Genomic DNA, 72,089 nt, shown 5'->3' on the forward strand with positions numbered 1-72,089 from the left:
AAATTGGGTGCCTATGCACCCCATGCCAAAATCTATGAGATCATCTTCATCCTTTGTAGTCCTGTTATGTGAGGCCTTTAATAAACCTCAACAAGGAAATCCACTGGAAACCACGCCGTGCCATGTAGTCAAGAAAGCTATAGAATGCCTCTGCATGGAGGTTGGAAGTGGCTTGCATGTCAATTGTCCCCTCAAACACAATGAGTAGTTCATGTGCTTGATCTACAAATCCTACCTTTTCTAATTGTGTGAGAAGTGCGTCAATAGACGTTGCTATGGGTTCATTCTCGAAGCAGATGCGAAGAGCTTAGAGCGAGAGTTTTGTGAATGTGAGAAATGAAGTTCAAAACCTAGAAAGTCACTTATATACCCAAAGTCACTTTTTGAAAAGCACTAAAAATTAATGTCAAAATAACTTAAAACTATAATATTAAACAACGTCATGCACAAAGCATCGAAAGACACCAACATCGAAAACATTTCTGCTCCACATCAAAGAAATTGCACGTTTCAATTAAAAACTTGAACAAGTGAGAACATACAAGTATGCAAAGAAACAAGATTCAATACACCATATGTATTAATGGGAGAAAAATCCCTATCAGTTACAAGCTTTTACAAAAATACATCGCGGAAATGGAACGTTCTCACACAGAAGGCTCTTCTCTTTTCTGGAGCGAACAACCTTTTCATTGATTACAAAGAGATATTGCTTGGGCAAGGTATAATTGATATTAGGATACTCGTGAAGGTGAGTGAGGTGCCAGTCATTATTCACTGTAATGTGGTGCACTACATCATTGTAGAGGCATATTTCTAGGTCAACTGATTCTCTAGCAGCAACATCAGAGTCTAGTGCCTCCCATTCTCCCATTGTCCGCTTCCATCTTCTATAGGGAAAGACCATCGACAAGATTTGCTTCCCAATATGGTATCTGAACACCACATTGTCAACAACTATAGAGCACTTGATTCTATCTCCTTGGTGGTTGACCACCTTAGTTTCCCATCTAGCTACAAGGAATCCATTCATCACACTTCCTCCTTTGCAAGTCCACATTGTTGGTGTCCTGTGAACACTCTGAAGTCAAAATATAAACACAAACACATGAAGAGACATAAACCATGTTATGTGGCTTTGTGGGAACCATAGGTGCACTTCATTGTTGTTGCTTGCACATCCATCTCGATTCTCCTTTTGGTTGTTGCGATCAAGGCACTGTTTGGCTTAGGCCATCTGGCTTAGGCCATTCCAAACTCTCTAAGGTTGGCGAGTGAACCAGAGAAAGATTACCATACCCATTTTGCCTAGGTGTGACATAAGTGTGATTATAAAAAAAAATGTCATGTGAGGCAATCTCAGAGGATGCATAGCCAGCATAGAGCAACTTGCCAAGCTCAATGTGCATCGCCTCAAAAGTTTGTGTGAAGGACTCTATTGACTCCCACTCTACAAAATCCGATGGAAAAACATCTGCAAACATGAACAGGCAATGGAAATCTTACAGTCATCAAAAGAAACACACAAGGAAAAAATACTAAATAAACGACCAAAAAACTTGAAAGAGGAGTAAAATTACAATTTGCAGGAAACCTCGATGGAGCCACTGTTGTCTCTAGCTTCAGTTTGTGAAGCAACATACACATGTTGCACCTTCGCAAGCCTCTTACCGTCTTGTGTTTCCTTGATCTCCATAATTCTTCCCTTCCAATGGTGTGCTGGAGAAGCCATGTCGTATTGAACATTGCTGCATGAAATGGATCCAATGACACTCCTAGGTTGTCCAGTACATGATGATGCCATGGGGAATAGTGGCACAACTTGCAAATAAACACCTATGATTAAACATTGCTCAAGGATGTTCACCATTGGTGTAGGTCTTGCAATAGGTGTCAAGCATTTGGGAAGAGAGTGTTGAAGCCAGAGCTACGAAAAACCATTATGGCGTTTGATGTGTTTGAAAAGTGGGGGATTGATGCAATAGGCCGGTTACCTATCACAAGCAGGGGCAAAAGCTATATCTTGACGGCAGCGGACTATCTCTCTAGATGGGCAGAGGCTATAGCAGTAAAACAGATCACTGCAAAGGATGTGGCAAAATTTGTGTATGATGAAATATGTTGCAAGTTTGGGGTGCCATTAGAGCTACTTTCAGATAAGGGGCCAGGATTTAGAGCTAAACTGCTAGACTTATTATGCACAAAGATAAAGATTAGGCACCAGCATACCACTCCTTATTACCCGCAGTGTAATGGCTTAAATGAAAGATTCAATGGTGAGTTGGTACAAATTCTTTCTAAAGTGATAGAGCACCAAGGAAAGAATTGGGATTTGGAATTGCCTAGTGCATTATGGGCTTACCGTACTTCGGTGAAGACAGGTACAAGGTTTACTCCATTTCATTTGGTGTATGGAAAGGAAGCACTATTGCCTGTGGAGGTAGAGTTACCTGCGGTCAAGATGTTAGAGAAGTTGCTTGGGCCGCCTAGTGATGCATTCAAAGAGAGGCTCTTGCAGTTATAAGAGGTCCAGTTGGATAGGATGAGCGCATTGGAGCATTATGGGCAGATGCAGGATAAGGCTTTGGCAAAGATAAATGAAAAGGTCAAAAGTAAGGGTATCAAGAAACATGACTTGGTTTTGCGCTAAATTGTATCATGCTAAATTGATGATGGTGGAGCAAGATGAGCTGTCTGTGGATAAAGCAGTGTTGGTTAGGGATGAGGAGACTTGTGATGCGGCGAGTCTCATATCTCTCTTTGCTGCTGCTGATAATGATCTAGCAGGCTAGGGGAGGGGCAAATTATGTCAGGAGTTTTTTGGAGCAAGGGATTGCGCATATGTACATACACATGCATGGTGCCTCAAATAAAGAATAGCCCATTTTCCAGAGCCAGGTGGTTACGTGGGGCCCACATGTGTACATGTAGGACAACATGTACATAGTGCATCAATTTTCACTATCACCAGTACCAGTATGTTTTTTTCTACAATAATGAGGAGTTTATAGTGTGTAAAACTTCTCGAGGAAGCTATCCGCGGGCCGACGACATGAGGTAAGTAGGTGCGTCAGATGGCATCTAGTGGCGTCAGGAGGGCGAACGGGGTCAATATTTTCAAGCGGATGAGGACGGACACAACGTGGGTGTTTTCTTGTGAGAGTTATGCAGAAAGGTCATCATTAGGACCACTTTTTGGTTCCACTTCACGTGGTTGCGAGACGCATTATTGAAAAGAAATGAGTGCCAGGTGTGCGTATGAATGCAACAGGGTGACAACTATGCACTGCGAGGTCAGTTTTTGGCCTGTCCGGGGTCCGTTTGAGGTCATCTAAAAGGCCAAGGGTGCCCAATTAATAAATCTAAGTGTGGGAACTGAAAAAATAGAGAGAAGACCAGAAAAAACGTGGAGAAGAGAGGAGGAACATCCGCAGGTGTGTTTTTGCTCATTTTGGAGCTTATTTTGGCCGTAAACTGCTCATCCGAGGTCGGATTTGAGCACTTTGACATTGTAGACTGGGGTTTTGGGCTGTTCCGGACACGATGGAGCTGTGCATTTTGCCAAATTCCTCACTCTTTTCCTGCTATTTTTCTGTGTAAGTTTCTCCTATGAGCGAAGTTTCTGCTCTAGTTTGTGATTGTATCTGGCTTATTTTACCCATATTGTGTGAGCTATTTGCCCCATTGGTGTTGGCCCAAGCTCAATTGTATCTAAACATCAGAAATTATCCTCTTTTGATCTGAGTTTTTTGGGTGTGTGTGTGTGTGTGTGTGTGTGTGTGGAGTGGGCAAGTGGATAGTCTCTCTCCTCTCACTCCAGAGGTGTGTTCCCTGTCTCGGCCAGGTGTGTTGTCTATGCCGAGTGGTGCCCCATAGTGTGTGTGTGTATCTTCCCAAGAGTGTGTGTCGGGTCGTTATAGAGGCGTTCTGTGTGTTTCCATCCCGCTCACATTCTTTTGGCGCCCCCACGGAGGATCTTCTTCGAGTACCTTCTGCTTCGAGCTTCAAGCTTCGAGATTCGGGATTACAGGTTAGAGGTTACAGGGACAAGTATAGGTACAAGTGATTCACAGAGGTATAGGTAGCTAGAGTACAGTGATATACTAGCAGTGATGTCACTTGCAGTTGTTGTGGGTATGCATCACTTGGCGCCTATTTGAGCGCATTGTCTGTTGGATTGTACGTTACTTGTGGAAACTGCCATTGTACGCATTTGTGGAGCCATACTTGGCTGTATTTGGAAGTCCCAACCATTTCTGAGACTTGGTCTGGAAGATAGTCATTTCTGAGACTTGACTATACGCGATTTGCATTAGCCTTCGTGTGAGGGTCGATAGCGTGAGGTTTTTATTGAGCTGGGGGATTCTCAAATGTAGAGATCCTTTCGGTGATACAGGTAGCTGGAGCACCCTTTTTGTGACCTCGCCATAGGCTATGTACTAGTGAGTCCTACTTGATGCTCGGGTTCCGTTGTTGACAGTTTATGCATACATATACAGTCTATATTTTGGGTTCCTACTATTCTACTTCTGGGGAAACTCTGTCAAAATTTTTCCAAGTTATGATGGCTGGGTTCTTGGTCTTTTGAGCCATTTATGCTGTTATGCTGCTGAAATTTTGACAAAATCAGAGGTTAAGTCAGGTGTGCCTTCTTGGGAGTTTCATGGTTGGCTTTAATGGATGATCAAAATGGCCCTCAATTCACTCCATTTCATTTAACTCAAAGAATCCAGATAAAAGTTCATGTGTCCAGGAAGATTTTTTTCCAGCAGCGCATAGTCTTTATGTTCGGGCCAAGAAGATTACGAGAGATCTTGGAATGTCCTTTGCCTGTTGTAATTCCGATGATCAACTATGAAAACTCATTTGATGTGCATGTGTTTGTCCTTATCTAAAGTTGAGCTCCATTGAAGTTTATGGGGATTGGGTAGTCAAAAGTTTTGGGTTCTTGCACGTGTGTTCAAAGGGGTTCTCAAAGCATTGAAACTTGGGTAGCCATGGCTTTCTCTTATCCGGAGTTTCATGGAAGAAGTGATGAAGATGTGGAAGAATTTTTGGAAAAGATGGAGGTTGCTTGCATTAGCAACCAGATTCATGACCCTACGCAAATGTTACGCCTTCTCCAAGTTTGTTTGAAGAGTGATGAACGAGTTTGGTCTAAAGCATTTGAAGAGGAGTTGCGTATGGCTGATCCACCTGTAAGGTTGAGTTGGGACAATCTACGACATGGGTTGGAAGTGGAGTTTGTGAAGATAGAAGATCCTGACAAAGTGTGGCAAGAAGTACAGGCTTTGGTGCAAAAGGAAGGTGAGCCAGTAGATGCGTACATACGCAAGTTTTCATTGGCATGGGAGCGAATGTGCAAGGCCTTAGCACCACAGGTACCCTCGCATGACATGATGAAGAAGGACAGGTTCTTGGCTGGTCTTTAGGAGAATATACGTTGGAGAGTGGAGCTAAAGAAGCCTAGGACATATGAAGATGCACTAGAGGTATCAAGGAACAAAGAGTGGAAGTTGAGGAAAATGAGCCAGTTAGGGGTGGAGTCTTTGCCCATGAGGTCTGAATTTCAGCCTATAGAGTCTTTACAAGGTCGCATGTCAGGGGTTCATCACGAACCAGTGGTTCCTGTTACTACTCAGGTTATGCCAACAGTGGTCACTACAATAGTGCAAGATGATGGGCTAAGGCAAGACATGAGGCAAATGGTAGATTTGATGAAGAATCTCAGCCTAAACATGCTAGGTCAAGTGGGAAATAATTGAGGTCGAGAGAGGTTTGCAAATCAGCCAGGAGGTGAAGAAAGGCCTAGCAATGGTGTTGGACAAAGCAATGGTAGGTTATGGAGGCAGACGCTCACATGTTATAATTGTGGAGAGTTGGGTCACATCAGCCCGCAATGTGATAAGCCACCAAGGATGGGGGGAGACATGTATCCATTGCCAAGACAGGTGCTAACTAGGTCAAATGATTATGGCATCGAAATTAAGGGAGACGAAGGAACCAGTGGACTGACCTAGGAGGAAAAGGGAAAGACAAAAGTGCTAAGTGTAGTCACCTTGGAGAAGGCATCAAAGCTAGAGGATACATTAGTGATGCCTATTGGGAAGAGGAACACAGAGGATAAGGAAGGAAGAAGTGCCCCAGGTCCTAGTAAGAAGAAAGGAAAGAGCCATGAAGGCGAGGATGTCAAGGCCAAGAGGAAAAGGAGAGCTCGTCGAAAGTTTCATGTTTCAGATTTTCCACTAGGGGATGGGCAATTAAGCTATGAATTGAAGGAGGATCTGACAAGCAGGAAGGCAGATGTTACTTTTGGGCAGCTTATAGAGATGGTGCCTAAGCTAAAGCGACAGTGGAAGAGGATGGTTAACCCAATGGAGAAAGAGCCAGAGAGAGGTTCAGTAAAGGTGTTGGCAATGGATGAGCTACTAGATATTTGTCCAATAGTAGATGTGTGGCATAAAATGAAAAATTTGGGACAAGGTTATGTGGATGGCGGAGCCCAAATATGCGTCATAACACACTCATGTGTTGAGAAGATGGGTCTCACAGTGGCTGGGGTGTCAGGTTTCCGGATTAGATTGGCAAACCATCAAAAAGTAAAATGCTTGGGTGTTGTAAAGAGCTTAGAAGTGGAGGCATATGATGCAAAGGCAGTGGTTGATTTTCATGTGATGCCAGCAGGGTTGGGAGCATATCTTATTATACTGGACAGACCATGGTTACGTACAGTGGGAGCTGTTCAAGATTGGCGACATGGTACGATTAGCCTCTATGGAAAGACACATACCAAGAAGCTTTATAATATGGACACAAGGAAACGATTAGATGAGCTTTATGAAGATGAGGATGAGTCTAGTGATGAAGACTCTTCCACGGTGACAGATGAGGACAGTGATAGCACTACCAGCAGTGATGAGGATGCTGATGTTGCATTTCTTTTGATGGAAAACGAAATACAGGAGTTTGGTTTAGTTGCATTTGCGAATGAGGTTGAAGACGAAAGTGAAGGGCCTTATGAAGTGATTGAAGGGCTGATGCAAACCAAGGTTGAGTTGTCAAAGAAGCAGGAATTGATGACACAAATGATCAGTGGAGACCTCTCAGCTATGGAGAAGGATATATATTTGCATATGCTGGCTAGTTTTCCTGATTTGTTCATTACTTCATATGAAGAGATCAGAGGGTTCAAGGGTGAAGAGATGCATATAGAGCTGAAAGAAGGTGCTAAGCCAGTGCGGCAAAGGCTAAGAATGATGGGTCAAGAGCAAATGGAAGCCTTGCGAGAAGAGGTGGACAAGTTGTTGAAGGCATGGTTCATAGTCCCTCTGGAGACCACAGAATGGGTGAGTCCAATAGTAGTCAGTCGAAAGAAGGATGGGAAGTGGAGAATTTGTGTAGATTTTAAACCCTTAAACGCAGCCACTAAGAAGAACCCATCTTCCATTCATCGATCAGATCTTGGATTCAGTGGCAGGTTATGAGAGGTACAATGTGTGTGATGGTTTTTCAGGCTATTTTCAATTGAAGATTGCTCTTAAAGACCGCACAAAGACCACTTTTATTACGCCATGGGGCTGCTATTGCTACACAGTATTGCCATTTGGGTTGTCAAATGGACCTTCCTTCTATCAAGAGAGAGAAAATTGGGTGTTGGTTCATTGGTAGTTGTGTTAAAGCTTTTATGGATGACTTCTGTGTTTATAGCAGTAGGGTTGAACACCATGAGAAGCTGCAGATGGTATTGGCTCGATATGATGAATGTGGAGGACAACTAAATCCAAAGAAATGTCATCTAGCACAGCCAAGGGTGAAGTTATTGGGCCATATGGTGTCAGAAAATGGCATTGAGGCTGATCCAGATAAGGTTAAGTTTATTATTCTTCTTCCATCACCTACGAGTACGAAGCAATTGGCAACCTTTATACACAAAGTGAAGTACATGGCAAGGTTTATTCCATTGTCTTCTCAGATTCTTTATCCATTACAACAAGTGGCAAAGCATGATCCATTTCAATGGGATGACAAGTGTGAAGAAGTGTTTCAAGAGGTGAAAGAGGTGTTAGGGGGTTTGTCAGCCATGCAGGCTCCTGATTGGGAGAAAGTGTTTTATGTAAATCCATCAGTAGGGGATGATGCCATTGGAGCCATGCTATTGCAAAAGGGGAAGGGCAGCCATTATATGAGGCCAGTGTATTGTGCAAGCCGAGTGAAGTTGGTAGCGGAGAGAAAGTTCTCGGAAGTAGAGCTAGTGATGGCTAGTGTAATATTTGCTTGTCGACGATTTCGTCATTACTTGCTACCACGGCCTTTTGTTTTCTTGACGAGTTATGCCTTTTTGCCACAGTTAATTAATGGTACTAACATGTCAAATGTGGTGAAGAAATGGGTAATTGAGATGCAAGAGTTTGAGTTCTCTTTTCTAGTGGAAGATAGTACAAGGGCTACCCTAGCTGATTTGTTGACCTACAAGGAGAATCCCCTTATTGTTAAGGAAGAGGTGGTGAGAAAGGTAGTTGAAGAAGTGCCACAGATCAGCAATGCACATGTGTTGTTCTTTGATGGTTCATACATAAAGAGCCATGATGCAGCTTCAGGGGGTATAGCACTTTATGATCCAGAGGGGAAGCTAGTATGCAAGAGAGGGTTCAAATTGGATGCTCATAGTAACAATGAGGCTCAGTATGCTACTCTGGAAGCCGGATTACACATTTAATTGAAGCATGGGGTTCGAAGGTTGAGCATAAAAGGTGATTCCTTGTTAGTGGTGAAGCAAGTGCTGGGTGTGTGGAAGAGCAAGAACACCTCATTGAAGGAAATGTGCTTCAGAATTAAAGGCCTGTTAAAAAAGTTTGAAGCATGGAGCATCAAACACATTGAACGTGCTCTAAATGGAGAGGCACATGAAGCAGCTCAAAGCATGATTGGGGAGCTATTTGTGTTGAGGACCACTTTACCTCTTTATCATGGCCGAGAAAGTTTGGCTCAAGAAGAGGAGTTTTTGCTAACAGGAATCATTCCAAAGGAGATTCAGAAGTCTAAGAAGTATGGCTTTGTGCGTAGAGCATACAGGTACAAATTGATTGGTGATTTCTTATACATGAAAGGGGCTGATCTCGTGTTGAGACGTGTACCTTGGCAGGAGGAGATTTACAGAGTGTTGGAAGAGAATCATGAAGGCGCATGTGGTGGCCATTTTGCTCTAAAGATCACCTTGCAGAAGATTTTGCAAGAGGGGTATGTATGGCCTAGTTTGCACAAGGATGTTCACCATTGGTGTAGGTCTTGCAATAGGTGTCAAGCATTTGGGAAGAGAGTGTTGAAGCCAGAGCTACGAAAAACCATTATGGCGTTTGATGTGTTTGAAAAGTGGGGGATTGATGTAATAGGCCCGTTACCTATCACAAGCAGGGGTAAAAGCTATATCTTAACGGCAGTGGACTATCTCTCTAGATGGGCAGAGGCTATAGCAGTAAAACAGATCACTGCAAAGGATGTGGCAAAATTTGTGTATGATGAAATATGTTGCAATTTTGGGGTGCCATTAGAGCTACTTTCAAATAAGGGGCCAGGATTTAGAGCTAAACTGTTAGACTTATTATGCACAAAGATGAAGATTAGGCACCAGCATACCACTCCTTATTACCCGCAGTGTAATGGCTTAAATGAAAGATTCAATGGTGAGTTGGTACAAATTCTTTCTAAAGTGATAGAGCACCAAGGAAAGAATTGGGATTTGGAATTGCCTAGTGCATTATGGGCTTAACGTACTTCGGTGAAGACAGGTACAGGGTTTACTCCATTTCATTTGGTGTATGGAAAGGAAGCACTATTGCCTGTGGAGGTAGAGTTACCTGCGGTCAAGATGTTAGAGAAGTTGCTTGGGCCGCCTAGTGATGCATTCAAAGAGAGGCTCTTGCAGTTACAAGAGGTCCAGTTGGATAGGATGAGCGCATTGGAGCATTATGGGCAGATGCAGGATAAGGCTTTGGAAAAGATAAATGAAAAGGTCAAAAGTAAGGGTATCAAGAAACATGACTTGGTTTTGCGCTACAACAGTAAGATGGACAACACCTTCCAAAAGAAGTTTCAAATTAAGTGGGAAGGCCCTTTCAAGGTAGTGGAGTGTTTTCCAAATGGCACATATCAGCTGGCTAACCTGGATGGTGTTCTACATAAGTCAAGGGTAAATGGATTGCGTCTTAAATTGTATCATACTAGATTGATGATGGTGGAGCAAGATGAGCTGTCTGTGGATAAAGCGATGTTGGTTAGGGATGAGGAGACTTGTGATGCAGCGAGTCTCATATCTCTCTTTGCTGCTGCTGATCATGAATGATCTAGCAGGCTAGGGGAGGGGCAAATTATGTCAGGAGTTTTTTGTAGCAAGGGATTGCGCATATGTACATACACATGCATGGTGCCTCAAATAAAGAATAGCCCATTTTCCAGAGCCAGGTGGTTACGTGGGGCCCACATGTGTACAGGTAGGACAACATGTACATAGTGCATCGATTTTCACTATCACCAGTACCAGTATGTTTTTTTCTACAATAATGAGGAGTTTATAGTGCGTAAAACTTCTCGAGGAAGCTATCCGCGGGCCGACGACATGAGGTAAGTAGGTGCGTCAGATGGCATCTAGTGGCGTCAGGAGGGCGAACGGGGTCAATATTTTCAAGCGGATGAGGACGGACACAACGTGGGTGTTTTCTTGTGAGAGTTATGCAGAAAGGTCATCATTAGGACCACTTTTTGGTTCCACTTCACGTGGTTGCGAGACGCATTATTGAAAAGAAATGAGTGCCAGGTGTGCGAATGATGCAAAAAGGTGACAACTATGCACTGCGAGGTCAGTTTTTCGCCTGTTCGTGGTCCGTTTGAGGTTATCTAAAAGGCCAAGGGTACCCAAGTAATAAAGCTAAGTGTGGGAACTAAAAAAAGAGAGAGAAGACCAGAAAAAACGTGGAGAAGAGAGGAGGAACAGCCGCAGGTGTGTTTTTGCTCATTTTGGAGCTTATTTTGGCCGTAAACTGCTCATCCGAGGTCGGATTTGAGCACTTTGACATTGTAGACTGGGGTTTTGGGCCGTTCCGGACGCGATGGCGCTGTCCATTTTTCCAAATTCCTCACTCTTTTCCTGCTGTTTTTCTGTGTAAGTTTCTCCTATGAGCGAAGTTTCTACTCTAGTTTGTGATTGTATCTGGCTTATTTTACCCATATTGTGTGAGCTATTTGCCCCATTGGTGTTGGCCCAAGCTCAATTGTATCTAAACATCAGAAATTATCCTCTTTTGAGCTGAGTTTTTTGGGGGTGTATGTGTGTGTGTCTGTGTGGAGTGGGCAAGTGGATAGTCTCTCTCCTCTCACTCCAGAGGTGTGTTCCCTGTCTCGACCAGGGGTGTTGTCTAAGCCGAGTGGTGCCCCATAGTGTGTGTGTGTGTATCTTCCCAAGAGTGTGTGTCGGGTCGTTATAGAGGCGTTCTGTGTGTTTACATCCCGCTCACAACGGTGACCATGATTCAGAGATGGGAGGAGTCAGATATACAAAACTAACATTACCTTGGTTGCTTGCGGACGGTTGTCTCCTTCAGAATGTCTCAGTCACCACCCTCAATATTTTTCCCACCTTCAAAGTTCTTGTACTTCAGCAGCATGGCATCAAGGTCAAATACCTCGTCCACATCGTGCATGGACGATGTGGAAGATTCTTTCTCAGCCATTGGCTCAGCTGAACCAACGCACACAATTAGTCTCCACAATAGATTATCATAAGTTCTGTTGTATAAAATGACCAACCTACCTTCAAGCTCCTCATAAAAATTTCCAAGTGCCTAGCATCTTGCTATACGGGGTATCTCCCATTTATAGTCTGGTACAACATATTTGGGATCAGTCATGCTGACCACTGAAAAGCAGAATGGATGGTATCTGTGGGCACACGACAGCTGAAAATATCGGCCGCATATTTGTTCGACACTTCTTGACCACAGGCCACACAATTTCCAGACAATAAAATAATATCCACACTAAATGTAGACTTGGAAATTGGAGTGGGCACTAGAAGGTCCCTGCCCCCTCTTTTCATGAGCTTGCTGGACCCCTTCATAAAGGAGGCCTGCCTTCTGAACTCACCAAGCTCCCTGTCCATTTCCTGAACTATTTTTTGTACAAAATTAAAAACAAAGGAAGATTATTACACAACCAACCATGATGGGGGACATGCAGGCCCTAGCAACATGCACTTGCAAGCACCTTGGAGCACTTGCTGGAACATTCAAGTACTTGTAGACACTTGCAAGTGCCTGCAAGTGCTCTATCTGTCCACTTGCAACACTTTGAAAGGCACTTGCTAGCACTTGGAAGCTCTTTTTAGCACTTTGAAGCACTTTCAACGACCTGCAAATGCTTGGAGGGTCTTAAAAGTGCTTTAAAAATGCCTCAAAGTGCTCTCAAGTGATTGAAGAATAAACTTTTAAGCACTTTGAAAGCATTTTGAAGCAATTTTAAGCACTTTGAAGCACCTTCAAGCACTTGCAGGACTTTGCAAGTGGTTGAAAGTGCTTCAAAGTGCTTAAATGTGCCTGCAGTTGGTTTAAAGTGCTTGTAAGTGCATAAAAGTTAGGCACTTTTTAGCACTTGCTGGCATTTGTAGGTGTTTAATAGTGCTTGTAGGTGCTCAATCTATCCACTTGCAACACTTTGAAAGGCACTTGCTAGCACTTGGAAGCTCTTTTTAGCACTTTTAAAGCACTTTCAACTACCTGCAAACTCCTACAAGTGCTTGCACGGTCTTGAAATTGCTTCAAAGTGGTTAAAAGTGCTCTAAAGTGATTTTTGCAGACAACACTTTTCATCACTTTGAAATCATTTTGAAGCAATTTTAACCACTTTGAATCTTCTTCAAGCACTTGCAAGAGTTTGTGTGTGGTTGAAAGTGCTTCAAAGTGCTTTATTGTGCCAAATGGTGGTTCAAAGTGCTTGCAAGTGCATAAAATTTAGACACTTTTTAGCACTTACAAGCATTTTTAGGTGTTTAAAAGTGCTTGGAAATGCTTGCAGGTGGTTAAAAGTGTTTGCAAGTGCTAAATAGTCAAGCATTTTTTAGCACTTGCGAGCACTTTTAACCACTTTTATGCACTTGCAAGCACTTGCAGGCATTTCAATGTGTTTGCATGTGCTTAAAAGAGCCTGTAGGTGGCTGAAAGTGCTTTCAAGTGCTTAAAAGGTGAGCACTCTCAACCACTTTTAGCACTTTATACACTTTAAAGACAAAGAAGACTGGAGTACTTGCATGGCTGACACCTCCCCCTTCATCCTTGCAGCATCATTGAATCCAAAGGACTTGGAGAGTACCCTTGTAAGGGCTCCGATTTCAGCCTCCTTTTTGGAAATCACAATTGCATTTTCTGGTGGAGAGGCTTTCAGTTTCTCCACTTCCTCTCTGAGGCTCTCCACCTCTACAGTGATGGGTGCACAAGCTGAGGAGGTACCTTTGTTGCGCAACCATAAGTCCCACTTTGCAGCGAGGACTGTCTTTGTAGACTTCACCTTCTCTTGTACCTTCACTGCTTGTTGCTCAAGGTCATCGGCAAGATTATCCACCCATGCTGTGTAGAGGGGTTGAGAGGCTGTCCACATGTGTTGTAGAGGGTGGTTGGACATCGCAGGACCGCCGTCCACAGCATTCTCTATCAATCCTTCAAATGTGGGGGCTTCCTTCACGCCGTAATCAGACATGAACTTCTATATTTTTCGATTGAGCTCCCCTTTCTGTCTCTTGACATTCTCTAATACTTGATCCCCAACCAAAGCCCATGCAATCTTATGGTTGTCGGGGTCTGCTTTGGCAGCATCACAGTATTCATATGCAAGTCCCCTCGTAAACCTCATCATGAGCTCGCCGGGCAGCCGGGTAGACCTTTTGCTACAGAAGCCTGCGTGCATTGTAAAGGTGGTCATGCACCTGGCGGAGGAAGATCTTAGTCTTCTTCTTCTCTGGCACCTTGAACACTGTTGACCACTGTTCAGGTGGCAGGTCCTTATCTATTAAATCCTTGGGCAGCTTTCCCTCCATGCTCAGTCCATATTCCTCATGCAACTGCAATGCAGAATAGCAAAACCTGGAAAGTACCGGATACTCCATTGATGCAACAAGCAAATCCATGGAGAAAAATGATTTGCAACCAATGCGGAAAAAAGGATTTTTGGCCATGCATTGCCATGAGGCACAAAACACGACCAAAACGTGTCATAGAACTCACCTTTCCGAGCATATTTTTCAACCAATAACATGCATTTGGAGAGGGAAGTTTCGACGATCGTGTTTGTTACTGGGGTCTGTAGCATCGTGTTGGTGACAAGGGACTGCTGTGTCGTGGGGTTGTTGAAGGTGTCTGTTGTGTCGCATGTGTTGCAAGGGTCTACTATGTGGTGGCTATTACGGGGTCTGTTGTGATGTGGTGTTTGTTGCAGAGGCCGCATGTTGTACCACCTCCGTGCTTTGAGTCGGGTTTTTGTACTTCCTGGAGGGGGTGTTCTTCTTGGGAGTCATCTCTGTAGAGGGTGCTGCTGCAGCCTTAATGCTTCTGTGCCGCGGGCAATGGGGGCAGAGCTCCACCAGGGCTATGGCAGAACACGACGAGTGCAATGAGGTGCAGAGCACGACGGGTGCAATGGGGGGCAGAGCGCGATGGCTACAGGATGCAATGGGGGGAGCACGATCTATGGGAGCAGAGCGAGCACACACGTAGATGCACGATTCCAAGTGACAAGCTAGTTGTGTGAGAGGAAAAGAGAAAGAGGACAAGGAGTGTCTAGGCCATGATGACTGTAAGTTCAAAAAAAGGGGACCCACTCCACCCCATAATGGCCCGCATGCATCTAGATTATAGGTACTTAAATTTTATTGCATGCAAATTCAGAATTTCCCTCTCCCTCTTTTCCAAATTTGAAAAACGTTGAATTTCTCTCCACCTAGGTTCTATTGGTGGTACCACCAAAAGGTGCAAAAAGTGGTACCACTAAACATGCTTTCACCCATGAGTACAAAATGCGGTCAAGCAAACATATAATTGCTCATAGCTCCCCACATAAAAGTCTAAAATCTTTGAAGATTCTTGCAAATCACCACCAACATTTATATTTTCTATACAGCCCATCTGACACCATTTTTGCATGCACCAACACGCATCTACATCTTAGGCACGCCAAAGATAGATTTTGCTAAATTGTAATTTTTAGGGCTCATTTTTGTTTATTTACTTGTGCTACTTATTTGTAACTTGCCAGCATGGTCTAATCTCTGAATGTGCTAATAGACTATCAAGTTCTCTCTCATCTACATCAGGAGCTCAGAAGAAAAAGACCATGAAGCAGAAAATTGCTGAACTCCCACCATATTAGCTAGAGGAAGACTCCTTAAGAGAGGCAAATGTCACATGGTTGGCAAAAGACCAATTGAATAGCCAACATGTCATTGTCTACCACGGATCATTCAAGAGTGCTCATGGAACCAAAGTCGAAGTACAGATGCTACCAAGGGAAGCTCATGACCTCATCAAAGAACAGCCAGTATGATCACTTTGGGAAAAGATTGGCCTTAAGGACTACATAGAGATGGACCCCTATGGTGTCAATTACAAAAGAGCATATGAGCTCTTCCAAAGCATCACTGAGGAAGGACGAGCCACCATTGCCTCAATGGCTCTCCTATCGAAGTTAACATAACTGGAGACCAAGTGACAGAAGCACTCAAGCTTCAGAAAGGAGAAAAATCTATGAGGGATAGACAATAACCAACCAACAGTATTTTCACCAGCCGATCATCCTCCTTTTAAAAATTGAAGCAAAGGGAAATAGAGCAAGCACTGCAGCTCTATCACCAACATTTTCACTTCATTGGCAAGAGACCGCCAAGATATATAGTTCCCAATCCTGCAGTGGCTTCACCTTCACACAAGCATCAAAGAAAGAGGGGATGAAAGAGGTGAACCACACATAATATATCTACACATTCCTCACTCATGTGAAGAAACTAGAGAACATCACATTTGTGGGAGCTTCAAAAGTGCTCACAAAAATTGCCTATCATGCTATAGGCCAAGTAGAGCATCTATTGCCTACCTAGAGCAAAATTTATGTTTGCTCAACAAGATAGATGAGGAACCAAAAGTACAAACACAGGATCCACCAGTGGAAACAATACTGCGGACTCAATTAGTCAATGTACCAGCTCAAGAACCCACATCCGCAACAACAAAAGAAGAAGGTAACAGAGAGGAGGAAGTGCAAGAAGAGGAGGACACTCCTCTTGAAAGAAAAAGAAAATAAAAATGGAAAACTAAGGTGGATGAAGAAAAACAGACCAAGAAACATATTGGTGAAGAACCGGCACAAAGAGCGTCCAGAATAGAGAGAGAGAGAGAGAGAGAGAGAGAGAGAGAGAGAGAGAGAGAGAGAGAGAGAGAGAGAGAGAGAGAGAGAGAGAGAGAGAGAGACAACAGCTTTTGAGCTAGAAAGAGGGCTCGAAGGAGATTTTGAGGAAAAGTGGAAACCATCCCCAAGAAGAATCAAAACTCAAACCAAACACCCAATGTTTGCTGAAAAGGATTATCCTTGGGCTGGCCTAGAGCATCTCTACCATAAAGAAGAACGACAATGAAAACATGCCCAAGCACAAGAAGAAGCCAGTACACAACCTAAGGAGGGTTCACCCGAAGAACCAATCAACCCTACTACAGAATTTCCACACTTCTTTCCTACAAGTGCACCACCACAGTTGGAGACTACAACCTAGCCACAAGCAGAGGAGGCCACTCCCATTGCTACCAATCTGAAACCAGATACCGAACCACTCAAAGAAACTCTTAAGGAACAAGAGGCTGAACCAACTAGTCCCACAAAGAGACCAACTACTCAAGCCAACCAACTAGATGAGCTAATCACTGAGGCTCAGGACACACAAATGGATCAACCAAAAGTGAGAAAGATGAGATGAACTCAATTTGCCCAATCATTGGCTCATACACAATGCTTTCCATGTGAGCCTATTAAATCCTTACAAAGGAGAGCCACCTCAAGAACCAACTATTGAAGACCCACCGGAGATCGAGGACCAAGAGGAGGTGCTGCAGCCTGAGTCCATTCTCTGACATGAAGACAAGGTATTAAGAGGCGGTAAGACTATCCGACAATATCTTATTAAGTTTAAGAATTATCCTTTTGAAGATGCTAGATGGATGCAAGGCATACAATTAAAGGATAACCTAAACCTTGTCAATGCTTACAATACTTCCCAAGAGTAAGCAAATGCACAAAATGTTAAAAATGAACAAAGTTTTTTTTTGTCTTATAAGACTCTCTTTTTCTTTATTGTGCACAAAAATAAAGTAGTATGCATGCTTAGATCAAGTTTGCGGAGACGACGTCTCCCAAACACCAAGTAGATCTTGTCACTCTACTATGGAAGACTGATAGGACTAATGTGCAGACATGCTTGCGGCAGCCTCAGGCTCTCAAGCGCCAAATGGACTAGTCATCCATTGTGGAATGATGTCGTAGGGTAACATAGGGATCCTCTACCCACTAAGAAAAGGACTCATGAATATGCTTTATCTTCTCTACACCATAGTCGAGGACGACTATGATTTCAAGAGAGAGGTAATGTCATAATAATCAATATCTAATTCTCCTAAATGATTTTCTCATATTAAACTGATCATTTAATGTGGGGAAGTGCCAGGGGAGAAAAAGCTAGAATATTGGTTAAGCTAGCAGACCGGCCACTGTAGGGATCCAAAGGAGGGAAAATAGGGATCCAAAAGGGGGGCCATCTGCAAAAGATCCATGTGCAACAATGGGCTAAAAAGACCCTAAGGTTCAGCCCATTAAGACTTCCAAAATGCTAAGGTTCCAAAATTCAAAGGTTGTGTCCAAAGGTCAACCATAGGGGAATTGGATGCTTTGTGTGTGTCCAAAAAAGTCTTTGCACATCCCTACATAGGAGGGGGCGAGCCTTTCTTGTAGGGGATAAGAGAGAAAGCCACACACACACAAGCTCCCTTTACACAAAAGGAATGAGGGACACATGTCAGCTCCCTAGCCCAGATGCCCACAAGGTGTACCCAATTCCTATTGGATGGTCTTGGAGGTGGACCAATGAGAATTAGGCTAGAGTAAATCTAGTTTAATTAATTTTAAAACACTTAATAAAATAACCAATGAGAATTAATTCCTCTAGAAGACTATTGGACAGTCTCCCAAGGGGTCCAATGAGCATTCAGGAGCCCAATGGCTTGCCTGATTCCTATTGGCCAGGAGGCAAAGGGGTCCAATGAGAGTTTAGTTGAATTATTAAATTACCTAAAGCTCTCACAAAAGGGGAAAGGGGGACAATGTGAGAAGGCTATCACTTATGCTGCTTAATAGTCATTGGCTAGCCATGGGGAGGTCCAATGAGGAGATAGCAAGAGCAAATAGCAAGAGGGCTCGCCCGAGAGAGAGAGGGGGCTGATTTTTGCAGGGCATTATCACACACACACTCACACAATCTCATGTGTAAAGAAAGAGAAGACTATCTCTTCCCAAGCTTTAATGGGGAGCTCATCACCTACTCCAAGCTTGTGAGATAGAAGCCTACATCGACACACTCTTGGCATGTGTATGCAAATCCAACCAAGAGCCAAGCTTCAATGCATGCTCATCTCCTCTACCAAGCTAATTACTAAGCTAAGCTATGCTAATATGAGTGATTATGTGAGGAGATGTACATCTTTCTCGTAAGATACTCCTTCTTCCTCTCAATCTACTCTCATACCCTGCTAGCTCTCACCATCTTCAAAGGTGTGTGAGTTCTTGGGTCTGAGACCGGGGATAATTAATGTTGTGTTTGCTAAGTGTTTTGCTTAGTGTATGAAGCTTTCATCTTCATTGCACTAGCTAGTCTTGAAGGAACACAAAGAATTGTATTGTACAATGTCTCTCTTGATGGGAGAAACCATAATACAAAGCCTTTTGGAGGGGGGACCGGCTCCATGCAAATCCGGTCCTCAATTGTTGTCAATAGCTTAATTTCTCTCTCTTTTGAAAGTATTGTTTATGCTATCTAACTAGGTGTTATGCTTTTTGTTGCTCTCTCCACCCAAGCACTCTTGTAATTCTCATTAGGAATCTATTCTAATGAAATGCCCACTATGTTCATGCTAATTTCCGCTACACACAAGTTTTTAGGCCATTAAATGTTACAGTTGCTATATTTCTTCTAGGACAGTGACTCCTCTATGGACCCAACTCATTACACTCAAAGCAACGAATATTTGGATGTTGCGGTGAGCTATTATAGTGGCTGCTATTACAAGGCGAGGTTGATACTCTTGATTAGTAGGTCTAGGGCTCCAATTGTTTGGCTTGGCCCTTTGGTTTCTAAAGTTTCCCCTTCCTTGATTCCTAGCCGTCTCTTTAGAGAGAGGTGTTGCCCTTAATAGAGCATCTTGAAGTGATGTAGGTGTCATTGCTTCAAGAGGGGTATCCAAGGGATGATTCAATCCTTGAAAAAACCGTGCTACCTATTGCTCAATGTTGGGACTTTGCAAGGTTACAAATTTGGAGTAGTAATATGCCACCGATAAGGATAGCTGTTTTAGAGCAAAGAACTCGTTCATTTTGGCATCTTGATGAGCGGGCGGAAGATATCGTGTTGTAATCACCTGTTTAATATCCTCCGATGACTAAGAAGATCTTGAAACACCTAAGTCCTTGCAATGTTGTTCCCACCACATTTTTACATTGCCAGTAAGACAAAACACTACCAGCATAGTTTGGTTTATAGGTTAGGTCCCTACAACTTCGAAATATTCTTCCATTGCCTCAATCCAGAGGCTTCAGCATCACGCTCGACATGGGTTCCTTCGCCTTTGAGTGTGGGTATTTGGGATTGTTCCAGGAGAAGTTTTTTCTCCTATAAGGTCGTGTATAAATCATTTGATGGTACCTACACAATAGTACGCTTGTCGATGGTTTAATTAGAACTTAACAGAATACCAAGTGCTTTAAACTTCCACAACTCAAGATAAAATTTGGAAAGCAACTATCTTTATTAAATTCAAGATGCCATAAATCAAGATATGTACAAAGTTGATATCTCATCAAGAAGATAGATGGGCATCTTTTTATTCTATTACGATGTATACAAAAGTTAGTTATGCTAAGAATCTATATGATTCTTAGAGAGGGACATAGTGGTACAATCCCTAAGTATTTGTGGATAAGTTTTTATAGTTCACTATTTTGTTTGTGTAGTATCTTTTATACACATCCGTGTGGGGTTCATAGAATACAAGACTCTGAGGAAAGATATTGACGGACGCAAAGCGGACCCTAAACCCAGACGGCCTCTAAAACACCGGGATCCGAATGGCGCGCCTCGAGCCTGCCACACGGTAAAGCGAACAGGGGGCACCACCTAGCTTTGAGCGGCTAGGACGCAAACCACGATGATATGAACACCGTAAACTTACACACGGAGAGAGAGAGAGAGAGAGAGAGAGAGAGAGATTTGCAAATGATGAAAACCCTCGGGGGGGTGTGAGGGTGAATTATTTCTGCAGTATTTACAAAGTGTCACGCCGTGGTGGTAGAAAGGTAGGGAGAGGAGGTGGTGCAACCTACTTGGTGCGTTCTCTAAGACGACTCCATGATTGTGAAACTTACTACCAAGAGCGTGTATACGTGTGTGCATCGACCATTGGAGTCGAGAGATGGGTGTGGTTCCCTTCGCATGGTGCAATTCCCAAGGCAAACCCAACACACAAGCCCCCTCTCCGTGATGGTGATGGTGTCAATCCTTCCCACTACACTCTACCAAATTCTTGGCTCCTCATGAATTGCCCCCCCCCGCATGAATTGCCCCTGATAGTGACCTCTCAGTGCCAATTTATAGGTGTTGGCTGCTTGGATTATGGTAATCCCAGTGTGGTTAGGGTAAGCTTAATCGGGGAGACAAAGCAAGTGGTGGGCCGAGTGTGGTTGACCCTTGCTTTGTTTTGGGAGGTTTATTAAAAGATGGGAATCTTAGGTGGGCCTTTGTGACCATCACCTAGAGAGAGGATATTTACAAAAAAATGGGAATTTACAATGGCTCGGGTGAAAACTGCGGGTGAAAACTGAAGAAAATGATGAAAATAACCTATAAATTATTGGTATGGCGTCGTGGTTGCGTCTTGTCGGCCAATGGTGTGTTGTCGGTGCGTCGGTGTCGAGCGTACTTCTTTTCGGGGTCGGACGAGGCATGCCTTCGGCGCACTTCCTCTTTTTGTTGTTGGCAGCGCGTGCTTTGGATCCTTCACCTTTTGTGGTTGTCGTAGTTGTGAAGTCCTTCGTCTTTTTCCCGAATTCGTGGTGCGTATACGCGTGTGTGTGTGTGTGTATATATATATATATATATATATATATATATATGTATATGGGTGTGTGTGCGTGAGTGCATGTGTGCGCGAGCGTGCGGTGAGAACGGGGGCTTATGTACATAATGTATATATGTTTTTATATTTTTTTTATTTTTATTTTTTCTTCTCTGTTCGACGGCCAGCGGCAGCTACACAAGCTTGGGGTGGGGGTGGGTGAGTGTGTGTGTGTGTGTGTGTGGGGGGGGGGGGGGGGTATGTGTGTGTGTGTGTGTGGTGTTGAGAGATAGAGAGAACGCGTTGCGCCTGTACAGGCCGAGAGGGAGAGAGAGCGGGAGGGCGGGCGGCTGCTGCCGAAACAGAGCGCGAGAGAGGGAGAGGGGGTTGGGGGTGTTTGTGTGTGAGTGTGAGGATGAGGGAGAGGGTGAGGATGAGGGTGAGTGTGTGGTGTATGAAGGCGTGGGCTCCATGGTTATGCGCGTTGCGCCTTCGGGCTTGAAACGGGAGAGAGAGAGAGAGAGAGAGAGAGAGAGAGAGAGAGAGAGAGAGAGAGAGAGAGAGAGAGAGAGAGAGAGAGAGAGAGAGAGAGAGGATGAGGTGGCGCTAGAGGGAGGGGGAATCTCCTAGGGCGGGTGCCCACCGTGGGGGGGGGGGGTGTTGTCTTATCCTCCGTTTTGTATGCTGTCTCAAGGATGAGGGGGGGGTAGAAGTCAATGGTGTGGGGGGGATAGTGGGGATAGCGGGCCAAGGGAAGGGTGGGTGAAGCCGAGGGGAGGGTGAGGCGAGCGGGTGGGGAAGAGGGGGGAGGGGTTAGGGGAAGAATATTAGCGGGCCAAGGGGGGGGGGGTGGTAATGAGACTGGGAGAAAAAGTGTGAGGGGGGGGGGTGTAAAGGGTGAGTGTGTAAGAATACGGGAGAGCAGAGGGGGGGGGGGGGGGGGGGGGTTCCATGCGGCTCAACACAGAGGGAGCACGAGAGAGGGGTCGGGGTGAGTGCTCAAAGCTTGCACCTGGCCGGGGGGGGTGGTAAATTTGCGAGAGAGGGAAAGAGGATATTAGAGAGAGGTATGTAGGGAAAATGAGAGAGAAATAGAGGGGGTGTTATTTCATCCAATGCCCGTCGGGCGGGGGGGGGGGGGATTAAGGGTATTTGAAACCGAGGGCGGCCGGTTAGGCTGGGGTATGGACCAACGGGGCTGAGGGTGACAAGGCCGGCAAATCGAAGGGGGGGGGGGGGGGGGGGGGGGGGGGGGGGGGGATGTGTCATGCCCGTAGGGTGTTGGGAGGATTGACCAAGCGGTGCCGAGCCTTCCAACAGTGTTGCCAAGGCTTCAACATAGGAAAAATAAGTTTTTTTCTTCTTCTTTTTCTTTGATTTTCAAAAGTCGACTATCAATATCAAGGACAGAAATGGGTTTGATCCTATAAGTAGGGATCACTTTCACCACTTGATTGAAAACCCATTTATTTAAGGTCATGTCAAGATCATCTTCGGATATAACAATGTAGTTATCCTAGTAGTACCAGCAAAGTAGTAAAGTTGGATAACTTGCAGCTCTTCCTCCCATTGAAGCTTCTTTAGATCAGAGGAAAGGCATCCAAGCTTCCTCAGATTGATGTAAAAGATGCCACCTTTGCAATTCCATGCAAGTTCCCATCCCCTTTGGATTCTTGTTGATGGAGGAGAGAAAGACTTCCTCAAAATCTTTATCATGTTGCATCGAAAAGTAAAATTTGAAGAACGACAAGCCTCACAGTACATTATCTCAAATGTCTTGAACTTGCGATACATAGTGTCGACATCTTCGTGAGACATGGATGCTGGTAAGTTCTCGAACTTAAGTCTCTAATTCATTTTTCTAAATTTTCAAACAATAACGATTTTTTTAGTTTCCTAACCTAGGCTCTGATACCACATGTGATGTCCCCACCCCCTCTTCTATCAATGAGGAGCAGACTAATCAAGACCATTCATCGTTGACTGGTAACCTGAGCTAGTCCCCACATTCACACTTTGTTTTGCTTGTTTTCTAATTACTACATCATGATTGTTTATACACAAAGATCCTTTTTATGATTTCCATCACAAGTTCGTTAAGACAGCCCTTCAACTATTATCAAATCGGCACCAAGACAATCTTTCCTGGAAGAAAAACAACATACGACTCTTCTTCATTTAAATATCCAAACGCCAAGAGTTCACTCCTCTTGGCGAGATTTTATTGCTCTCGGTGTCTTTAGTTGCCCATACAACTAGATTGTCTTGCAACCTAGGTACAAACCCGCAGTGACTAACTTTCAACATGGGCACCAACGTGCAAGTATTGTCTTGCATTTTGGGAACCAACCCACAAGATGTGTGCAACCATATGCATTGCTTTAGCATTCACTCCGCTAAGCTCTCCTCCCTGGATATCAAATGGAGTTTTGACTATATTAGTGTAGGATTTTTGAATGAAGAAGATTTGAGAGTTCTTCGACTAGGCAAACATTCCTTTCCTGTGAAAAAATAAACTACTTTCCAAACAATCTTTCACTTTTAATACAACTTAAGAAAATTAACAAGTTCAATCGATGAGGTTTCAAATTGGGAATGACCCCATGTTTAGGTAGTTTTCCCCTTCCTATCTACTCATGATGCAAGGAACAAAAAGAAATTTCCTACCTGTTCATGAGCAATAACATCACTTTGTGAGATAAGTGGCACATCCTGATTCATTAGGGCCTTCCCTTCCCCTTTACCATCAATCCTTCCGGCTTCCTGATCGTGTGATCCACCATAGCGAGTTCTCTTAGGTGCCATTCCCAATACTAGATACTTAACTTGAGAAGTTGTAAGCCAAAGTATAAGAATACAATGAAAGTAGGGTAAACTATTATAAGTATTTTAATTCCAAAACATAACTGGTTACTCTACACATCAACTCAAAACATATTCTTGCTTGATCTTTCCATAATCTTATGATACCATGCATCATAACCCATACACTAATCACATGATTAATCACTTACATATACTTGCAAGAACAATCCATCATTTTAGTTGGACCATTTCTTGAATATGACTAGCTAACACATGCAAACATCTAGGTTACAATGGAGAAGAATTGTGCATGCAATCAACACAATTGATTATGTAATCAAGTAGTGAGACCTTCATTACTTTATAATGTAGAGAATCTACCATAAAGTAAGTATATTGATGGTTGATATCCAATTGAGGATATGTAAATAAGAGTATAGCATTCTATGATAGAGTAGCAATTGGAAAGGATTCCAATTGAATAACAATATGGTAGTAACTGGAAAGGATGCCAATTGAATAATATTAATTGGAAAGGATTCCAATTGAGAGAAGAGATTGATAATAACGTAATTAATTAAGAGATTTACATTACCCAAATGTGCTTTGGAGTTACTGATCTCTCAAAGCCTTGTTGAAGCTTCACCAATGAGTACTCCACATCAGCAGGGTCTCCCTATCTCCAATGTGTGTTCGTGTCTCTAAAATTAAGTGTGAATGCCCTTTATATAGAGTTTGGAGATTCCTTGTTTCCCAAACCATCCCCATACCTCCCTAGCTTGCCCCCTCTTGCTAAAAATGGCTATGCTAATGAAAGTAGCAATGGAATGTGCCATGGTGGTGCAACAGGTGCAAAATCTTTCCAGGAGAGATAGAGCAGCCGTGCCTATGGAGGAAGACAGGGTGGATGCAAAAGAGAACAAGTTTTTCTCTTCCTTGGCGGAGCATGATGCAGTGGTAGAAGAGATGATCGAAGAGCAGGTGATTGGAGCTGAAGAGCAGATGGTGTTGATCAACCTTGAAGGGACGGTTGCAGAGGAAGGGCTTGATGATGCTGAAATTGAGTGTGTGGCCAAAGAAGAGGTTGTGTTGCCAGAGACGGTGGAGATTCCAATGCAGTAGACATGTCCAGTGGTAGAGAAAGGACAATCCCAGACAGTGGCTTTGTTTCCATTGAAGGTATGGTTGATGAATATGAAGGTAGATACAGCTATGAGATGGTTGGTTCAGCAGATGCAGGGGTCTATGATTGAGACCTTCACTTTATTTGGTTGGGAGGGAGGGTCAGACATGTGTTGGAGCTTGGTGTCAGGTACATGTTTTTTGGATGGTGGTATGCTTGATCCTGCTCAGTATGGAGTGGACGCTAGTTTTCAGAGGAATGCATGGAGTGTTGAAGGTAGGCTATGGACAACCTACATACATGATGGTCTAGGTGATGGGGTATGGAACTATTGTGAGCAGTTACAGATGGGTGGAAGATACCAAAGGCAGGTGTTTGATCAAGGTGGAATCTATGTGATGCAGGGGGGTGGGGCAACCCACTTAAAGGTTTGCAGTATGCAGAATAAGACTATGTAAATATGGTTTTGGTTTTCTCATAGTGTGTGCCAGGTTTTGCAATTGGAAATGGAATAAAGCTCTTTTTTGGTTGAGCATCTAGGGGTGGGCAATGATGGTACAACCAAAGTGTGTTGGAGAATTTTAGAAGGAGCTCAAATAGAACTGCACGAGCTAGAGAGCTCACCTTTTTTTCTTTTTTGGTTTTAGTTCCCCCTATAAAAGGATGTAAACGTTAATTTTTTGGGGCCTTTTGTCAATAGGGCTTTGGGCCATTAGAGTTTTTTGCCTATGTAGGCTTTTGAGCCATTGTCTTTTTATCGAGGTTTGTGCCGGCAGGGGTGTAGGTTTATTGTACATGGTTGTATATGCAAGAAGACCATTGATTGTTGTCTCTTTGGCGTCATTCCCCCTTCTCTTCTCTGCTTGTGTGCGTGTGGTTCCGGGCGTGTGTGCCCCCCGGAGGTTTGTCGTGCAAAGAGAGATAGAGAGAGGCTGTGTGTGTGTGGAAGGCTGGGAATTGAGCAGAGCGGTGCATTGCAAGGCGTGCGTACGTATGGTCATGTGAAAGGGGCGGTTTGCTTGCAGGTAGTGTCGAGTTTTGAAGGTAAACTCTAGTGGATTGGGGTGCTGTGTATACCCTGGGTTATAGTGAGGCATTGTGTTGTGTATTGGGTTTGTTCCCCTTTCCCCCTCTCGAACGCGTATGATGTCTACTAGACGGTTTTACACTCTGCTCATACCCAAACTGATCTTCAAGGTCTTTATCCTTATTTTTAGGCCCTACCAAGTGTTTTTGTGCTCTTTCAAGCTCAAACAAAGTAATTTTTAATTTTTTTCCCACTTTGGTTTCTTGTCTTTAGTATTCTGAGAGTTTTAGACCAAAAAAGCTCTTGTTTTAAGGTGATTCTAGGGTAAGACACCCCTTTTAAACACTTTGGTGCAGTCAAATTTTCAAAATTTTGTCTCAAGATGGTGTCGGAGGCATTATACGCGCATGATGTCTATCATCTCAACTTTCAGATTTGTTTCTATTCTAAGTTCCCCTTATCATCAGCAACATGTACTTGTGTTTACAACAAACTTTAAAGGTCAAAAGTGCTCACAAAAGCAAGTTTTTGCTTTTTCAATCACAACCACTTCATATTTTGGCTTTTGGTCCCCAAATCTATGCCAAGACTCCCCACTCAAGGTGTTCCTACCGTAAATGATACCTTTTGAGCACACTCGTAACCTCTCGTTTTGCAAAATTACCTTGCTGCTACCCCTAGAGACATCATATAGTATGATGTCTCTTGTACAATTTTTAACTTCTTGCTTTTCCAAACTGCTGTTTGTGGTCTCTACAATTGTTTTAATGTCTTGTGCAATGTTTTATCTTTTTTAAAGCTCAATCAAGGCTATTTTTAGTTTTTTCTACTTCTGACTTCTTGGTTCTTGTGTTTTGAGCATTTTAAGATGACCAAACTTCAAGTTTCAATGTGTTGCTAGGGTATAATGACCCATTTGAACACACTGATTCAATCAGTTTTCACATTTTTGGTCTCCTTTTAGCCCTTGAGACATGAGATTTTTATAATCAGATTCATTTAAAGATTTCAATGCAGACAAACAAGTCAAAAAAAATCTTTATTGATGGACAGCTCTAGATCAAGATCAAATCATCTACCTAAAGCTACTCCTAAACATAAAAATGGGATTTTGCAATTGTGAGTAGAAAAACACTTAACTACCACACACTGTCTAGCTACTAATGCTTTTATCACCTCATCAACCACTCAAACACCAAAACATATACAAATCTAGACTAAAAACCATCTACACGGGTGACCCATGCAAGACACACGCTCCCTAGCACCTCTCTATGGATCCTAGCTAAACTAAGATAAAAATTATACTCTAGTAAACCGGAGGGACACTGTCCTCATAGGATTAATCAAAGGTCACTTGCTTAGGTTACTCGTCCCCGGTAACGGCGCCATTGTTGGGACGATATCCGCCGTCGGCGACGCTAGCACAATGAGAACTAGACCAACATAATGTCGGTCAAGGATGGAGCAATCGCCCGCAAGTGCATGGAAACAAGAAACCCTATAAGAGGAGTTATCTATAATCGCTAACATTGCCGCAGGAAAACAAAGGAAGAAGGAGAGAGAAAAATTTGCGTGCGGCAATAACCGCGGCTATGAACGCGGTAGTGGTTTATCAGCAATAAGCGCGATAATAGTCGCGGCAATATACCCGCTGCTATTATCGCGACGTGTGCCGCTGTTATTACTGCGTATATTACCGCTAAACGCCAATTGAAAAATAAAGGTGCTCATTTGGGCCACCCAAAGTTGGGTGGCCCAAATGAACACCTTTATTTTTGACCCGCATAAAACAATAAGACATCAATTGTTTTTTGGAAGAGTATAAAAAATACCAAAGAACTGAAATTGAATTTACTTTACCTTGACAATAAAAAAATGTAGAAGATCAACTATTTAAAAACGTTACAATAAAAAGTAAATAGTTGTATATACATTGTGCCACATTGTGACTTTACGAAAGTTTTGACAAAACATTTTTTATCTAATCCTCGTTATCGTCCAGAGGCACATATGTTGGATCACTTTGACTCTACATAAACCCAAACCAAATTAAACAATTATCCACAGCTCAAAACAATTGATACAAAATTACTTGTTTAAACTTACCGCTTGTAGTGGTCCAACCGCCGCATCGAATTGCTCGTGAGAGATGTGGTTGTTTTCAAACAACCATCACCAAGTATCAAATTCTGTATGTTGCTCCCGATACTTGACCATCTCTCTGGTTGGTCGAGAGAGAGTGACATTTTCCTAAGTTAGCAATAGCAATACCAAATTATCAACTACAATCTTTATAATCAACGATCGACGTTATAATTCAAATAATCTTACATATTTATCCTTCCAAGATCCCTTGCCTCCTGAGCCATAGTGCGTCGGAGTTTGTCTTGCGTGGGCCTCGCGTTGTTGTCTATATGATGAGCCCGTCATCGTAGCTTGATCGCTCTTCTCTTGAATTGCCCATTCCCACTCCGCGTCTTCCATGTTGCCACCGTGGTAACTCCTGTTTGGAACTCTGACCTGGTTGGCTGTTGCACGCCGCACACTGGACTGCTTGTTTTTTAGAAATGTCTTTATGTAGCCCTTCAACCATTGTTGTAAAAACGTTGATCGGGGGCGTTTGGAAATCTAGCTAACAGAGCGTCCTCGATGTAGTGTGCATGATCGGGAAGTTGGTCTCTAAACTTTATAAAATAATTCTTATACGTTGAATGTATAGGAATTTATAGATGGCGTCGAAATGCCCTGCCCTGTGCTGTGACTAAATCAACCTCCCCGCCATATTTAACCCTGTAGTAGCGCCCATGCATGTCTGGCACGGGTGCATCAGTATCCTCGTCCTCTGCGTCAGGGGTGGAACGCTCTGAAAGTGGGGACTCTGTTCCCACACCACTACCAAACATGCAAAACCACAAGATCCGCCGCCGCTTCGTCTCTCACGGCGCTCGCTTCCCTGAGACGAGCGTCGACGCGCGCTGCCAGAGGAAGTCCATCGATGATGTTATGGCAAAGCCGTAGTGGAATGGAGTGGCGTAGGACCCTGTGATGCCATGGGAGTAGGACCCTGCGATGGAAGGGGAGTAAGACCCTGCGATGCAAGGGGAGTAGGACGATAGGAAGGGAGAGTAGAGGGAGGCACCGTCGGTGCGAGGCTCTATAGGTAAGGAGTCCCTCCCTGACTCCCCCATGGTGTAGTCTGTGTCTGTGGACAAATGCCGTAGGTCGCAAGCTGCTGCAGAGTGTAGCGACCAAACAAATTCTCTGTCTTTTGAAGGTACTGGTCTTGTAAAGAGAGAGCCCGCTGCTATAGGTCTGGATCTAGGATTGGTGGAGGAACCTGAGAAGGGTAGGTGTAGGATGGCCATGCCTGCAAATAACAAAAATAAACCTATGACACTCATGGTTTAGGGTTAACTAGCTAGAAAAATTCTTTATTTCTTTGCTTGTTCTCATCGACTCAAGACTCGGGTCCACTGGAGGCGATGTCCACCCCGGGTGGGAGCCCACCTGAGATGTGAACCAACCAAACGAAGAGCCAGCTGGTTGCTCCTCACTAGTTGGTCTGTCGTCTGACATCTACATTACAAAGAGCAATATAAGATTAAGCTTTCCCTACTCACTCATCTAAATATACGTACACAAGTATATTACCACACAAACACGTAGATACATATACATACTAGTAGACCTAAGTAGAGGCTAGTAGTGCTAAAGGTCAACTGCACCTCTTTAGATATCATCGCAGTCTCAACGTGGTAAAACCAAAGGTACGTTCATGCTAATTTTCGCTACATACAAGTTACTAGGCCATTAAATGTTACAAAAATACTTTCCTCTCTAGGAGGTAGCCAATTTAAACCTCTTTCAACTAGTTTTTGAAGATAGCAAATCAAAGCTCCCGTTTTTCTTCTTTCCAAAGAAGATTAAAAAAAGAAAAAGAAAAAATCTCTTGAAAGTAATGGAAAGCACAACAACCAACTCTTAGGTTAGTACTAAGAGTTTAGGTGGGAGAATAAAGACTCGGATTCAAACATGCACAATAGGTTTGTGAGAAGGATAAATGGAAAAATTAATTACACTTGTCCCCAAAGAGTTGGTCTAATGGTAAGGCTTTGGCCTCTCAGCCTATGGGTTGTGAGTTCAAATCCCCCGTTGGGTCACACTCTAGAGGGACACCTTGTGCTCACCTGGTGTTCACGTTGCTAGGGCCCTAGCCCTTGGACACTCGAGTTCATCCTCCTCCTAGGGTGGGTCACCCGAGGAGGAGGTTCCTAGCTGGTTGCTTGTTCTTGTGTTTCATCTAGGAGTGCCTAGGCAGTTGGGTTTCCTCTTTTAAATGTCATCTTGGATTTTTCCCAAACAACAATCCCCCTTCAATGTTAGTGTCTCGCCAATAGAGTGGTACATTGTGGAAAACTAACTACTTCATAAACCCCAAAAATCGACCAAACGTTGGGTAGCAATGTCTTGACTTAACGAGTGCGTGACACGTCCTTTTTAGAGAGAGAGAGAGAGAGAGAGAGAGAGAGAGAGAGAGAGAGAGAGGAACTTGTGGCCGACGATGAGCACAGGACCAAAAAATGACCGCTCAGCACCGTTTAATATATAGAGAGATATATAGGTTTTACAGAGAAGCATCACGATGTGGACGCCCTATAGAGAGATACTAGTGTGGCCAATGGCCTTCGGCCGCCTCTCTCTCTCCCCCCTTGCGTCCTCACTGTAGCCGGATAAAAGAAATTGCGACACATGGCACTGAAAACCAGTCTCCTTAATATATAGTATAGATATAAATTAAAGGTCATAATTTTAAATGTATCTTTGATCAATTTCGACTGAATTACATTGAAAATTCTCTTCTTCTCGATCGGCAACAAAAAGCTTAAGCAAATAACTTCGACAATTACGAGCAAGTGACCGCTGCGTTCATGATGTTGGAGAAGCTCCCGCCCAAGCCCTCGCTTAAAGGAAACGAGTGGGTCAGTGATGCCTCTCTTTGTCAGGCCTGCAGCTCCGCGTTTACCTTCTTCAATCGCAAGGTAGAAAGAGAAAGGGCTTATATAGCATATGCAATGTGTATGTGCGCACTATCTTAACAGCTGCTTATACGCGCACACACACACACACACACTCACACACACACACACATTTTTAGTAATGTCAGATTGAATTACTAATGGGAAACTTCGAAACGAGGAAAACCCATAGAAAATATTACAAGCGGTAGATCAGAAACAGTCAAAGTAGAGCTCGTAATAATGACTGAAGGGGAGCTCATCCAAGCCATAGGCAACTTGAAGACTGTCGAAGAGATGTTTTGAAGAAGGGTACATACTCCACTTGTATCTGTCGAAACATGAGGAAAATAGTATAACACACACACACACACACACACACATACACACACTCACAGTAAATATTGATGGATGAGAGAGAGAGAGAGAGAGAGAGAGAGAGAGAGAGAGAGAGAGAGAGAGAGAGATTTTATTATCATTCTTGGAGATCAAATATGACCTATGAGACCAAAGTTACATGTGATGTAGTATGTGTGTGGTTGATGAGTGACTCTCGATGCTCCAAAATTGTGGTGATGAGAGTCACAATGGAGAGCCCACACTGTGGTTGGGGGAGGAAAGTGTGTAGATCTAAGTCATTGCTAAAACTGTGAGGGAAGCAAGTTCGATGTGACCAAAAACTGAGCACTCTAGTAGTGTGTGGTAATCAGACTCTCGAACTTGCAGTGAGCATAATGTGCACAACTGATTTGACTCTTCTCCATTGCCCCAACGCCCTGTCTCGCATTGAAGGGAGTGGGAGCTAAGCAGAACGGCTGCAATAGTGCGTATCGGTGACAAGGGGATATGCTCAAGCATGTAAGGGTGAGTACGGTTTCCTCTTTCAACGAAGAATTTGGTTTTGTAGTTGGGGGCAATATGGGTGGTGTAATATATGAAGTGTGACCCACCGGATTCCTCCCAAGCCATAATACATGGTCGTTGTAGAAAAGCTTCATTCACTTGGGAGTCAATTGAGGCATCATGTGGCAAGGGTAATGCATCCCATCTCCCAAACCACTTCTTTATGTTTCGCATCTATCCTGTGCTTAAGATCTTGCTTTTATGCGTCTTTTGAGCTTTTTTGCTTGCTGCCCATGCATTTGTAGGAAGTTGATGTGAGGGGTTTTGACACATCTTTATCATGTACTCCACAACCCTTTCCATGGCCGTAACCTTAATTGGAAGAGATCTAGACTCAAGAAGTAGGAGCATATATGGTGTTTGTGTCTTAATTTGGAGAGAGTTTGTGTGTGTGTGCACTGTGTGTGTGTGTGAGTGAGAGAGAGAGAGAGAGAGAGAGAGAGAGATAGAGAGATATAGAGAGAGAGAGATTTTTAATCGGCTTGTGAGACAAATATGTAGAAATGTTATATGTCTTCTGATGTCTCAATAATAAAATCAACAAGACTAAAACGCTAAAATTGGAAAGAATTTGGCTGGAATGTAAATTGATTTGATAAATAGAGTGGATGAGATGGAGCTCTATCTCTACGGGCTGAATTCCCAGTATTGTTTGTGCCGGGTATGCAATCATGAAATGCATAAACTGACTAGCTCCATTCTGACTTGAAGGGGGGGGTGGGGGGTTCGTAAATGTTAAGAGTTTATCATATGGGCTGAATTCCCAGTATTGTATGTGCCGGGTATACAATCATGAAATGCATAAGCTCACTAGCTCCATTCTGACAGGAGGGGGAGGGAGGGTTTGTAAATATTAAGAGTTTATCACCTCTTTGGGCGGAGCTGCTAGTGCCCTGGTATCTCCTAGGGGCAGATCTTAGGGAGGAAGGGTTGTCCTTGTGGCTAGGTAGCATATGTGAGGGAGTTCTTTCCGATCTGGTGATGTGTGCCATGTATGCGCAGTCGTACTGCGGCTTCGTGTGTTGAATCGTCAGGGCCAAATCTGGTTTAGCCAGTTTTGCAATCTATAAGGAGGAAGCTTTGCCATTCGTCTTCTATGCATTTATCTTTGGCTGGCAGAGGTTTGATTATAAATCAAGTTCTTTTGGCAACCTGGTTTACCACCTCTTGTTTGACAATGCCCTCCAGTTATGACCCGTCACCTGGTTGCGGCGCTTAGTGCGCAATTTCTTGTGGGGTGGCTCAGATGGTTCTAGAAAAATAACGACCTAGGCTTCACTGGCGAATTGTTATTATGCTTCGCAAGGAGGGAGGTTTGGTACACATTGCTTGCTAAGCTCATAGTTTAAGGTTTGTTTCCTTGGGCCAAGTCTTGGAAGCAATTTTTGGACCATGCCTTATCTTGTGCTGTTTCTTGGTTTGGGTCTATGGACAATGATGGCTCTTGGTTTAAGATGATTCATTTCATTTTTATTGACGACCCTTTGGATATGTGTCACATGTCACCTTTCATGTGCTGCTTGTTGGCTACGCGTTCTGCCGTGATTCCACACACAGCACGATGCTTGGAGGAGTTTGAGAGGCAGCCTTTGACATGGAATGCTTATGTCACAACACGAAGTGTCGGCAGCTTGGTGATAGGACTCACATTGATTGGGCTAGATGGCAGCTTGGTTTGGCAGCATCTCTACATCGTTGGTTTGAGGCTTCTTTGCTAGATATAGCTTTCTTTGCTAGATATGGCTTTCATTGGTAGTGAGTATAGGATCAGTTGTGGGTTGCTACCCGTATATGCTAGAGACGCTATTCCAGCTGATTGAAATGCTACTATTATAGGTCAGACGACACTACCTTCTCATAGAGGGCTGGTGGGCGTTTGTTACCCCCTACAACCGATCGATTGTCGCTTGTCATGGCACTATTATTTTCTCAATTCCTCGGACTAGTTCTCATGGACATAATTTACGGCTAGTCAAGTGGAGGACGTCCTACTGGGCAAAGATACTTTCCTTGCTGTTTCTGATTACGGGAGCTTGCCTCTAGGGCTGTTAGCCTTACTCGCTTTCGGGAACATATTGATTTTTCTGCATTTGTGGTACGAGGAGTTTTCATTAGCTGCTTTCGAGGATAGAAGCCAGGTCCCGAAGTATCATGTCAAAATTGCTTTTTGAGAGCTACTTGCAAAGTTTTGGTTGCCAAACATATCGAGTTAGATAGGTTCTATTTTTGGCATATCATTCATGTGTTCAGTACAAACCTAGACATCTGTGCCATCTATAAAGGTAGCTACCACCCACCACCCCTTCCATAGAGTTTCAAGATCCCATCACTTTTGAGTGGAAAGGGGTGCTACACTTGCAGAGGATCATGGTTAGGGGCAGTCTGAACTAGTGCCTTAGATGTCATCATATGGGGCATCTGGTGAGGGATTGCCCTAGAGGGCGACAATAGAGATAGCCTGGTCGTAGGAGGGGACAACCCTTACAACCACAACAGATCAAGCAGACTTCTGCAGTCGGGCGCAACAACATCATAGAAATCAGAGGGGTGAGAGTTAACAAGAAAAGTGTTCAGAAGCAACACAAATTTGATCAGACACAGAGATATGCAAGTAGATAGAGACATGTATAACCTATCCTTGTTTATTGACGCATAGTGAAAGAGAGGTTGGATGAGGTAGAGCAACCCCCAGACAGACCTCGTGAGGAGAGGTTATCGGATCAGGATAGAGAGGATGTCATAAAGCAGTAGATAGCCTGGTCGTAGGAGGGGACAACCATCACAACCACAACAGATCCAATAGAGTTCTGCATAGTAGCAGGGCCCTGCGCAACAACATGATAGAAATCAGAGGGGTCAGAGTCAACAAGTAGAGTGCTCAGAAGCAAGTTGCAACACAGTGTTGATCAGACATAGAGATATGCAAGTAGACAAAGACATGTATAACCTATCTTTGTTTATAGACGCATAGTGAAACAGAGGTTGGATGAGGCAGAATAACTCCCAGACAGACCTCATGAGGAGAGGTTACCAGATCAGGATCGAGAGGATGTCATAAAGCAGTTAGACAAACAAAGGGCAAGACCACCGGTCGGAGGTAGTTCAGGAGCAACCTGAGGGTGACCAAGTAGGAGAGCTCCATCGTGGAGAAGTACCTTCAAAGATTGTTTCTATTGTGACACGTAGTTGTTTTTTCAGTTTTCAGCCCATAGACATCGTAGACGGGGTAGATTCATGAGAAGGAACCCGGGAGCACGCTGTTCCGGTGTGTAGGTTTGGAATGGAAGGTTCTCTACACAGGGTTCTCTTCCGAGGAGTTGCTTTCCGAGAGTTTCGAGCCTTAAGAGGTGATACCTTTCATGTTTATATTGTTTGATGTATGAGTGTTTGTTTGTAGATGTTCTCCCTTCGTATGAGGGAGTAGGAGCAAAGGAAGACAAGTTCCTATGCATGAGAAATGTGATTTATGAAAACAGAGCTAGATCAGCGCAAAGGGTTCCGTACCCTGAGATTAGGAGTCGATCTGCATACCTGGGAGTTGTCAGCTCTTGAGGCCAGTTCAACAGGCTTTTGATTCCTTGGAGATCTAGTTGCAGGTGCCTCTTACAGTAGACATTATTGGGGGTGAGTATGAGAGTGTGTCTCCTCATTTTGCTGAGGAGTTGATTATCTAGCAGATTTTGCATCACCAACAGATGTCCAGGTATCTGAGTTGTCTGCCCTAGTTCTTTGCGGTTGGTCCATGGAGTTTTCCAGATGTCTCTTTGAGTGGTGGGTCACTAGGTGTTGACATGTTTGTCAAGAAGTTGTCAAGACGCCACATTCTCTTTGGTCCAGAGAGACCCATGATCAGATTTGGAGTGTGGATTTTATAGGAAGATATCTTTTGGACGAGGGAGGTTGTCTATGATACCATACAGGAGCAGACGATGGCTGAGACCATAGCAGCTAAATTACGTGTATTTTATTTTAAGTGTAGTACTCTACGTTTTGAAATGTACTGTATGTACATTTGATAAAAATACGTGTATTTTATTTAAACTGTAGTACTTTGTGCGTTTTGAAATGTACTATATGTACTGTTGATAAAAAACGTGGACCCTTTAAAAAGTCGGGGGCTGGGCCTTTTATTAAAGGGGTCTTTTAAAAAAAGGCCGTGTATGCCAAGCTGGAGTCACATTGAGTTTTGGTGTACTTCAATCTTCACACATTCAATTTTCAATTTTAAGAGTCACATAGCAGCTAAAATATGAGTATTTTATTGAAAGTGTAGTACTCTGCGTTTTGAAATGTACTGTATTTACTAGTGTTAAAAAATGTGGACCCTTCAAAAAGTTGGGGTTTGGACCTTTTATTAAAGGGGCGTTTAAAAAATGGCTTTGTATGCCAAGCTGGAGTAACATTGAGTTTTAATTGTACTTTAATCTTTACACATTCAATTCTTAATCAAATTATGTGCAAAACTAGGTTTTCAAGTGAGTTACCTATACTTAATAAGAAAATATATATTGAGAAGAACCAAAGTGTTTTATTTTTATCCGCAAAAAATACATCTAGTACGTGTATTATACGCCTTGTAACCCGTCCTGTACTGTAGCTGCTATGGTTGAGACCAATTAGTTCATGGATATGAGAGTTAATAGATTTGTTTAAGAGTCAATTTAGTGAGGCCTTGGGGAAGTTGGTTTAGCTAGAGAGATGTGCATCTTATTAGATTTACACCACTGTGCTACTTCACTCAGGTCTAGGGCATACATGTACGGCTAGTATGTCTCCGGGATGGCCACCCACTGCATTGTCCGGCCGCCCACTTCTGGGCCAGCCGCCCACCTTGTATGGGCACCCTACTTTATTTTTCCTTGCTGGGTCGTGGGGGCATCTCATGCATTGCTCGACCTCTCCCTTGGGCACCTATATATGGAGCACGTCTGATTGTATAGACAGGTTCTTCTGTTCTGGTAGCCATGGGGGGCTGATCGCCCCCTCTTCCACACATAGCGTTTTGTGTTGTATACTCTCTCTCTCTCTCTCTCTCTCTCTCTCTCTCTCTCTCTCACGCTTCCGCACACACGCACTCTCACATGGTATTAGCATCGAGCATTCCATGGTCTTGAGACCTGGCGCATTCTCACACGGTATCAACAGCTTCAGCTTGCCATGGTCTGGGACGAGGAGCTTCATCTGTGCTTCTCTCCCAAGGGCTGGATCAACCAGCGTTTCTGCAAAATCTGCCAGCGTTCTAGCCATAGCCAGGCAAGTGAAGGAGTTTTTGGTGCTTCTATCGTGGAGGACTCCACCTTCACCTGCATTTTGGCGTCTACACCTGGCGATCACCCTCCTGGCAGCCAGCGCCAGTCTTTTCAGGCACTACCGTTGCCGGAAAACCCACTCTCTCTACCACTTGCGTCTTCAGCCAGCAATTTGCGTTTATGGCAAATTTGTTTTTTCAGGGCTGAAATGCCTGCGTTTTTGGACAGTAGGGCAGCGTTTTTGCAAGAGAGGGGGACCGCTAGACACACCCACTGACAGAAACTCAGTACGCTGAACTTTGTGTTGACGTATGCTCATGTGTGTGTGCGTGTGGTGTGAGTTGTGTTTGGGAGCATATGTTAGTATGTAGTTCTACACCCACTATTGGGCACTGACGGCGTTAGTGGGGATGTCGTGGTACTTAGTCAATACTATGGATGATGGAGCTGATGGTTATATTGTCTTGTGGTTGACCACCATGAGTCTATACCTTGCACTTTCCTTTAATGGTGAATATGGGCTTATCTTGGATTCATCTAGGTATACACCCACTTGGATCTTGCCTTCTTACCAGGCTTGGCATCCGGTGCTTTGCCGGCGACATTCCTCTTCATTTCCATTAGATTATAGCTATTCCCCACTGCTGTTTTCTCTGTTTTCAGCCTATCAGAGGGTGTGACCTTGATTCACCACCCTCCCCAGACCCTCTGCACCGCGCCGGACCCTATTGGGAGCGTACGAGCACGCTGAAACTCGCTGAACAGCAGCGTTTTCATCACCTTGCAGTTGCGTTTTTGGGTGGACAACAGCCACATGGTTTGATTTTTTTTATAGAGGATGAGGTTACCTCCTGCCAGGACACCATCCGATGGTGGTCCATGCGGTCTCTCAATGACCGTTGCAGTACACGGTAGTTTCGGCATCGGCTTGATCATCTACGGTCGTACGATCCTTGGGAGATCCATTCATTCCAGCCATCATTCGGCGGTTGCACACTCCAGAGGGGGTGATGACCTGCGGTTTGCTATGGACCAGTGTGACATAAAAACGCGTTTCATGCAGATGAAACCCCGAAACCTATGAAACGTTTTGCCGAAACGCATGAAACGGACATGCATTTTTTATGAAACGTTTAAAATTGGGGCTTTTTTTCCATTTTTTGAGGTCTAGCTCCAGTTAACAAATGACTGTGGTCCCTAAAAATTATGGTTTGTGACATTGAATTAAGTTTGAACTTTGTTCAATAGAAGTACTTTGCTAAATGAATCAATGATGCATCAGTTATGATTCATGAAACTAGTGGCTGTGTTTTAACTTTCATCAATACTGAACATCTCTTTGATCGTGCTCGCTTGAAGTGGCTTCTAAGCAGTGAGCACGTCTCTCTCTCTCTCTCTCTCTCTCTCTCTCTCTCTCTCTCTCTTGTGGACATTAAAGTCTAGAGTCATGTGTGCTACATTGTATACATATTTATCATATTTTATTAATATATAATTTAATGTCGTTTATGAAACCCGTTTCATGTTTTTGACGCTATGAAACGAAACGTTTCAAAACCTCGAAACCCCGAAACGATCGAAACCACGAAACGTTTCATGTCACACTGCTATGGACACACCTATGCACTCATTAGAGGAGTTCACACGAGATATGGCCATGCTCATGGCATATGGGATTCCGACATTCCCAGAGAAGACACCACCATCTTAGGTGGACAGACACTTACCACTTGACCTCGACACGTCAGATCACTTGCTTACAATGGAGCATCTACATGGACTTAGGGAGAGGATCTTGGATCTCTTCGTGGATAGGCTCATATCTCTTCGTGGATAGGCTCATTGCTTGGATCTACAGATTGGAGTGGGACTTCGGTGCTTTGGACTCTCTTGGAGAGTTTACCTGCAAGATGCGGGAGATCAGGCATCCTGCGACTACATCCGGTGTCACCTGGAGCTTGGCTTGGATGGTAGTGCAATTGCTCTTCTACACTCTTGATCATTTGGATTGCTACCTTTAGAGTTGCTTACACTCACCCTCTGTAACCTTACAGGAGACTTATCCCCCGACCTGGGCAGTAGGCCACTCCCAGCTCATTCACATTGAGAGCCACACCGAGATGTGGTTTGGTGGCATTGTTGACGCGGATTCTGTTTTGGTTGACACGGGAGGATTGGAGGTAGAAGATACAGGCAAGACGGCGCTGACAGATTGGTCTGGCTTTTCTCTTCTTAGAGAGATTATTCACAGCGCAGATTGCTCAGTTTGGCTTTCCTCCTTCATACAGGGTGATCACGTGGTGCAGATAGCTTGGTCTGACCACACCTCTTCTCAGAGGCCCTTCACAGTGCAGACTGTTGAGTCTGGCTTTTCCCTCATCTTGGATTACCCTACCTACTAACAGGACACCATCCGGTGGTGGTCCGTGCGGTCTGCCGGTGACTGTTGTAGCTTACGGTAGCTTCTACAGTGTAAACTGATTAGTTTGGCTTTCCTTGTTTCAGAGGACGTTTACGGTGCAGATTGCTACATCTGGCCTTCCTGGAGCTTTACACAGCTTAGCCACTTGGCCACACTAGGTTGCAGGTCCATGCATTGAGAGGCTTTCTGAAACCGGCTCGTAGGGCGGTACGCTTTGGCTTTCACCCGAAATTCTTTACTTTACTTTAGACACACAGAGAAACTTCACGAATAAGCCTGTGACTGGAATTCAACACTTCAAGACAAACCACGGCCTGACAACTAGAGTGCTACCAAGCAGACAATGACACCCAATTGGCCCCAAAGACTGGCGCCCCTTTCGGTATTTCTTTATTCTTATTATACTTTAGAAAAACCTGTAAACTTCCACAAGATGTTCCACTTTTATCGGGCTGAAATTCCTCTGCTCCAACCCGATTTCGGCAACATAACCACAATAGAAGTCTCCACGGACAAAATCCCAAGCAAACATAGACTTTCCACAAACTTTAAAGCTCTATGCAAAACCTGGCGAGAAATTGCAGCTCGCTGAATTGCTCTCCGATCCGCGTGCCAAGCACCCAATGCTTTCCCAAGGCTCCCTTGGCAAATGAACGATCCGAACCCTTGCACCTAGCCCTCACCAAGCAGTCCAAACCTGTTCATGCTGTAACTGCAGGTTTTTGACCCAATTTCGCGTGCCAAGCACCCAATGCTTTCCCAAGGCTCCCTTGGCAAATCAACGATCAGAACCCTTGCACCTAGCCCTCACCAAGCCGTCCAAACCTGTTCATGGCTGTAATTGCAGGTTTTTGACCCAATTTCGCCAGCATAACGGCGCAAGTATCTTTGTAGGTCAAAAGTACATGTCAAGGACACTCTCCCTTGTGGTATGGAAGCTTTTCAGTGAGCTGCAGGTCAATTTCAGCATGCTTTAATTTTCTGTTTTGCCACTGTTTGGTGCCTACTGCCCTGTACCCGCATCCCAAGGCCTTCTCGAGGCTCCCCTGGCAATTCCCTGCAGTTTAGGTGCGAAACCCTAAACCTGCAAAAAAACACAGCAGGCTGTAATTCTTTGTTTTGGACCGTTTCGGACGAAGTGAGCACGCCTACGCGTGTCTCAGGTGCTCCCGCACGCAATGAGACTGTTCCCTTGTAAATTGGACGAGTTTTCACGCGAGAAAACTCTCCTTCGCGATGGAACTGTGCGTACCTGAAGGGGATTAGTAATTCGCTAATCCAGTTCTTGTACAAAAGGCTCTTGCCTTGGCAAACGTGCATAAAACCCTCAGAAGTGTACATGGTCATCTGAGAAGCCCAACTAGAGGGGCATTACCATATGTGCAAAGGGGAGAGAGAGATGCACGAGAGCAAATCGTCGCGCTACATAGAGCAAGGGAGAAGGCAAGCTTTCCATTAAAGCTGTGATCACCTGCACCCACTACTCACACATTGTAGCAACCCCCAATGAACAAAAATCAGCCTCCACTCTCAAATTGGACGCTCCCTCTTCATGCAGATATGGCAGATCAGCTTGGAGCCGCCATGTGTCCAGTTTGCCTCTTTTGAGTTAATTCCCTAGTACCCACCAACTTATAAGTGTCGCGAGGGGCCTAAATGACTTTGAACTGAGCCTAGACACCCTTAAACCTTTTACTGCTCGGATTCCAGTGCCGATTAGCCCGACCAACTCGTGGTGACCTGCCCTTCCCGACTGCGGGTGAAACTCTCGGCTGTCGGCCTTTTCACACTGGCCATACAATGTTCGACCATTTGCAACTTCAAAAAGAGGATCCCAAAAATTAAACAAAAATCATCGGAAAGAAACCAACAACTCAAGTTAGCAATTGCCACGTCCTCGTGACACTTCCGATCATTCTCATGACGGTTCCTAGGCTTCCCCATTTTCTCCAGACGGTTGACTACAAACACCACAAATCCTATTGGGCAGGACACTTGCAGGTCTATTGGCAATTCTTTTACGACAAGGAGTTGTTTTCACACTCAGTTCGGGACCTTCACGCATCTTCACCCTGTATCGGCGGAGTACAGCAGTTTGCTACACTGCTCATGACGGCACTTTACCATGGTATCTCACCCCAGATTGCTGCAGACATTGCAACAGACATCTTCATCATTTGCCTCAAATCTTCGGCTTCATGCGGTTTGTTCAACATCCGGTGCATTGTCAGGCCGCCCACTTCTGGACCGATCGTCCACCTTGTATGGGCGCCCTACTATATTTTTCCTTGCTGGGTCGTGGGGGCATCTCATGCACAACTCGATCTCTCCCTTGGGCACCTATATATAGGGCCGGGGGGGTATCCACTCTCAGTCACACACATCTAATTGTATAGACAGGGTCTTCTATTTTGCTAGCCATGGGCGGCTGATCGCCCTCTCTTCCACACATAGTGTTTTGTGTTGTCTACTCTCTCTCTCTCTCTTTCGCTTCCGCACACGTGCACTCACACATCTAGGTACCTTTCTTTGGCTGGCTTTTGTGGTGGATGATGGTTGGATCCCTTTTGCCTCTCTTACAATATGGTTGTACCATAGATCTGCATTCGTTTTTGAGTATAACATCAGGATATGCTAGAGTGGATGTAGATGATTTTGGAGGCACAGCGTAGGGGTTTAAGAGTCCCTTGGCTTTTGTGAGTTGCGAGAGGAGGTTTTCACAGTGGATACTTTATACTTAGCACTGGACACCGGAATTGAAACGGTGAAGATCTAGTTTCACACTTCCACAAAATCCTTTCTTTCTTTCCTTGCGTTAGTGAATGCTTTATGCTTGAATGATGGTTCTTTTTACTTTCCCCTTAAGAGAGGGGATGAGAGAATGCAATAGAGATGTGTAGAGAGAGAGAGAGAGAGAGAGAGAGAGAGAGAGAGAGAGAGAGAGAGAGAGAAAAGAGAAGAGCGACACCCGATGACCAACCCTCTCAAGGGCCCCCCACACAGTTACCGATCTGGTATTTGCTTTAGATTGCGTAAATGGAATGTATACACAATGCAAAACCTCAATGTAGACTCTATTGACTCAAGGGATGATTGTTGCCGCGGTAACTCCTCTGAAAGAGGCACCTCCGGGGCTGATTTGATGCGCCTTGTATCCTCTCGATGTGGGAATGACGGATGACTACCACAGGCTGATTTGCACTCCCGATGTGAGAGGGATGAAGGGCCGAAAACATAGATCTCAACGAGGCCGACGATGGACAGCAATGGAACACTCAATTCCGGCGAGGGAATGGCTGGGGGGAGAGCTCGATGGGCTGCCGAAGTACCGGACCGCATTCAAACATGGCAAGGTTGCAGATCTCACCCTGCACACGACGGCAACGGCTGAAAACTGAAAACACTGGCCTGATCTGCTGGCTGAACCTGGTGCTAGGGCTGAAATCTGAAATCTGAAAACGCTGCTGCTTGGCTGAATTCTGCATAATGTTGGCTGGTCCCCGCTGAAAACGCTGGCTGAATTTGCTCTCTAGCGCTAGACTTCTTCTGCCTTGATTTCAAACGCTAGGCTGTATGCTTCCCTTCATAGGTGAAGATGAGGCCTTATGAATTTAATTAGGCCTGGGTAGGTGAAATGTCCACCAGACTTTTCAACAAATAAATCATAAAATGATTTATTTAAAAATAAGTCCAGGGTCCTGATTTGGGTGAAACTATCGCACATCTGCCCACCCGGGAATCCGATTGACGTGGGGAGTGGCTCGTTGGATTCCTCTAACCTAGAACTACATGCATGTCATGCCAGATGCCCACCGTAGTGTAACAACATCTGTCAAAACGCATGTACAAACCATTTATGCAAGAGGGTTCCAAAACTGGAAAACCTAATCTAATGGACTTGTCCGGACATGCAAGTCCTGCGAACAGGCTCACAAAATTGCCGGTAATCCTCCTAGGATTCTAGAAATCCCTATCTGTGAAGAAGGGGAAAACTGGCTCTAGAAATCGATGAAGCCTGTTCACATAGCACGCAGAGCCATGTGCATGTGACAATTGTGGTTTTCACTACATTGCCCGAAGCAGACATAGCTTTTGGAAGATTTGTGTACGCGTATCATAGCCAAAGAGCTTCATTATCACTTTCTGATTAGAGTATCTTTATCCCTTGATGTATCATGTGGTTTGTTTTGGGATTTTCCTCCATGATCTCATTGTATAACTTTCAACGTTTTCCCCATATCTCTTCATACTTACCTATGGTTGGTTTTATGTAATGCAAATGGTTAGAAGTCCGACTTTAGAGAGAGAGAGAGAGAGAGAGAGAGAGAGAGAGAGAGAGAGAGAGAGAGAGGTTTGCATAAGGTTGGTGCAATCATTTAACTATATTTTGAATGCAGCACCATTGTCGAAGATGTGGCGGGATCTTTTGTGGGAGTTGCACCCAACAAAGGGTGAATCTCCGAGGACAAGGAGATGGGCCTGTTCGTGTTTGTGATGCATGCAAGAAATTGGAAGATGCTGCAAGATTCGAATTGCGGTCTGGATATCGGCACAAAGTTTCTAAAGGTTTGCATTTCTTGTTTGAGTAACATCCTTTGCGCATAGCCATGAAGATGAAAATTGGAACAGAAAAATAACCTTTCAAGTGGGGACCTGACATAGTTTTGTATCTTCACACACACACACACACACACACACACACACACACACACGTCTCTATCCATATGCATATGCACTTTCCTTTGAAGGTGAACGGGGGCTTGTTTTGAATTCTTCTACATATAATATATTTAGATTCGGCATATACCAACTTACCAAGTAGGGTGGATGTGAAAAGCGCATATTTAAGCAAGCATAATGCTAAAAAAAGCGAGAGACAAAAAACAATGGAAGTGCGATTCAACCCCCTAAATTCTCTCTCTCTCTCTCTCTCTCTCTCTCTCTCCCCCCCCCGCCCCCCGCCACACACGCACTTACTTTCTAAACCCTCAATGGAAAAATACTCTCTTGTGGAGATTCACACACAAGACACTCTCTCAAAGCATTTTCACTTCTGTTAAGAAACATGCGCTTACATAAAGTGCTGACCTAAAAAGTATTGTAAGAGTCTTCTCCCACTTTAAGCATACATGGCATTACCTCACTCATGTAGCATTGAGAAAAGAAAAGGGAGGAGGACCCATGCCTTGTAATCATGTCATCTTCCCTAAAACAACTAAACAGGTAAGCCACACACTTCTTGCTCCCCCCCCCCCCCCCCTTTCCCAAAAAACAAAAAAAACACTTCAAGAAAAACTCCCACAAGATGGAACGCCAAGTTATAATATCGCAAGAGAGAGGTCGACTATGTAAGAGCGATACCTAGGGACACACCTCAAGGCTTTTCTAGCATTTGCTGGGACCCTACCCATACCTCGAGGACTACTCGTCCACACCTCTAGAAGCAACCTGCACAAGTAGCTACTACCTTGGAAGTAAGGAGCAAGATGGAAAGAGAATAGCAAATGGTTGGAGAATTTGCCCCCTTTAGGAGGTGCGTTGGGGAAGTTGGTTTGGTCATAGAAATGTTCATCTAGGTACCTTTCCTTGGCTTTTGTGATGGCGGACAAATGGGTCCCTTCTTCCTCTCTTACAGTTTGGTTGTGTTTGGAGTACTACTTTGGAGACACAACACAGGGTTTCTTTAGTCCCTAGGCTTCCATGATCTGCCACAAGAGGTTTCTTACAACCATAGTTACAGGGAATGGCTATTTCTAGGTCCCCGTTCCCTGTTCCCATCCCAATTTCCCATTACGGATCCCCGTTCCGTGTTTCAAACTTGAGTATCTGAAACGAATGGCATTTCATGAATGTTGCCATTCCGCGTTCCCCGTTCTGGGTAACTATGCTTACAACGGATAATTTATATCATTTTGGTACCTAGCACTAGTCTTTATGGTTTTGCTACAATGCCAGAGGTGGAGAGAGCTTTTGGCAGATTTTTGTAGCTTCCTACGGCCTAGTAAAGCTTCACCATTCATGAATGAGTCTCATATCCTTTTATGTATCGTATGGTTGTATGGGTATTTTTCTACATGATCTCATTGTATATCTTTCAGGATTTTTCACATATTTCTTGCATATGGACCTTTCGTTGATTCATGTAATGGAGAGAGAGAGAGAGAGAGAGAGAGAGAGAGAGAGAGAGAGAGACCTCGCACTGCTCCCTCGCGTTGCTGCCAACACCATATGCCCCTGCCCCGCTGCGGTGCTGCAGCCTGCTGCCCCCGCCATGCACCCTTGCCCTGCCATGGCCTGTTACCCTGCTTCCTACGGCCTGTTCCCCCTTCCCTCTGCTAAGGCCAGATCCCCTTGCCGCTCCTAGCTTCGTGACACCTTCGCTGCCGTTGCCCTCTGCACAGATCTGGTTCGTGGCCACCTCCCCCATCCTTTCCATCTCCCTACCCAATTTTGAAGCTGCTGCTCTACTTTCCTCAACATGGAACCTGTCGAGATAGCTGTCTTTGCCTGGAGAAGGCTGCTTGTGAAACCTTGCCTCCCACGCTAGCTCTCCTCCTGTTGTAGACTCCCTGGCAATTGTTCGGGCGTCTCTCCCTATGTTGATCATGCTGGTTCATCGGTGCCCTACATGTTTCGGGTTTGGTTTCTTTATTCCTCTTTTGTTGCTTCTTCATCTTTCATTGGTGGTTGTTTGTTCTTGCTTTTGTTCTCGTGTGGGTGTGTGTGTCCCTTTAAATACTTGCTTTTGGGGGTGTGGGTGAGTGTGCGTGCGAGTGTGTGTGTGTGGAAGCTTGCCTTAAGAGTTTGTGTGGGTGTCTGTATGTGTGCTCCTTTGTTGTCCTGTGAGGGCTTGATTTCGGGTGTTCGTGAAAGCTTGTCCTTTGATACTGGGGTCGAAAATCCACCTTTCAGGCTGGTAGTAAACCAAAGAAGTGTGTTGGCTTTGAGGATGATCCCAATCCATCATTGTCCTCTTCTGATAGTTCTAAGAGTTCCTCTTCCTTTGACTCAAGTGATGAGAGTTGAAAAGACAGGAAGCGGAGAAAACAACAAAGGCAAGAAGAAGGCAAAGAAGAGTAGATCCCACAAGAAAGCTCGGAAGCATTTTGACAGTTTGGATGAGGACTCCTCGTCCTCTGAGAGTTCAGATTCAGATGAGTTGATGCCAATCATTACGACTATCTTGAGGATAAGGGCAAGAAGGCCAAGGATTTTAAGGAGGGGAGGCAGGCTTTAAGGTTTGATACGTTTTCAGGCTTCGAGGATACTCACAGGGCCCTCGCTTTTATCTAGCAGTTTGACATTGCCTTATCGGGAGGGTGTTACTCTGAGCACTCCAAGGTATGAAGAGCGGCGTCATATCTCAAAGGGAGTGCCCAGACGTGGCGGTCTACCCTACTATTACGCAGGGAAGCACCGACTAAGTGGTTGCAATTGAAGCGAGTTTTCACCTCTTCGTGGCTCATTGGGGAATACGAACAAGATGTGATCACCGCTCGGAATCATCTGAGGATGACCAAGGACGACACATTGGATACTTACTATCAGAGATTTTGGGATACATTTCTACCTGTTTCTATCTTTAAGAAGATAACCCTCAAGCAACAAGTTGAGCGGTTCTGCTGTGGACTCCGCAAAGAGATACAGAGTTATTGTTTGCAAAAGAAGTTTGAGTCCATGCAACGGCTCGTGGGACATGCCAAACAGGGTTTTGCTATGCATATTAGGCACACTTCCCTACCCTACAGACAAACTTGTGGCAATTAGGATTGGACAAGAACCGACCAACGATAGCAGGAAGAAGGGAAAACAACAGAAAAAGAAATCTTCAGGCCCTAGATTGTCAGCACAGCAGCGCGCCGAGTACTACAAAGAGGGCAAATGCTACGGATGTGGGAAACAAGGGGATGTGGGAAACAAGGGGATGTGCTTACCAAGTGCCCCAACAAAGCGTCCAATGATCAGGCCGAGTACAAGCCAGAGAGTTCCAAAGCGGCAGAGGAGTGAGCAAAGAAAGGAAAGACCAAGACAAGACTGATACCAGATTTTGTGGAGACCGACCTAGACCTGATGGATGGATGAAAGTACGGAGCTCTACAGACATGAGGCAAAGTACTCGTTTAAGAAGCCCTTATCTTCTTTGATGGAGGAGCCAAGCCCAACTTCATCTTGATTGAATTGGTGGCTCGACTTGGGATTACGCCGGAAGGGATGGGATGATCGATCGAGGCAGTTCTAGCGGCACCAAGGTGGGATGTTTCTATTACACTTGTCATGGGCAAACTTTGGTTGCATTGCCAGGGCTATGTAGGGCACGAGGACTTCTACATCATGCCTTTGGAAGGGTGTGACGTCCTATTGGGAATGCCTTGGTTCCATAAGAATGGCGCTATGGCCGATGACAGGGCAAGGAAAGTGACATTGAAGAATGAAAAGGGTAGAGTTATAGTACTTGATGTAAAATTAAAGGGCAAGTCCATCCCACTTGTATCGGCTTTGGCCGTTTTGAAATTAATGAAATCTAGTCTGTTTGTTTACTTCCATCTACTTGAATGAGTTAAATGACAATCAAACGTCAAATTTGAGAAGGAACGACAAGATTTTCTGCAAGCTCAAGGTGATTGTTTCTCGGAAGGCTTACTGGGAGAGTTACCTTCTTAGCAACCCAAAGATCACACAATTGATTTGATTCCCTGCAGCATGCCACCGAACCGGCCACTTTACCGAGTTAATAGTGTCCAAAATGAGGAAATTATGAAGCAGGTAAGAGAGCTTTTGAAAAGGGTCAATTCAGCCCAGTACATCACCTTACTGTTTGCCAGTGTTGGTTTTAAAGAAAGATGGATCTTGGAGAATGTGTATTGACTACAAAGCTCGCAACAAATTTACCATCAAGAACAGATTTCCAGTACCCAGGATCGATGATATACCGGACTGGTTACAGGGTTCTACATGCTTTAGTAGAATTGACTTGAAAAGTGGCTATCATCAGATCAAGATTTCTCCTGGAGATGTATACAAGACCGTGTTCAAGAGGTCCTTTGGATTGTACGAGTATTTGGTGATGCCTTCGGGTCTCACAAATGCTGCTGCAATGTTCAATAGGATGATGGACATGATTTTTAGAGAGTACCGGTCATTTGTAGGCACCTTTTTTGATGACATCATCATATTCTACAAGAGTGAAGCAAAGTGTTAGGTGCTGCAGCGGAATGAATGTTTGCGCTTTGCTCAAGATGAGTGCTCTGAACTGTGCTCAAGGTTCCTTTTGTTCTTATGGAAGGTAGAGCCTTCCGTCCTTAATGAGAGTGCTATGATCACAAACAAAGTGAATGGACACTGCGTGCAAGTGTATGAGACTGAGAGATAGAGAGAGAAGAGAGATACAACACCAGAGACATTGTAAAACCCTTCTCCGAAGGCCCCACTCTCGTCGGCGAGAGTGGTCTACTTATGATTGCACAATTTGGTACAAGTGAATGCAAATGATCGATGCAAGTCTAGGCTGTGTCAACGATGACGACGGGGATGACGAAGTCGACCTAAGGGCTGAAATCTGCAATCTCTTCTACTGCTGTCCAAAAACGCTATGGGTTGAAATCTGAGGCTAGTCCAAAATGCTGATTTGAGGGCTGTTTTCGGTGGGTCTTTGACGCTGAAAATCTGCAGGTTTAGGGCTGAAAATAGAGGTATCTTTGGGCTGAAAACTGATGGTCCTCACGGCTTGAATCTGCTACGCTTTTCGGGGCTGATCTTGCCGGTTCTTCATGGCTGAAAAACGCTGCATGGTGAGGTCTGTCAAGGCTGAAATTCTGCTAACGCTGTAGGTTGCAAAAAGGCTAGGGATGCAAAAACGCTAGCTGCAGGGGTTCCTTGGCGATGGTGCCTTTATGCAAAAACGCCGGGCTGTGGAAAGTGATGGCGATGTTGCAGATGTTGAAAACGCTAGTGAATGCTGTTGAAGAAAACGCTACGGGAAGGTGATTGCTTGGAGGGGAGACCACCAAGTTCTTGTTGAGAAGTTGCCTGCTGAGCTTAGCTCCTGTTGCCTCTTCTTCCAAATAGTGCTAGCTCTAGTTTGCTTATATACAAACTTAGCAAAATTGCCCTACCTACTTTTGTTGGAAAGTCACTTAAATTAATAAGTGAAAAATGCCAAAAATAGGTAAAATAGGCTAAATGCACTGGAAAATTCCCATGAAGGATTCTGATGGGAATGCTTATGATCATGCTGTGTGCAACCAGAGGATATGCATCTACACTAAGTGACTGGGCATACATGGTCTACGAATAGACTCACAAAAGTGCCAGATCACTTCTAATCTAGACTGACTGGACTGGCTGAACCCTGATCATGCTGTAGCTTGTCCACGGATACATAGGGTTGGATGTGTCACGTGACATCCCCTCCTTTTCAAAGTGAGGTACTGGTACCGAATTGTTTGGCGTCGAGGGAGATCGCCAATAACATCCGGAATCCTGGAAGGGACTCTTCGCCGGCCCACTCTTCGCGCGGTACTTGAACTTCATAAAGGTCTGCAATGCTTGCTTCTTTGGGCCGCGCCGAAAGCGACACAAAGTCATGTGTGGCTCCGTCAATGCTTCAACTTCGTTGAGTGTCATGCTTCTTTCTTCTTCAAGAATCTCCATGGCTGAAAATTCATGAAACCATTTCCAACACAAAACCATGAACATACCTATTCCATGTAAAGTGAGTGGAAAAAATCTTCTTGTCCTAATAGACTGTGCATGCAATGTGGATGAACAAAGAGACGGAATGCCCAACCGTTCACCACACACACGCAAACAACGAGATCGAATCTTTCTCTTTTGATCTAGAGCAATCAACTTTGGCAATTCACAACGGAAATGCCCATGCTTGGTGCTCATATTTTCATGTGCTCGTTCTATGAATGTGTCATGCCAAGGAAGAGACATGGAGTGTGACATCCTTGAATGCATACTTTTCAACTTTTCATGAAAAATCCGCATACATTCGTGCTCATTCATGAGTAAGACGTGCTCAACGTACAATATGTCATGCCTAGTAAAAGGAATCACATAAAGACGCTGACTAAAATACAGGAAATGATCACGAATCAAACACTCGTACAATGCGTGCGTATCAATCATGCGAACACGTAATACTTCCTTGGGGGGGGGGGGGGGGGGGGGGGGGGTTTCTTTGGACCTAGGCTCGAGAGCCAAGATCGGTTCTTCCTGAATGATCGAATCGTCCTGTGGGGGTTCTTTGGACCTTGACTCGAAAGCCAAGATCGGATCTTTGTGATTGATCGAATCTACAACGAGGTTAGCTTCGCTAGCAAAAGTATCCACTAACACATCATCCTTGTGAACAATCACATCATCTTCATGCTTGTGAGAAATCACATCTTGATCATGCAAATCATCATGCAAATCCTGTGTGTCATGCTTTGGAGAAGAAGAGACTGAGAGAGTCTCCGTCTCCTGAATCTCTTGCATCTCTGCCGGCACTTGAGAAAAGAGTCGCAAGAACTCTTGCATGTGTCGCTCGCGCTGTTCTTGTCTTGCCTTTCTTTCTGCTTCTCTTTTTGCTTTGTCTTCTGGGTGCCTGCGATCCATTTCTGCTTTTATTTCTGCGTGTCTGCGAGTCATTTCTGCTATTCTTTCTGCATTTCTTGCTTCGCGTTCTAAGTTCCTTTCCATAAACATCAGCTCAAAGCCTCCATAGGAGTTAGTGCAATCCTTGACGTAGATTGGAAAGGGGGAGGGTCGAAATCCGCTTCGAGTGAGGACCATTCTGAAGTCGTGGGTTCTTTTGGTCTTGGGTTCTTAAGTTCACGAGGAACTTGGGTTCTTGCGAGTCTTGAGTTCTTGAGGTTTTCTTTCGCTTGCAAACCGCGTTTGAGAATGATCTTCTCTTCATCCGAGTTCTACTCCTTTCTGCGGGCGCACCCCTTGGTGGCCTTGCACTCACACCAAGGTTGATTTTTCCCACCTCATGTCGATTGGCCGGCCGCTAAGTGCACGGTCCGCTCTCAATGAGTGAAAAGAGACACAAGGGGAGGCTGGACAAGCCCTTCTTTCCTGGGATTCCTGTCACTCTTCAAAAACACGATTAGGAATTGACACGCCCAAGCGAACTTGGGTTCGTGCGACCGCAACAAGCAAAAAAAATTCTTGTGATTCTTGTGGTTCTTTCCTTGAGTGATACAGAACACTGCCAAAGCTCTGATATCAATGTTAGGTGCAACGGCGGAATGAATGTTTGCGCTTTGCTCAAGATGAGTGCTCCGAACTGTGTTCAAGGTTCCTTTTGTTCTTATGGAAGGTAGAGCCTTCCGTTCTTAATGAGAGAGTGCTATGATCACAAACAAAGTGAATGGACATTGTGTGTGCAAGTGTATGAGACTGAGAGATAGAGAGAGAAGAGAGATACGGCACCAGAGACGTTGTAAAACCCTCCTTCGAAGGCCCCACTCCCGTCGGCGAGAGTGGTCTACTTATGATTGCACAATCTGGTACAACTGAATGCAAATGATCGATGCAAGTCTAGGCTATGTCGACGATGACGACGGGGATGATGAAGTCGACCTAAGGGCTGAAATCTGCAATCTCTTCCACTGCTGTCCAAAAACGCTATGGGCTGAAATCTGAGGCTAGTCCAAAACGCTGATTTGAGAGCTGTTTTTGGTGGGTCTTTGACGCTGAAAATCTGCAGGTTTAGGGCTGAAAACTGATGGTCCTTACGGCTTGAATCTGCTACTCTTTTCGGGGCTGATCTTGCCGGTTCTTCATGGCTGAAAAACGCTGCATGCTGAGGTTTGTCAAGGCTGAAATTCTGCTAATGCTGTTGGTTGCAAAAACGCTAGGGATGCAAAAACGCTAGCTGCAGGGGTTCCTTGGCGATGGTGCCCTGATGCAAAAACGCCAGGGTGTGGAAGGTGATGGCGATGTTGCAGATGCTGAAAACGCTAGTGAATGTTGTTGAAGAAAACGCTAGGGGAAGGTCCTTGCTTCGAGGGGAGACCACCAAGTTCTTGTTGAGAAGTTGCCTGCTGAGCTTAGCTCCTAATGCCTCTTCTGCCAAATAGTGCTAGCTCTACTTTGCTTATATACAAACTTAGCAAAATTGCCCTACCTACTTTTGTTGGAAAGTCACTTAAACTAATAAGTGAAAAATGCCAAAAATAGGTAAAATAGGCTAAATGCAGTGGAAAATTCCCCTGAAGGATTCTGATGGGAATGCTTATGATCATGCTGTGTGCAACCAGAGGATATGCATCTACACTAAGTGACTGGGCATGCACGGTTTAGGAATAGACTCACAAAAGTGCCAGATCACTTCTAATCTAAACTGATTGGACTGACTGAACCCTGATCATGCTGTAGCTTGTCCACGGACACATAGGGTTGGATGTGTCACGTGACACAAAGCATCGACACCATCTGTTAAAGGTTTCCCAAGCATTACGGCAACATTGATTGATGGTTAATGGGGAAAAGAGCGAGTTTTTCTTGCCAGAGATACACTTTTTGAGACACATTGTCTTTGTGGACGGTGTAAAGATGGACCCGACCAAGATTAGATATTGGCAAGATTTGACAAACGTAGATGAAGTTCGTATCCTCTTGGGCTTATGTTCCTATCATCGGCGGTTGTCACGGGACATGCACCACGTGCCAACGGAAAAGAACAGACTAAACAACTTTAAGCACTTAAAAGAACAATTGAACTGAAAGATATGTATGATATGAGACGGGGAGTGACAGAGTTCCACCCCACGAGAGCACTGGCCCCAAACGTTTGCGCCCTTTTTGGTGTTTCTTTATATTGCTTGAACTCAGTACATCGCCGATACTCCATCCTCTGTACCTTCTCTTGGAAGCATGCCAGAGAATGAGCCCTTGGCTCATATTGTCACGTGACACATCCAACCCTATGTGTCCGTGGACAAGCTACATCATGATCAGGGTTCAGTCAGTCTGGTTAGTCTAGATTAGAAGTGATCTGGCACTTTTGTGAGTCTATTCGTAGACCGTGTATGCCCAGTCACTTAGAATAGATGCATATCCTCTGGTTGCACACAGCATGATCATAAGCATTCCCATCAGAATCCTTCAGGGGAATTTTCCAGTGCATTTAGTCTATTTTACCTATTTTTTATTTTCACTTATTATTTTTAAGTGAGTTTTGTTGAAAAGTAGGTAGGGCAAATTGAGTAAGTTTGTATATAAGCAAACCAAAGCTAGCACTAAATGGTAGAAGAGGCAACAGGAGCCAAGCTCAACAGGCAACTTCTCAACAAGATCCCTTGGTGGACTTTCCTCCAAGCAAGACTCAACCTAGCGTTTTCTTCATCTGCATCAGCCTTGCGTTTTTCAGCATTTGGATCATCGCCAGCAAGTCCCTTGCCTTAGCGTTTTTGCATCAGCAGATCTTTACTGCAAGAAAGTCCCTGCACACCTAGCGTTTTCTAGATTGCACCCTAGCGTTTTGGAGATCCCAGCATTTGCAGATCTCAGCCTTTACAGCCTTCAGCCTTGGCGATTTTCAGCAGGAGAAAGACCAGCAGATTCAGCCCGGAAAGACCATCAGTTTTCAGCCTTTAAGAACCTCAGTTTTCAGTCCTAAACCTGCAGAATTTCAGCGACAAAGACCCACAAAACAGCCCCCAAAATCAGCGTTTTTGGACTAGCAGCAGATTTCAGCCCATAGCGCTTTTGGACAGCAGATACACACTTGCAGATTTCAGCCCTTAGACCGGTGTCGCCATCCCCGTCGTCATCGTCGACATAGCCTAAACTTGCATCAGTCACATGCATTCCGTTTGTACCAGTTTGTGCAATCATAAGTAGAGCACTCTCGCCGACGAGAGTGGGGCCTTCGAAGGAGGGTTTTACAACGTCTCTGGTGTCGTATCTCTCTTCTCTCTCTATCTCTCAGTCTCATACACTTGCACGCACAGTGTCCATTCACTTTGTTTGTGATCATGGCACTCTCTCATTAAGAACGGAAGGCTCTACCTTCCATAAGAACAAAAGGAACTTTGAGCACAATTCGGAGCACTCATCTTGAGCAAAGGGCAAACATTCATTCCGCTGCACCTAACACATATTTTAAGGCCCTTGGCCTCTCAAAAGCAGTTCGCATGAAAAGCTATAAACTCAAAAGAATCTGGTCCAAAAGCACCAACACAATATCATCAGCATATAACAACAATGGGATCCACGTCCCTGCCAGCTCGGCACCTCTGTCACGCTATCTGTCAATGTAATCAAACACCTCATCAACATACATACCAAATAGAGTAGGACACAATGGGCAGCTTGTTTCACCCCCATAGTAGAGTGAGCTAAATCAGATACCCCTTCCGGAGTGCGTACATGTCCCATCACTGGTCTGTACAAAGCCATAATCCCCCAAATCAACTCTATGGGCACCCCCATCTCCTGTAGTCTGCGCAACAATCGAGCTCTCGGTACCATGTCAAATGCTTTGCGGAAATCCACAAAGCTACAAGAAATCCGTCTTCCATGTGACCTGCCCTCCTCAATGATGGCTCTGAGTGTCAAAATATGATCAAGAGTGGAGAAACCCCTCCTGAAACCGGCCTGACCCTTTGCTCGTACACCTTCACCCTCTGCCCAATTACTCAAGCACTGCTCAAGAATGGATGCATACAACTGTGCCAATGTGTGTCCAACCATAATAGTGTGGTAGTTCCCAAGCTTTGTAGGATCACCTGCCTTGAAGATAGGCACAATAGTAGACAAGAGAGAGAGAGGAGGAGAAGAAGAAGAAGAAGAGAATTTTAACGTCGTAGGAAACTATCCCAAGAGACCTTAAAAGATCTAGAGAGAGAGAGAGAGAGAGAGAGAGAGAGAGAGAGAGAGAGAGAGAGAGAGAGAGAGAGAGCTTTCTGTGATGTTACAGGTGCTTCGAAGTCAAGCTCATCAACTGATCCTAACCCTCTATTAATAGAGTCTCTTGGACAAGATCCAACCACGAAAAATATAGAGAGCACAGCTTTGATGGAGGAAGTTAGTAAGCTGATCTCATCCAAACACGATGGATCCACAGCTCTTGTTGAGCCATACAAGGCTGAAAACGATGGCTTAGTGAGTGCTCAATTGACGCCTGAAATGCTACTGTTGCAAGCGCAGGAGGAAAAGCAGCAGTGGCTTGCATTGAAAAAGGAGGGCAAAGGGAATGAAGCATTGCAAGCATTTAAACGAAGTAAGGAGCTGGAACGGCAAGCAGAAAATCTTAAGCTATCCATAAAGCGAGCCCAAAGGAAGGCAACGACCTCAACGATCAGGAAGGAAAAATATGAGGAAATCAGCAGAACAGAATCGAATCAAAAGATGCGTGCAGTAAGTTCTGAAGATGCTGAAGGTGTAACAGAGAAAGCTATACCTCAGTCTAAGTCAAAAAAGGGTGGCTTCAAGGAGGGTAAAGAGAAAACAGATGATTTGATGGATGCTCTCAAAGAATTGGGTTGGAATGATGCAGATCTGGTAGATGCAGGAGGCAAACAAAACAAGGTAAAAACAGTTGAGAGTGAGTTAGCAGAGCTAGCTGCAAGAATGCAAGACGGGAATGAAAAGAATCGTCAAAAAGGCACGTCTTCAATGGAGGTTCTTGCTCACAAAAGGAAGGCGCTTGCTTTAAAAAAAGAGGGTAACATGGCAGAGGCCAAGGAGGAGTTGAAAAAGGCTAAGCTCTTGGAAAGACAACTAGAAGAACAACAGTTGCTTGGTGGTGAAGAGGACGAATCTGATGACGATTTACGTGCTCTCATGGGTGAAATTGATAAAGAGAGTAAAAATCATAGAATGGATATGGGCATGGATATGGATATCTCCTTTGTTGGTAACATTCAGGAGGATGATGATCAGGGTTTTGAAGTCACCGATGTAGACATGGATGATCCTGAAATGGTTGCAGCTCTGAAATCGATGGGATGGGAAGAAGAGGCTGCTCAAATGGAACAGGTAAACCAAAGAGCACATGCACGGCCCAAAAATATAGGGAACAATCTTAAGCCTGGACAGAGTGCTCCAGATCGTTTGAATTTTTTGGAAGGATTTGAAACAACCTTGGATGGAGTGGAAGCTACTGAGGATGATATGAAAGATCCGTACTTTCTATCAACGTTAAGGGCTATGGGGTTTGAAGAAGAGGAACCTGCAAAGTTGATGCAGCCTGTGTTATCCTCTGTTGAGGATAAAAGAAGGCTACAGCAAGAGGTACAATTTTTGAAAAAGGAAGCTCTTGCTTTGAAACGTGCTGGGAAGCTTCAGGAAGCGAAGGAGGAGCTGCGGCGGGCAAAGCATTTAGAGAAAGAGCTTCACGACGTCAGATCCTACCGTAATGATGAAGAAATTATTGAGGCCTTTTCTGCGCAACAGCAGCAATCTTATTTTGGTACTGAGTCAGAAGCTCTAGACCTGCAGCAGACTTCTGCCGAGGATACTGAGAATGTTGATGTTACTGAAGAGGACATGGGGGATCCTGAGCTTGCCAAAACATTAAAATCTCTAGGTTGGCAAGATGACCCTGAGAGCGATGATGGTCTTGTCACAGAGGTTGAACCGTCTGAAGAGGAGTTTCGAGCATCTCATAATACAAAAAGCAAGTCTGAGTTGCAGAAGGAGCTGCTGGGTATCAAGAGAGCAGCTTTGAAGCTGAGACGAGAAGGAAAAGTAGAAGCAGCAGAAGAAGAACTAAAGAAAGCCCATATAGTGGAGCAGCTAATGGAAGAGTCAGGCAGAGCTTCAAATGTTAAGAAGGCAAAGCCCATTGACGAAGAGCCAGCTGACATTACTTTGCATATTAAGAATGTCAAGGTTGATTTAGATCAACCAGATTTACTCAAAAGTGGCCACCTCAATCAGGAGAGTTCCTCGCTGCCGAGGAGCAGGATTGAACAAACGGCAAGACCCTGTAAGAATCTCTCTCTCTCTCTCTCTCTCTCTCTCTCTCTCTCTCTCTCACAGCACACAAAGGAGGCTGTTGTCTACTACTTGAAAATCCCATTGAACAAGCAAATGGTGCCGATCCAATTGGGGCAAGTAGCCTGTAGGCAAAGAGTTGAAAAAGTTGATACGACTAGCCAAGCATATCGTGCAAATTGACATGCACAACCAATCACCTAAAACACTCACCCACAAATACACCAGATACTCAAAGGCATGTTTGTTCTAAATGCACTCACAGGCTTTAACCATTAGAGAGGTAACACACTGTAGTGTCAAGGGCATGTCACACTGGATGTATGATGCAAAACTATAGACAATCAGTTTGAGGCATCTTTCTCGCACTCATGAGATTTTTTTAATGGGTGACGCAGCAAGTGACAAGAATGAGATGGCTGATGAATCATTCAGGGATGCTGGAAGGAAAGTTGATTCTGGGCTTGATGACCAACATTTGCAGGAAACTGAGGTCAGACCCAACCTAACGTCTAAACCTGGTACTGCACCTGTTGGTGGTGAGCAGGAAAAGGTGCTAGAGGGAAAAGACGATTCGCTTCCATCCTCAGTTATACAACCTGCTCCAGAAAAAGTGTCTTCCGTATTACGTGCTCCGAACCTCACAGCGCCACCGAAAGAGTCCAGTAAAGGACAAGATACGGGAGCCCCTTTGCAGAACAGCGCAACAGCAGACCCCTTGTCAATGCATGCTTCACAACAGCAGATTTTGTCATTGAAGAAACAAGCCCTTGCACTGAAGAGGGAAGGCAGGCAGCTAGAAGCCAAGGAGAAGCTAAAGGAGGCAAAATTACTGGAAAGGATGCTTGTGTCTGACTCCGCAAGTTATAATATGGACGAAGTTCAAATGCCTTTGCAACACTGTGAGCTTGAACCAGTGTCTCCGCCAACCGCGGCTGCAGTGACTTCATCGAAGCAACCTTCTAACACACCCAATACCGCTGCTCATAAGTCTACAGGCAAAGATAGAATGAAGCTGCAGCAAGAGTCTTTGGCCCATAAGAGAAAAGCTCTTGCTTTGCGACGGGAAGGGAAAACGGAAGCAGCAGACATGGAGTTCGAGGTAGCAAAGTCCATAGAAAAGCAGATGGAGGAGCTTGGTAGTGCAGCAGAAGGGCCTTCTGCTATGCCTAAAGGAGATGATTCAGGTATGGTTGAGGATATATTTGATCCACAGCTGCTTGCAGCACTACAAGGACTTGGGTGGAAAAAAAGTGATTTGCGTGCAAAGCCGCCACTAGAGAAGCCACAGCCGGCGACTCACAAAAGTAGCACTGAGGCGCCAACTACCAGCACAGCAAGTCTTGTGCAAAATAACGAGAAAGAGGAGCTGGAGCAGAAGATTAAATCAGAGAAGATTCGAGCATTAAACCTAAAACGGGCAGGCCATCAGACAGAAGCCTTGGAGGCGCTGAGAGGAGCTAAGCTTCTTGAGAAAATTCTTCAGTCAATGAAATAGAAAGGCTGCTCACCACATTGTCCCCACAGATGGTGGTGGCCAATGCACATCCACATGGAAGCCAATGCACATCCACATGGAAAAAGTTACAAATTATTTCTTAGGCAAGAAACTCAAACAGTGCCTAAGGCAATGGCAATGTTGTAGACTTATGTATAGTAGTACAAATGGAAAACAAATTTTGAAGGGTTGTGATTTCTTTGCAGTCATAAGATTGCATATAGTCTTGAAGAATCTCTGCAATGCTCCACTATTTCAAGTTGGGCTGTCTAGCTTTTACTTGCCATTGGCTTTTCTTAGCCCTTCTCATGTACTTCTGTTATCGATTTCGACTAGTTAGCATCGTTACAGAAACGGATCTTTGAAGGCATATGATTCTTTACAGACCATTTTGATCATAACGCGAGGGGGTCAATGAAGACACGAATTTATCTTGTGGCTTTTCAGACGCACTATACCCAAATGAAACTCAGGGAGGTTGCAATTGAGGATGAATATGCTGACCGTTGGCTGCCTAAATGTATAAACAAAAATATCATTTGCAGAGATATTCTGTAGCCTTATTCCATATAATCTAGGTGCAAAGATTTGTTGGCACTGCTAGTTTGGCTTTTTAAAACAAGCCTTAGTGCAGAAAGGAGCTATGCATACATTTGGATATTTTATGGTTTGTATTGGACCCACCTCTGCATGTGAAGCATTGAAATCTTCTTTGTTTTTTAATTTGTAAATTGGTCTTCTGAGCCCCATGTGACTTCCTGTTTATTTGGAGTTTAGAATGCCAAGGTGAGCCTTCACCTCGGCATTCTAACCTTTTTAGCCTTGTAATCTGTCCATCAAGAAAGGAGAGTGCCCTTGCATCTAAATTTTATAGCCCTGTAACCTGTTTTTATTTTAGCCACATGAATGACTAGGGGTGTGTGTGTGTGTGTGTGTGTGTGTGTGTGTGTGTGTGTACATATATAGATCCCCTTACTTCGCTTGTTAGCCGAATTGGCTTCATAATAATTTGAGTCAGCTTAGATTAAGTCTACGGTCAAATTCTAATACATTTCTATTCTTTGACTGATAAAGTAGAACCTCCACCATCACACGGTTCCTTTGGGAGTATGAACACTGAAAGGTGGTCTATAGCACATAACACGAGTGGGTATTTTATCCTCAAGGATCGGATAATGGGGGTCTCTCTAATCCGAGCAAAAATGGTGATAATCAGGCTAATAAAGTGCTAAAGAGCCAAGTTAGTCACATGGAATAGCACTTTATTCCAAGACTTGGAACCGATGGGACTAGTTCATAGATGAATAGTGGTAGACTCGAGGAAAGTCAGACCTATGGATTTCTAAAATTGGTTTAAAAATTACAATGGAAATGGAGATCCATATGATCATTTAGCATATATATCAAATATTACAAAAGATTATTTTGGATTTTGGTCATATTCTTGTGATAATTTATCTATTTATTTTGTCATATTTCAATTGTTTTTTCAATTAAGTTATTTGAAAATTACTACCATTTCTTTATGAGCTTGACATAGTCTCCTGCTTGAATCATGATGGTATCCACGAAGTCTTTAACACTGAAAAGTTCAATGGTAGCAACTCATTGTGCAAAAAGGAAATTAATGATGTTCTAATTCCAAAGAAACAACTCAAATCTTTGAATGGTTTAGTAGTTAAGCCTACTGCCAGATTTGTTGCAATTGCTAATTTACCATTAGATTGCATTTTGTAAATCCAATTTACTTAACAGTCACTAATGAGAAGACCATTGAGTTGCATCAGAAAGACCTATACAAAACTAATGAGAAAGAAACTACTCCTAACAAAGTATCTCATGAAGAATTTTTTTGATTTGATAATGAAGAAGATGTTACCATTGCCTCACATTTGAATGAGCTAAAATTAGTTTTAGTTGGCTTGAAGCTCAGAAAATGAATTTAGAAGTGGAAATCAACAAGATGAGTGTAATGCGGGTCTCTTTGTTGATAGAGGTAGAAAGCAATTCAAGGAAAAGTCCCATGATAGAAGCAAGCTGCATGGAAATTGGGGTAAAGCTAGGGACAAGAGAGATCTTGAGTACTGCCATTGTAAGAAAAAGGGGTAACTTGTAAAAATTGTTGTAAGTGGAAGGAGGAAATTGGTAACTTAGGACGACATTCTTATTATTTGTCTTATATAGAGTCATGGCCACAGTCTTGTCGGTCCCGTAGGTGCATGGTCAAAGATTGGGTGATTGCTGATGAGAGGTGCACCACAGGCTTTTTTACAGTAGAAATTAGTGCTGACTGGCCAAATGTGGACGTTCGTATGTGAATGAAATGACCCACATAAAAGCCTTGTAACCTCCTTTTTCTTCATTTTCAAAGTACTAATGCAATGCTCTCGCTCTCCTTATCTCTCACCTCATCCTCTTGTTGCATGTGAATGTGAGTGTGTGTGATCACGAGAGAGAGGGTGTGGACGATAGAGCAATGGCGGCGAGGTGGTCGAGAAGCAGAGGCAATGTCTCCTACGATGCGAATTTCTCTCATTAATGGCTACGCAGCGAGGTGAGTGAGACCAGTTGCATCTATTGAGCTTGTTTGCAACAAGGTTGTGTGCTAACAGCCTTCGTGGCTCATGCACAACACACGACAAGGCCCTCTGAAGTTGATATTCTTGGCATCACTGCAAAGGAGCATGATGTGCGTCAAGCTCTAGGTGTAGATGTGATGCTGTTTTTTTGTGGTACGCTACATTTCTGCAGGAAGGTCTAAAGGATGTGTGTGTGTGTTGATGTTCAGGTTCACTATCCACCACTCTTGTTGCGCACTGTTCTGAATAAGGTTCAAGTTTTATGTAATTTTTTTTTTTTTTGGTTTAACTACAAAGAATTTTTGTTTTATTTTTTGTAATTTGTTGAAAGGCTTTGTAATTTATTCGAAGAATGGGATTTTTAAAGAATTTTTAGTTCTTTTTTTTTTTGCATTTCAATTTATGAAAAAAAATTAAAAAATAAAATAAATTTAAAAAATCGCAAACATAAACCTAGGGGAAAGAGGAATCATTTTGTTTTTGGAAAAAAAATTGAATAGCAAAATCCCCAATTGTCCTGATCCCCATCCTCGCGCCTGAGCCGAAGCTCATGCTCTGTCTTGGTCTTGGTCTTTTGATAATAGATATGTTTGAAGTTATATATATATCCTACTCCTCCAAGAGGTAAATAAGGCATGTGAAGGCTCCACCTTTCCCTCCACATTCCTCCCTTACATTTCCACTTCCATCCACTCGCTTAGGTAGAAACTTCTTATCTTAAGGGTTACGGGCACCTCGGTTGCTCAAAAGATGTGTTGTAAAGTAAGTCAAGTTCTCCTAAGAGAGACACTTTTTTTGAGCTATCTCATGTCCTACTCTGCATTGCAAGCCCCCCAAAAAAAAAAGAGAAAACAACTAACAAAACAAAGAAACAAAACACACAAATAACAAAGAGAATGTCTCAGTGCGCTTACCAACACTTGTAAGACACTGAAGTCAAATGTATTTATGCTTCGGACAAGTGCTAGAGCTTGAAACATAGAGAGTGCCTCAATTCATGACTCACTATCCACCCATGTTAGGCTCTGGGCCTTCGGTTGGAACCTAAGGTAGTGCGATCCAAGACCCACACATTGCGGATGGTGACTCTTCACCTTTCACATCTCATGTAGACCTTGCACTCCCAAAGGGTGTCCATGTGGATATCCTATCCACTACATTTACTGAAGGCCCTACAAAGTTATCACCCTCTAAATTTCTATCAATTGATGGTAAGATTCTTGCAAAATTGCAAGAGGTCGAACATTATATGCAAGCCGCTGGAGAGAAGAAAATCGAAAGCTTATGCATGATAGAACAGTTCCGAGCAATGACAGCAAAGACCCCTATGACAGCAGTCGTACCAATCGAGCAATCGCGTTCTCCTGAGTTAGTAGTCACTAAGAGTCAAACCATATGGAGACACAATGTATCCACTTCAAGGATAACCTCTAGTACACCAATCGTAGAAGGAGTATTTCTCAAAAGTTGGAAATATGACCTGCAAACTGAAACTCTGACCAACCTATAGACGGGCTACACATACCATGTGGGTTGGTTAGATGTTGTACAATCCACGTCTAGTGCCACCAGTCTAGAAGAGTAACAAAATATGGTCTATGATATCGTCTATAGTATTGTCCAGTTGGGGAGGTAAAACAAAGGAATTAACCGGGATTTTAATGGGTCTTATGAGATTCTTGGATACGGCCAAGGCCAAACAACCAACCCTATCGCAAATGGAGACTCCTTTGGTGGGGTCCATGGATCCATCATATGTTGTTTTCCTGAAGGCTCAATGCAGTTTGAGCCCACAAGTAGTACCTTTATTTTCCCAGACCTAGCTCAATGTTCTCTTGGAGACCACTTTACTCCAGTGATGAGCATGATGGAAGGTACACCCTTGGCCTAGATCGTTAGTACTGCACTGCTACCTAGTAGCGTAGGGCCTATAATAGTACCTATAAGTATGCATCAATCTTATGTACCTATTGTTTTGCCACCCATGCTCATGTGGCTCCTACACCCTCAATTGTTCCAATGGATTATGCTCCACGATCAAATTATCTGAGCTCTTATTTAAGTGGAGCTATGCCATTTAACAATAACATATCATACCCCACATCTACTATGCCTAGGGCCACACCTGTGAACTTTGGACCGCCGCTTGGAACAATGCCATACCAAGCATGGGACCCAAGGACAGTGAGTATGCCAAGCTTAATGCCAACCCCCATGCCACATGTGGTTCCAAGAGCACCTACTGTACCTGCTCAACTAGATGATTTGGTAGTATTCACTCAAAGCATTGATCTATCTATTGTGGAGAATATGTGAAGCATCCCTGAGAGAGAGAGAGAGAGAGAGAGAGAGAGAGAGAGAGAGAGAGAGAGAGAGAGAGAGAGAGAGAGAGAGAGAGAGAGAGAGAGGCTAGAAGCAAGGCGGTAAAAATAGCCAAGCTCACCCAAAAATTCAGCGGTAATGGAGATGTTAGGAAGCATATTGAGGTATTCAAACATGTATGTGATTCCCTAGAAGATCACAATGAGCTACATAAGTGCCTCTACATAAGTGCAAGGCCTTAAGATTGACCCTGAGCGTGAAGGCTAGAGTGTGGTATAGGACCTTAAGGGTTGAAGAGCGCACACATTACCCTACCCTTAGGAGATTTTTCTTAAAAGAGTACATGCAAGAGGGTGTGCTTTGGGGAGTAGCTTTTCAACTCCAAAAAGACAAATGATAAGAAGGAGAGCCAGTGAGAGATTTTATTAGTCGTTTGAAGCATTTGAATTCTTTTTGTACCCTAAATGAGCGTTTCAACAATAATAAACTGCTTGATAGGTTCATTAGAGGGTTGCAACGTGAGGATATTTGCAATGCCCTAGTCATTAGAGGTATCAAAACTTGGGAAGGAATCACTGCTAATGCGATCCAATTAGAAGACACTTTAATGATTGCAAGAGAAAGGGTGTCTTATGAGCCACTCTTGTCACCAGCATCTAAGCATGAGCCAATGATAATAAAGCCTATTGTTAAAGAGAAAAAGATATCTGAGATGAGTTTGGCAGATCTCACCAACACTATTCAAGAAAGCCTTTAAGATAATATTACTCTACAAAACAATTATATGTATCCAAGGAGGGAGCAATAATGATGCTCAATTTGTTTAGGTCCAAATAGCACCACTAAATGCCCTACCTTCAAAGTAAAGATTCATGGGAATTGCAATGCATGTGGTATGTATGGCCATCAAGCTAAGGATTTCTTAGTGCTTAAGTGTATAATGGAAAATAGACAACCTTTAGCTTGAACGGACTCGCCTCAAGTTCTTGCATTAATGCATGCCCCACCTATTGAAAAACCATCACATCAGTTAGTCTTTAGTACCCAAAATGTTTTCCAAACCACACCATTACCACCTCCAGTGCTAGGACCGTACCCTCCACATTTGAGAGTTACCCCTATAAACCAAGTAAGTTGTGAGCCATCTAGTGCTTATTTGGACCGTGAGGATGACATAGACTCTGGTGTACCGCATGGAGTTGATACGCTTGAGGAGTGTCCCCACTACTACATATAGGACCCTTGGGGACATGTGAAGCATGTATATCAAGCAGCTTCCCTTACAGAAAGAGGCCAAAACATTAACATCACTGCTAGGAGACTGCCTCTTCATGCTACAAATATAGTGGACCACATTGTGTACCTGAGTGTACTATTAGAATACAAAGAAATGCTACACAAGTGCAAACAAGTCAAGGGAGAATATATGCAATGCCAATACTTATGTGTAATTGTTGTGGCATAGATCATTTGATTTCCCAATTTTCCAATAATCCAAATTCACCAAATATCACACCATTGAACTTAATCGAGATTACCAATGGGACACCACAAACTACACATGTGGTATCAGTACATGTAATCACACGATCGATGCTCCAAAATCTAAATTATATCTTTGAGGAGAGACATGTTGCATCAATCGCCCAAGTAAGGAAGAATAAAACATGAAGGAAGAGAACGCTAAAGGCTACAAATTCAAACCCTAGTTCAAAGACTAGCATAGGGGCTAGTGATGACCCTATGTATATGAACGACCCTAAAGATGACTCAGATTCAATCCAGAGCATAGAAACTAAGACAACCATCATGAGGGAAAAATCTAATGGGGATCACCATGAGGTAGAGTCACGCAAGGACACCATTAGGGGAGGGCATAAGAAAACCACTCACATATCAACAATGATTCAACGTTTGCCTTCAAGGCTAACCAAAAGGGACAAGAACCTCCAAGAGGAGCCACAAGGGCAAAAAAAAAAGGAAACCACAAAGAAGATTGGGACTTACCCAAACCCTGTAGAGGAGATTGAGTGAGTCAAGCACTTAAAAAAAATCCTAGTAGAGGAGACCTAAAGGAAACTAGAGCCAGAGCCTAGGCAAATCAGGACTATGGCACATTGTTTCCCATGCAACCTCAGCCTCATAAAGACCATAAACCATTAGCCATACCTAGTATCATCCAGGAAGAAAGTGAGTTTAAGACATAGTAAACTGGGCATTATCTATTTGAGAGGATTTTTAGTGAGGGAATACACGACCTCATCAAAGACGTGGAGATCCCATCCTCACCAAACTTAGGTCACAAAATAGAACCTCAAAAAGTACCATTGAATATTGCAAAATTAATAGATTTCATGGCGTATGAAGTCAAAACCACTATCATATCTGTTGTATTGAGATCTTGACCTATTCCTTGCTATTTGGGTATTTGTCAATGGAGACCCGAATGTCGGGTTACCTCAATTTTCACAGATGGATCTAATGCGACTTTAACAATCACTACCTAAAAGATTAATTGTGAAGGGAATCCTTGATGGTGGTGATTGGATAAGCATTGTAATAACTAAAAATTGTTAAGACTCTATGGGAAGACCTCACCTAGAAGTCACAAACATAGTGGTAAAAATGGCCAATGGCAATATTGTGAAACCTATATACCTTCATTATTATGGATTCTCCAAGCATCCTATGTCATATGAGATGATTTTAGAACGTACTTTCATGAGGGAAGAAATATTGTGCATGATTGGTCTAAAAACCATGTCTACTTACAGTTCCAAGACTCTATCACTTGAGTTGATCTTGTAAACGATTGAGCACATTCTTTAAGGAACGGATTTATAATTGACAATTGATATGATACCGCGATTCACTCAGTCCCACTACAATATTGTTATACTTGTAAGAAGGAGATGGACATTGGGAAGGACTCGCCTTGTATGAATTTCTTTCCTGAAATGGTTGAGTCGGACAATGTCGATTGGCTACACATATGGGCTACTATAAATTTCCTTTTATTGTGCCCATGCCGTGTGTGTGTAGTTGTTATGGATATGGGATCTATACATTTATTACTTACTCAAGTGCTCATTAGGAGCTATAGTCATTTGTGTTGGCCGGCCAATGTGTATTCATTTTTGAGCATTGAAGAATCTATAAATAAAATACATGCAAGAAGAAAATGCTCACACTTGCACGGAGGGAGATTGCACCCAGTGTCTGTGTCATTCTTCTCCTCCCTCACTTCTCTCTTGCTATGCCAACGTAGCACTCCGCTCTAGCAGGGTCTCCCGCACCTCCGTCTGTAATAGTAGTACCATGTGTATTAGCAAGCACTGCATGAGTACTATGTAATTTCTTATCATCTGGATTATCATGAATGTGAGCTTTCACTATGGCCTCCTCAAGTGTTTTAGGCAACCATAGACACCTGGGGAAATAGAGGAACAACTTGGGTAACACTTGAGGGTGGCAAAGCGCTGCAATTTTCACCAATAAACATGTTAAGTGCAATGCATATACTCTCTAATGAAATAAAAGGTGAGAACTTGCATGGCATCCAAACTGGTAGTATATATAAAAATATTGTGACCAAATGTGACTCAACGATTGAATCACCAACATAAATTGACTACAACCTTGATAGCGATTTGGAATCACATATAAGCTCAAGTTTGGAAATGAAACTTTTGGGGCCTAGTACAACATCCTATGAAAATTTATCCTGGAGCAAAGAGGACAAATCTAGTGAGTCTACGTCAAAAGCAACCTAAAATAAAAACCTAGACAAGAGAACTAGGAGATATAAAATATGGCAATATCGAGCGAATGTACGCGCTAGGATAAAATAAAAGAGATCCACCATAGAATGGCTCAGTTATGTGGGAGCATGTGATGCTCATTGAAAGTTGGTAGAAAATCGGGGTGAATACTTTCAAAGTGTTGTGTGGTTCAATCCACGACCCCTTGACATCACACAATTAGAGATCCCACAAAAGCCAAAATTGAGTCGTACTACAAGGAGACACCAAAATTGAGGGTTATCTTAGCAACAAAAGAAAGCGGAAATTAAAGCAAAGACCCTCACACAACAAGAGCCCATAGACTTACATTCTACACTTGAACATTTCAAAGCTTATACCATAGGAGAGCAAAAGGTTGTGTGCACCAAAGCCCAATGAACGCCCCACCGATGGAAGTAGTGGAGTCTACGATGGTTTGATGGTAGTTAAGGAGATTTAATTGACAAACCTTGGTGAGGATAAACCAGCTTTTATCGCTCAAGACCTTACTGATATTTAAGAGGTTGTACTTAAGGAGATTCTCAAAGAATTTAAGGACATATTTTCTTGGACATATCATGATATGGAGGGTTTTCCACCTTCCATGGTGCAACATACAATTCCCATGAGTAACACTGCTATACCAGTCCAAGAGCAGTCTTACCCAATGAATCCTAGGTATACAAAGATTGTTCAAAAAGAACTTGAAAACTTATCTAATGTGGATTCATATACCCTATTGAGCACTCAAATAGATCTCTTCGATAGTCATTGTGCCAAAGAAGAATGGGAAACTCAAAGTGTGCATGGATTAAAAAAATTTAATGCAACCACTAGGAGAGATCATTATCCCTTGCCATATTGGTAACATGTTCTTGAGAGAGTTGCAGAGACAAGGAGGCTTATAGCTTTTTAGATGGGTACAATCAAATCATGATTGTTCTGGAGAACCAAGCTAAACTACATTCATAATCAAATTTGAGTGTTCACGTTTTGTGTTCAGGCCTTTGGATTAACGAATGCCCTTGCTATCTTCCAACGATTAATAAGCACTGCTTTCAAAGAGTATTTAAGGGAATTTTGTGGTGCTCTCTTAGATTATCTTTGTGTTTATTCCTCTTGGAAAGAGCATTTGTCATGTTTAGGAAAGGTGTTTGAAAGGTGAAGATTATATCGCACCTCATTGAACCCTTTCAAATGCCACTTTTGGATTAAACATGGAGTCATTTTAGGGCATATAGTGTCCAAGAATGGGATTTATATTAATGAGGACTAAATTAAAGACATTCTAGAATTTCCACCACCTAAAACACCTTTCAGATTGTTATTAAAGGTGCACCTAAATTAAAGGTTCATGGGTCACATTAGTTATTATTGATGGTTTATTTTACACTTCGTTGAGATAGCTCGTTCATTGTACAAGCTTCTTATTTAATTGGACCAAGGAATGTGATCACACTTATGAGTTATTAAAGAAGGCCCTGAAATGTTCCACATTAGTTATTATTGATGGTTTATTTTACACTTCGCTGAGATAGCTCGTTCATTGTACAAGATTTTTATTAAATTTAATTGGAAGGAATGTGATCACACTTATGAGTTATTAAAGAAGGCCCTGAAAAGTGCCTCAAATTTACAAGTTCCCAACTGGAATGTAATTTTCCATGTGCATATTGATGCATCAAATCCTTTTATGTGCATGTGTTCTAACTCAGCCAAGAGAACATAAATTGGAGTACTCCATTATCTTTGCTAGTCACTGATTAAATGATGTCAAGATGAACTACACCATTATGGAGTGAGAATGTTTAGCTATGATTTATGCAATAAAGAAAGTCCAATATTATCTTCTTGCCACGAAGTTTGTGTTTTATGTTGATCAACAAGCATTACTATATCTATTATATAAGCCATACTCCATTGGAATAATTACAAGATGGTTACTCATTCTCCTTGAGTTTGATTTTATGATGGTTGTGAGGCCTGGCAAAAAACATTTCATGGCTGATCATTTATCTCGCATACCCAATGGACAAGCCCCCACAGGAGTTGATGATGAGTTACCTGATACTTTCCTCTTTATGGTTGAGACCATGCCTAAATGGAGTGAGAAGATTGTTAATTTTTGTGTTACTGGTTTTCCATCTAGAGAGCTTCAAAATGATTTAGCTCAAAAGTTAATCAAGGAATGTGAAGCTTATTGCTTGAACTTTGGAACTCCTTATAAGCGAGGACAAGATGACATTCTTAGGCATTGTGCTCGTGAGGATGAGTATTTGTACATTTTGCGAGAAGCACATATGGACGTAGGTGGATGTCACTTTTCAAGAGATTTGATTGAGCATAGAAAGTGTTACAATCAGGCTATTGGCAACCTACCCTATTTAAGGATGCATCACTTTTTGCAAAAGGGTGTGATGAATACCAGCATTACAAAACAACACAATGGAAGGATAAAATGCCTTTACACCCTATTAAGTTTATCCAACCATTCAAAAAGTGGGGCTTAGACTTTGTAGGTCCCATTAGTCTTGTAGCCTGTAATACTCAATCCCGATATATCACAGTTGCCATTGATTATGTGATGAAGTGGGTTGAAGCTAAGGCTACATGCAAGGCTGACACAAGGAAAATATCTAAGTTTCCACTGATTATGTGATGAAGTGGGATGAAGGTAAGGCTACATGAAAGGCTGACACAAGGACAATATCTAAGTTTCTCTTTGAGAACACTATTTTACGACTCTTTGGATGTCCCTTTGAAATCGTGTGCGACAATGGTATCCATAGGTGATAAGAGAACTCACATCAAGTTTCATGATATCCCACCACAAGTATACATCTTATTATCCACAACAAGAAAATGATAAAGCACAGGGTACCAACAAGCCCGTAACACTCAATCCTAGTATATCATCATTGCCACTGATTATGTGATGAAGTGGGATAAAGCTAAGGCTACATGCAATGATGATGCAAAATGACAATATCTAAGTTTCTCTTTGAGAAAATTATTACACAATTCAGATGTCCCTTTGAAATTGTGTGTGACAATGTTATCCATAGGTGATAAGAGAACTCACATCAAGTTTCATGATATCCCACCACAAGTCTATACCTTATTATCCATAAAAAGAAAATGATAAAGCAGAGAGTACCAACAAGTCTCTGGTAGAGGCTCATCGTACTGATTGGGATTTGAATCTTATATCATCTCTATGGGACTATTGTACTTCTTATAAAGTGAGTATTAATTGTACACCATTCAAGATGATATATGGCCAAGAAGCGGTTATGCCATGGGAGTTTGTCAATCCCAGTCTTTGAGTAGCTTCTAAAGAAGGTTGGGATAGTAACTCATTAGTTGAGAATTTATATATCCTTGAGAGGCTAGAAAAAGAGAGGCAATTAGCTGTGCAGAGTTCCCTTGTGGAGAACGAAGTGATTTGGCCGCCATTTGAAGGACAAGGATATCAAGGTCCGTGATAAATCCCTTCTGTATGGAGTGCGTAATGAAAAGGAAAAGTCAAAATATGCTCGAAAAAGACCATATAGAGTATATAAAATTACCCCAACTTAAACCATTGAATTCCTAAATGGGAGTAAATTTGAAAGATGCTATGATCCCCTAAGCCAAGAGGAATTACATGCCATCTATTAAAAGAAGACAGCCAAAGCACAAACAGAGTTGAAAAAGATACAAACCCTAATTGAGACTTGAGAGCAACAAAATTGTGTTAGGTTCCAACAAGGGGCTAATTGTGGAGTCACCATGAATTCCAAGTTGAAACAAACGATGATTCTATAGACTTTGACTTTTCTCTATGATATCAATTGAATTAATTACATACCATAAAAAAGTACTATATAATGCATTATTGGACAAAGGAGCTCAATATAATTTACTATCCTATGGAGTATGGTGTCAGTTTGGGAAATCACCTTTATCCAATTGTACCATCTGGCTCAATGGTATCAATTATAAGAAGAAAACCATTGTCTTTGGAATCTTGCACACTCCCAT

General features: G+C 43.5%; 1 protein-coding gene across 3 annotated transcripts; it reads left to right on the top strand.

Moving 5' to 3' along the window:
* The first annotated feature begins 31,214 nt into the window (after window positions 1-31,214).
* LOC147458943 (phosphoinositide binding protein) lies at window positions 31,215-59,669 on the top strand. 3 transcript variants are annotated; one of them, XM_086510359.1, is made up of 4 exons: window positions 31,215-31,395; window positions 44,343-44,511; window positions 55,865-57,877; window positions 58,284-59,669. In XM_086510359.1, the coding sequence occupies exons 1-4, from the start codon at window positions 31,285-31,287 to the stop codon at window positions 59,381-59,383; spliced, it is 3,393 nt and encodes a 1,130-aa protein (XP_086366485.1). In that variant the 5' UTR covers window positions 31,215-31,284; the 3' UTR covers window positions 59,384-59,669. The 3 variants fall into 3 exon arrangements, with proteins under 3 accessions (XP_086366485.1, XP_086366487.1, XP_086366486.1); XM_086510360.1 differs by lacking the exon at window positions 31,215-31,395 and adding an exon at window positions 31,486-31,683; XM_086510361.1 differs by lacking the exon at window positions 44,343-44,511 and having other exon boundaries at window positions 31,259-31,395.
* Window positions 59,670-72,089: the final 12,420 nt, after the last annotated feature.

This window comes from Adiantum capillus-veneris, chromosome 4, assembly GCF_014529385.1.
Source record: "Adiantum capillus-veneris isolate H3 chromosome 4, ASM1452938v2, whole genome shotgun sequence".
In the NCBI taxonomy this organism is placed as follows: Eukaryota; Viridiplantae; Streptophyta; class Polypodiopsida; order Polypodiales; family Pteridaceae; genus Adiantum; species Adiantum capillus-veneris.

Bases quoted from the DNA above. Each gene is read 5' to 3' on its own strand.
- LOC147458943 (XM_086510359.1), top strand. From the start codon at position 31,285: ATGATGTTGGAGAAGCTCCCGCCCAAGCCCTCGCTTAAAGGAAACGAG. The intron at 44,512-55,864 runs GTTTGCATTTCT...GTGATGTTACAG, and splicing joins TCGGCACAAAGTTTCTAAAG to GTGCTTCGAAGTCAAGCTCA. The intron at 57,878-58,283 runs GTAAGAATCTCT...TGGGTGACGCAG, and splicing joins TGAACAAACGGCAAGACCCT to CAAGTGACAAGAATGAGATG.